The sequence below is a fragment of the Syzygium oleosum genome, unplaced genomic scaffold, assembly GCF_021117445.2.
Source record: "Syzygium oleosum isolate NSW1041296 unplaced genomic scaffold, Sole_v2.1 Sole_v2.07, whole genome shotgun sequence".
Lineage (NCBI taxonomy): Eukaryota > Viridiplantae > Streptophyta > Magnoliopsida > Myrtales > Myrtaceae > Syzygium > Syzygium oleosum.
This window is the reverse complement of record NW_026607491.1, coordinates 8,580,727-8,636,332: the sequence shown is the minus strand read 5'-3', so window position 1 is coordinate 8,636,332 and position 55,606 is coordinate 8,580,727. Positions and strand designations below refer to the sequence as shown.

Sequence of the window (55,606 nt, the reverse complement as noted above, 5' to 3'; positions counted from 1 at the left end):
TGACTGGTTCAGTTTCAAGCCGGTTTGAGGGTTAACCGGGCTGATTCCCAATTTCAAAAACCGCAAAATGACCCTAATGGGGGTACGTTACGGGTTTCAGGTCTGAAGCTTACTCATTCTGAAACCGATCCCATATTTTGGTCTCACACGTGGCCGGTGTTAAACGAATCAAGGGCAAACCCCACCTCAATCTCATTTTCTGATTTTTTCCCTTGGTTACAATAATGTGAAGACATAAAAGGCGGCCTCGGGGGCGTTCGTGCTCGGACATTCTCAAACCAGTTGGGAAGGTCTCAAGGGCCCTTTTGCATATAAGGCAATAAAAGCAGGAACCCTAATTGTAATTGGTGACATTGGAATACATTCCCAGTTATCCAATCATTCTCACAATCAGCACCAATTCTTGGCGTTAGAAATCAGGTCTTCATTTGAAATATACAATTGGGGGGAAAAAGAGAGAGAAAGGTGGGGAGCATAAAGAAGCTCCACCACAAAGGGCTCTCAAAGACTTGCTTAGTCGTCAAGTGTCACTTCAAAGCTGAAAGCCGATGATGCAGCCCCCAAATTGGTAATTGAGAGGGAGTGGGGTTGCCCGGTTTGGATGGAGCCTATAAAGGCCCCCCCTCTTCTTCCATATTCCCCAAGGGATTACTTATGATGGTAGGAGGGAGCCACGGAATTGGACTTCCAACTATCTTCTGTTGGATTTTCGTTATGATTCTCGAGAAACCGATTCGTTGTCGTAGCACGTTGTACCCGAGTCATTTCATCCCTGTTCCTACACAAAATATCAGTGCGCGCGAACACTCCGAATCCTTTCGATGAACGTCCGAAATCTATTTGTGTGTGTGATCGGTGGTTATAGATCTCGCGAGGAATGTGTCTCTGAGGAGTGTAGACGCCCTCTTTCTTTCTTACCAACTAGGGCTTATTTGTTTAAAATTCGGCAATAGTAAAAAAAAAGTACTTTTTTGTTTTCTTGCCAAAATTTAAAATACTATTTAAATTTAAAATTTCGAAAAAAAATTTACGCGTGAGTTTACGTCTCAATATTTATATATTGAACGGGTTTCAAGTGTTTCATATTTAAAGAAAAAAGTCAAAATACGGGAGCCAAAAAAATTTATATTAAGCAATATGTAAAAATTATGAATGTTTAAGTCTAGATAGGCTCAGAGCCATCAGTTTCTTTTCCTAATTTTGCCATGAGATTTTACACAGTTTAAAAAAGCCTGCGGCAAGGGATTTCAAGTAGTTTGATTAACAACTTCAGTGACAAATCAAAAGTATTATGTATTGTAATTATATCACGCGACGGCGATATTTGCAGAAACCAAACAATCAAGGATGAGATTTTTCGAAATTCAAAAGAAAAGTTGATCGAGATGCGTATCGTGAAACCGTTGTGATTGAGCAGTCGTGCTGCATCGACTATGCAACATGGTGTGCAAGATAATTTATTTTTTTTCATTCACTTGGTTTATAGATTCGTCGAGCAAAAAAGTGAATTCATAAAAAAAAAAAGAAAAAAAAAATACGGAGCGAAAGCCCAGGACTTTGCGGCCCGAGAATATAGGATATGTGGGCCCGCCGGAGAGCCTGGTCAGCATGCCAGCTGGGCCCAAGAACCATTCGGGACAGAGTCTGGGTTCGTACGTTAGCACTGAGCCTGGATCCAATGGAACCGGGCCGTGTCGATGGTACGTGCACCCACTGCCACGTCACTGCTGACCGACCGAATCACCCCAAGGCGAGAACCAAACGTGCTCGAGATACATGGGGTCACACTCTTATACGAAATTACCATGTTTTATTTGACCGATTCATCCGTTTTGCTTCGATTGAGTTACTAACTAGTTTCACGTTATCAATTATTATTCGGGTCACTTATCGATGCCTATGGCCTCGTTTGGAAATTACAAACCTTTTTTGATATCGACCTTTAATTTCGAGTAAGAGTTGATAAATTCAAAAGGGACAAATTCGCTGAAAATCTCAAAACTTGTCATAAAAATATAATTGAGTCCTAAAACTTACAAAAGAAAAGTACAATTAAATTTTAAAACTTGTCAAATTGGTGCAATTAAGTTCTTTCATTAATTCCGTCTAATTGAGCTAACGAAAAATGTTGACGTGGCTTTTTTTTTTAGTATTTTCTTTCTCCTACGTGGCGATGACGTGGCTAAATCATGAAACGAGGATATGAACACATAGGATTTATTAACCACTGCATTCAATTTACCACGTAGGATTTACAATAATCCATACAGTAATCGACACGTGTTCGTATCGGGTCCACCTGTCAGAAAATTGTCTCTCTCTCCCCTCTCTCTCACGCGCTCCACTCTCCATCTCCTCTGCAACCCCACGCCCAACCCCCCCTCTCTCCCCCCTCTCTATCTAACTTTCTTCGCTCGACACAGTTCTTCAAGCTCAAGTCCTTCAAGCTCGACTCTGCCATCTCCGCCCGCACCCTATCCATGCTCACTACCCTGAATTCGAGCTCAAGTCCTTCGAGCTCGACTTTGCAACCGCAGCCGCAACCGGCGACCTCGACGACGACAAAGAAGCACTCCCGAATCTCACGATCAATCCAGAAACTGCGAGCGCGTGAGGGAGAGGAGAGAGAGACGATTGTCTGACAAGTGGGCCCGCTATGGACACGTGTCAATCACTGTATGAATTATTATAAATCCTACGTGGTATATTCAATGCACCTAATATTTTTGGCGAGGTTCTCCCGTTGACTTCTTCAGAAATTTACAAACAACTACTTCATCCTGAGCAAATATTTAGCTGCACCAGGTTCATGTGAGTCTGGTTCACATCCACCGTCAGATCAGGTCGATCTACGTGGATCTCATCTCATCTAACGAGGCATGCAAGTTTGACCCGCATGAACCGGAACGCAAGTGACATTCTTCTCCCGCACCCTCCTCCCGCTGCTGTTAAGTGTCAACTGGTTCGCGTCGATGCACGTTGAAGAAGGGAAGGTCGACACCGACCGGTACAACCGAGAGTCAAAATCGTGCGGAGCTAATTCCCTTCTTCCAAGAACCCTTCGAAAGATTCTTCATCAGCATCCCGTACCCATGATTCCGAACCTCGTAGCACTACCAGGGACAGCACCGGTCGTGTCCGGGTCAGTTCTGCTTCACCATACGTTCAATATCACACGCTCCATGATCCAATGTGGTTGAGCTCGAGACCGGCAGAAACACACTCCATCTTCTTCCGCAATACCCGCATCTTGCTATAAAGGGTCCTTGGTGCTGTCGTCTCACGTGTCTATTTCCTCTCTCTGTTTCGTTTCTTGGGTGAACGGGAAAGTGGTTCAAGGGCTCTGCTCGTGTGCTTGCTTGCTTCTGTCTCTCTCTAGTGCGAGAAGATGCTCGCCGCAGTGGCGGCCATTGTGGCTGTGGGTGTGCTCGCTTATGGGTACAAGAGCGTGAAGCCTCCTCCTCCTAAAATCTGCGGGTCTCCGGGTGGCCCCCCGGTGACGTCGCCCAGGATCAAGCTCCACGACGGGAGGCACTTGGCGTACAGAGAGAGGGGCGTGGCTAAGGAGAGGGCCAAGTACAAGGTGATCCTGGTTCATGGGTTCAACAGCTGCAAGGACTTTTACGTGCCATTGTCTCAAGTAAGATTCTCTCTGCTTCTGACAAATACTAGTTCGTACGCGAGTTTGTTTGTCCGAAGTTGCTAGCCTGTAGCACGCGGAATGTGAAGCTGAGCCTAGAGTGAAATGGCCGAGACATGTTGATGTAGTCTCTGAGACAGTAAAAGGTTGGAGCTTGGGACTAATTAGTTGGTTGGTACCTGAATTGTTTAGAAGATAGTCTGAAAACTGATGAATCCTTTCGAGATTGGGGATTTTGAGCGAGAAATGGTTTTTTTTATAGTCGCGAGGATAATGGCATAATCTACTTTGGGGCAATGTCTTGGTGTTTCGTAGCGTAGATCAAGCGTAGGCGATGCTTGCCATAATTATTCATTCATGGCACTCTTGTGACATCATTAGTTCATACGCCATTAAAGGCGCCACCATATGCTACAATACGCTCTATTCTGCTGGTATTTGGCTTTCAATTGTAATTGACAAGAGGACTGATGAGAAGATTGGGTACAATGTAAAACAATTCTCAGGAGAATCATTTATTTTGTTCCAGTAATCTGGCTCGGTACCGTCTTGTTGGTTCAACTGTTGTTACAGATCTTGGATCTGTGGTGTCTGTATTTCTTAAATGATGGTTACGTGCACTATCTTCCAAGTCATTAGTCTAAAGCTACTGATTGGTCTTAAAGATGTACTTCGTGTCATTAGTTCTGTATCTAAAGCTGAAGCACCATAGGAAGAATTGGGACTTTTTTAATGGGAGCTCAGAGCGATGGAATCAGGCTCAATTACGTCTCATGTTGAGTCTTTTTTGCCATGTAAGTGATGAAAAAATTTGGTCTGACCATGCAGAAAGTGATGGAGGAGCTGGATGTATATATCCTGGCATTTGATCGACCTGGTTATGGAGATAGTGATCCAAATCCTAAACGCTCCGTGAAGAGTGAAGCATTCGATGTCCAAGAATTGGCTGACAAATTGGGTCTTGGAGCCAAGTTCTACCTGATGGGTGTATCCCTCGGTACACATGTCGTTTGGTCTTGCATGAAGTACATACCACACAGGCATGTTGTTCTTTTCTGTCCTACGTTCGCGGTGTATTGATTGCATGTTCGCGTCAGCCATAATTTAGCTTGGAGGGGGCACTAAACATGCCATGGAGTTGGTTCGTTGTGGATTATCTTTTTTGTTATCTGCAAACAAGTACGAACTTCCCCGACACACCAAATTGTCCTCGATAGCTGATTGATGTCTTGACTTTCATTGACTCCTGGTTGTATGATGTCTTTGCCGGGAAGTGTTAGTTCAATAGGCTATGCAGGTATCAAAATGCTCTTGCTGATCATCTTGCGAATTAACATTGCTCAAGAGAACGTGCTTTTTTCGAATTGTGCGCGACAAGTTCCTAGAAATAACTTCACAAAGAACACTTAGGAAATCCTTAGATAGGCTTGTTTTCAAGAATATTTCACAAAAGAAGTATACGAAGAAAATTAATGAGCAGGAATTTGCTGAATTGCTATTTCTGAGATATGTTTTGCTTGAATTTGGTGTGAAGCTTGGGTCGCATTTCTTGTTGATGTGGCCTTCTCTAGAACTTGCCCATTGAAAAAGAAAAGTTCCTTTAATTGCGGCTCCCTGGATTAGCATGATGCTTAAACTGTCAAAATAACGTCTTCCTGTCACTCACTATATCGAACTGTAAACACAGGCTTTCCGGTGTAAGTCTTAATGTTCCGGTGATCAATTTCTGGTGGCCTTCTTTCCCTCCAGAGTTGGCCCACGAGGTGTACAAGAAACAGCTCAAGAGGGACCAGTGGAAACTCTGGATCGCGCACCACACCCCGGGACTAACGTACTGGTGGATGACCCAGAAATTGTTCCCTTATTCCTCTATCATGCAGGGACATCCGATTCTGTCTAACGAGCGAGATGTCGCAACAGCACAGGCCATGTCGAAAGTACCGAATCCACATGAGGTTGGGTTCTTTCCTTTGATTGCACTAGCATGCCATTTTGATGTTTTAAGGCCATGTCAAAAGTACAAAAAATTTGACGGTTATTAAGAATATTTGTCTATAAACTCTCTGGACAATTTGAAAACGGTCTTGTTTGTGTTGCAGCACAAGATTCGACACCAAGGCGACTACGAATCCCTCCACCGAGACCTTAAAGTGCAATTTGGCAACTGGGAGTTCGACCCGATGGAGCTGAACAATCCGTTCCCTAATAACGAGGGCTCTGTTTCCCTGTGGCAAGGCCACAACGATAAGCTTGTCCCGTTCGAGCTGCAGAGGTATGTTGCGAAGAAGCTGCCCTGGATCAAGTACCACGAAGTTGCCGATGGGGGCCATCTGTTGTTTCACGAACCCGGCTTATGTGAAGCCGCGTTTAGGGAGCTTTTGCTTGGAGAAGAACCATCCTTTTGAGCATTGACGGACTGCAAACTCATTCGCATTGCTGCAATGTCTGCCTTTTTTTTTTTTCTTGTTTCATGTTCGACAAGACTCGATGGCTCAAATTCGTGCACGGGAACACAGCGAACCGCCAAAGCTGCGGCTCGACTCTGAGAACCTGCTCGATGTGAAAGCTTTCTCATGCTTGACCCGTGTCGTTTTGTTCTGAGAATGCCCCATCTCCTCTGTCACCTTACTGAGTGTTATGTTCTGCTGCAAGTTATAAACGATAAATCACCAGCTATGAGACTTACTTAGTTTCCAATCTTTCCTATATACCGTAGGAGCTTTCCTCAGAGCTCGATTTGAAAAAGTCAGTGGCCCATCATCTGCCATTGGCTTATTGACTTGCTTTCGATGTCTGGCGTGCTGAATGACATCTCTCTCATTTATAAGTCAAGGAACTCATTCTTATCCCCTTCCTCCGTCCCCTTTTATAATGCAAAGGGATAACGGCATGAACAGTTTCTAAACTTTGACCCAATATATAATTTGGTCCTTGAATTTTTAATTTATTCACTATAATCCATAAACTTTAACCTAATATTCAATGTGGTCCTTAAACCTGAACTATATGAAAATGTTCAATGTAATCCTTAGCCTTGAATTAATGGAAGGACTACATTGCATATTTTCATATAGTTCAGAGACTAAATTGAACATGTACCAAAAGTTTGGGAATGACATTAAACAAACTAAAAGTTTAATTAGGAACCACTTTGTACATTGAGTTAAAGTTCAGGAAATACGCTGAACAAACTAAAAGGTCAGGGACCGCATTGCACATCGGGCCAATGTTAAGTGATTGTTCGCGTCACTTTCTCTAATGCAAACTTCTCCTTTTCGGAAGCCATCGAAGTGAAACACCTCAGCATGCCATTTCTTAGACTATCCAAGTTTCAGACACACAGGCATGGCTGATAGCTACTTAGATTACACTTTGTACTGCAATACTTTTCCTTATTATCGTGCGAACTTCTCGTTCCTTGTCACTTGGTAGCCTCAAATTTGCCAATAAACAATCAAACCCGCCTCATTTCCCGCTGCTTTTCCTTTTTATATCTAATTATAGTTTCCCTTTTGCCAATGTGATATAATGGGAAATGGAAGGATGGTCTTGTACGAAATACAGCCACAGGAAGGCACAGGAGGAGCTGCAAATGCACGTTGCCATCACAAGTACATAAGCCAGCGCTGTCCAGCAAGAAACTACAAAGAATATTCCCCCCCTTCCCTTCCCCTCCCCCAGGTCTTTCACGGCATAATAAGCCCAGTAGAAACACCAGATGGGGTCATGTGGTGGGGACAAACCCAACTTAGAATTGAACTTTAGATTATATTTTTTTAATCTTATTTTATTTTATTGCTAATCCAATTATTACCTCCACGAAAAAAATTTAATTACTTGTCGTGTTGAGGTTAGCAAGCAGGAAGAAATTTTGTTTGTGTTGTTATTTACAAGGGAAAAGGATTTTGTTCTTTTAATCCTCACTCCTCCCATTCAGCAGCACTTCCAGCAACTAGTTTTCCTTCCTTTTAGGTTAGAAGCTTTGCTAGGCAACTGAAATTGGTGTCTTTGATCAAGGATGATTGGCGTTTCTAGAACAAAGTTCCGAGTCAAATACGGGATGGTATGTCGCGCGACATTTGTAGTACCGTGCGACATGTGCCGATGTGATGTTGCCGAATTTATAATCGCGGTCCCCTGTTTATTTGCAATCGGTACTTAGAAGTTAAGAATAGTTAGAAACGAGGGGCAAATGTCAACCGATTGTTTTCTGGTTAGGGGGGCCACTTACATTTTGTTATGTGCCCACTACCCTTGTTTTTGTAGTTGATATGATGTCTGATGTATGATCATGGCATTAACACAAGCGAAAGGACACCGCGAGTGTCATGACTTTCGTGCATCACTCACATTTACTTTCGTTCCATGACTTTTCAATCAATTACTTGAGTACCCTAACTTTTCAACAGATTACTCGAGCGTCGTAATTCTTGAAAAGTGCATTCAATGCAAGTGCCGTATATTATGATACCACGTCATATTTCCCGACAGTCCGGCATTCAATTGACCGGTCGAAAAATCACGGCACCAAAATGAACGTATTTTTGAAAGTCAAGGCTATTCGAGTGATCGATAAAAAAGCTATAGCACTAAAGAGAGGTCGCTCGAGAGTAACGACGCTCACAACATGCATTTCCCACATTAATGATTTAATATGTATCTAGAGGTGTTGTTAATGTGTCTTTTCTTCAGGTTGGACGGTCTGAACAATGCTGTTCACATAAAGTAGGTTGTTCTTTTTGACCAAAACCTTAAGAAAATCAGTAAAGAAACACAAACGGATAAAAGGAAATCTTGGGTGGGGTAAAACCTGAAAGCAGGCACAAATTGTAGGCCGCGGATCATTTTTCTGCCAAAACATTGGCTACGAATTTGTTACCTTTTCGACCAAAATATAAAGGGTTAATATAACAAAAAAATCTTCAATTAGTATATTTATGATAAATTTATCCCGGATTAAGTTTTTGATCACCAAAAATCCTAAATTGATACACCCATGATAATTTTACCCCAAATTAATTTTTTGATCATAAAAAACCTCAAACTGGTACATTTGTGATAAATTTACCATTTATTAAATTGGATTAATATCACGGAAAATCACGAATTGGTAAACATGTGATAAACATAGGGGCAAAACCCAAGACTGGTACATCTATCAACTGCCACGTGTCATCCAACTCGACAATTTGACGGTAAAATTTAACGGAAACTATGCGAAGGGTAAATTTGTCACAGGTGTACCGGTCTGGGGTTTTTGGTGGTAAAAAAATTAGTTTCGGTTAAAATTGTCACAGTTGTACCAGTTTCGATTTTTTTGTGATATTAACCCAAAAATTAAATAAAATTTGTTACCTTAAAAAAAATAAAAAATAAAGAGGCAGATGCCTTAAAGCCTAAGTAATAGGGAGAAAAAAGTATTATTTTGTCCAGTTGCTAAATTAGAGTCCGAGGCGGTCTCAATTATTATATTCGCGAAAAAGATATATTTCAATCGTGATTTTTCTATACCAAATTCACAGGATTTTAGGGTGCCAATTGAGAAGATCCAGCGTCCTTCAATTTCAACGAGATTGAAAATAAACCTAACACGTTTGACCAAAAAAGAAAAGCCCGACATGATTTTCTGGTATCATGGCAACTCAGCTGGGTTTGCTATTTTGAAAATTAGTGGTGCTTCCTGAAAAGTGACGCACGTTTTCGGCGAAAAGAGAAAGAGAAAGAGAAAGAAAAAGAAAAAGAAAAAAAACAATAAAAAAGCAAAAATATACCCTCGAACGAAAATGGCCCCGACCTCGGGCCATTATTTAAGACTAAGTTGGCAACTCTCGCTTCAGATCCTTATTCAAGACAATGTTCGTTTTAGACCTTTTTTCGAGAAAAAAGAAACGTTTGAAATCGTTATTTGAAATTTTCTCGAGATATTATAAAAAGATATGCGTAGTTTTATCAATTTATTTGAACTTGTCTAGTTTGAGACATGGGCAGTTTTCTTTTTGGGTTACTATCACGAAAAAATTCAAAATTATACGCATGTGACAAATTAACAAAAACTAATTTTTTGTTCACTAAAACCCCCCAGTTGATACATCTGCGATAAATTTACCTCAAACTAATTTTTTGACCACAAAAAATAAAAAAACTAGTACACTTGTGATGAATTTACCTCAATTAGTTCCCGCTAAATTTGATTAATACAACGTAAATCAGAAACCGGTAACAAACGGAGGGTAAAATCCTAAATTTGTACCATCCAACTCAATAATTTGATCATACAATTTAATAGAAATTAACAGAAAATAAAGTCATCATAGTGCATCGGTTAAGAGTTTTGGTTATAGATGCATCACACATTTGTTTTTTGGTCAAGAGAATTTTCCGAGGTTAAAGCGTCGTGAGATCACACAGGGTAACGGTCAGAAAGAGAGGACACGACAGGCAGCCGCATCAGAGGTCGCTCCTTTAATGGTTTGTTTTTTTTTCCCTGAAGGGACCGCGTGGCGTGGGGGGCGAGAACAGGGATCGGGACGAACCTTCATAAAGAATATCCCACACCACCGCAGGAGCTCCAGGCGGAGCGCGACACCCTTTTCCTCCACTCGTCTTCTCCGCGCATCATGGGCTCGCCGCGAAATCCCTCCTCCTCCTCCTCCTCCTCCTCCTCCTCCTCCCCTCCGCCTCCTCCGCCGCCGCACACATGTACCTGAGGAGGAAGCTCTCCCAACTCGTGCAGAGAAGATCCAAGATTCACCCGCCAGAAGAAGGCCCTCTTCCACCACCACCACCAACCCCATCGAACAAGAACAAGAACAAGAACAAGAATAAGAACACCCACCAGATCGTACCCTTTTCTTCTCCTCCTCCTTCGAGGATCCGGACAGAGCCCCAGATCCCCCACGGCGACGGATTCGAGAACCCACGAAGGTTTGACCGGGAATCGTCAGGTGAGCCCCCCTCCCGCAGCTCGATTCTCGGATCACGCCCCCTTTTCTTGATTTTTCTTTCTGGGGGATATCCATTTTGTGTAAAGGCAAGAAAAGGGTTGAAAAAGGAAGGGGCGGGGTGGTGGGTTGACCGGGCTTTTGATTCTCTTTCTTTGCTCTCTCTCTCTTTCTTGTTGGTTCTGTTTCTCGTGCTCTTCTTGTTCCGGGGACAGCGGGCGTGCTTGGCTTGTTGCTCGGGATCTTTCTTGTGCGTATGGGGATGGAATCAAGCACCGTGCAAGCCCCGCCCACGGAGACGATGGAGGAGAGCACCGAATTGGAGGAGTACCCGCCCGTGACCTCTTCCAGGATCAAGCTGAGGGATGGGAGGTTCCTGGCCTACACCGAGAGGGGTGTCCCCAAGAGCAGATCCAATTACAAGGTCGTCATCGTCCACGGATTCGGCAGCTCCAAGGAGATGAATTTCCCCGTGTCCCGAGTACGCGCCTATTCCAATCCGTTTCTGATTGATCCTTTTTTTTAAGTTAGTTTGGAATGATCTTGAATGTTGAAACTGTTGGTCGGGGGTGAGCAAGGAGTTAGCGCGATCGTGAATATTTTGGGTGGAAAAAAGTTTGAAACTTTGTGTTCAGGGGCCGCTCGTTCGCACTTCGAATTGCACGTAGCAGATCGTAGCGAAAAAGGGTATTCCGTGGGTAATGGGATTTATGTAGATCCTCATCGTTAAGAATGGGGGCGGTGTTGAGATCTGCGCATATGAGGCTGTTATGGTTGATAGAGATTGCGAATGAAGGGCACGGTATGGATGATCCAATAGCGATTGGACTTCATCCAGCTTTTCCCTTTCTGCTGCTAATACTATTTTTGCTAAAGAAGTAGGAAATTATATCTCTTTTGATTTCTGTAGCAAGAGGAATGAGCTGTTAAGAATGGTTGTTCAAAATGGTGAACCATGTATTAAAGGTTTGATGACCAAGGCAATGACTTAACTGAGGCTGGAGTAATCATTAGTCTTGTAATTGGCAGTCACCGGTAGAAAATACTCAAGAGACTGTTAAGAAGAGAATAGTCCATTCACATGTTTATTACGCCCAAATTCCTAATCTTCAGTCCTGGTTTTGCAGGAACTCATAGAAAAGTTGGGCATATATATAGTTCTTTACGATCGAGCTGGTTATGGCGACAGCGACATGAACTCCAAGCGTACGGTAAAGAGTGAAGCCCTTGATATCCAAGAACTTGCTGAGCGGTTGCAATTGGGGTCCAAATTTTATGTGATTGGTGTCTCAATGGGATCATATCCCACATGGAGTTGCCTCAAGTACATACCGGACAGGTATCGCCATTCTTGCTGATACTCAAAATTCGCATACCTTGGTTGCACACTTTTTATTCTCGGATGAATCATGCTTTGTGTCACTTAACCCCATGAAATTTTTTTAGGATATTGTCTGTTCTTACCGAAAGGTTTTTCCTGCAGGTTAGCTGGTGTGGCCTTAGTGGTCCCAACAGTCAACTATCGTTGGCCTTCTCTTCCTGAGAGTCTGACGAAGCCAGACTACAGAAAGAAGCTTATCCGGTGGTCACTCCGGATCGCAAGCCATGCCCCTGGATTGCTTCAGTGGTGGGTGACTCAAAAATGGCATCCTTCAGAAGGAGACCCAACCCTTTTCAACCAAAGAGACATCGAAGTCCTGAAGACGACGCCAGGCTTCCCCATGTTCACCCCGGTAACTATCAACTTACCTGCACATGATGTGATACAAAAGCTTACGTTGTCAATCATAGGAATTTTCCTAGGTTACTAACATACTTGGAGATGACCTTTTTGCAAGTTTTTGACAATGTCAATGTATTTTCTTGCTGACAGGAAAATTTACGGCGACGAAGAGTATTTGAAACTCTCAGAAGTGACTTTAAAGTGGGTTTTGGCAAATGGGAATTTGACCCGATGGATCTGAGCGATCCATTTCCCAAAGGCGCAAGCTCTGTACATATTTGGCAAGGGCATGAAGATAAGGTTGTACCTTTTCAGCTTCAAAGATTTGTTTCGGGTAAGCTGCCCTGGATAAAGTATCACGAAATTCCTGATGGAGGGCATTTGCTTGTGCATTACAATGGCGTATGTGATGCCATTGTAAAGGCTCTTTTGATTGGAGAGGAACCGGTTTCATGACAAGGTGGTCATGTTTGTACATTATTCATGACACCAACAAACCTCTGTGATTCAAATTGTTCATTTGGTAAAGTAAATTAATTGCAGAATGTCTTGCCAGTCATTGTTTACTAGATATAGTTTGTGATTAACGGGGTTCTGACCTGCATGGGGCTAATTTACAGTTTCTCTCCCTGTTATCTTTCCGTCGTTAGACAGCAGACTCGCCCCTTCTTGTAAGTACTGGCTGGACACACTTAACTATGGTCGTTCCATATTCTGAAGTTTGAACGCGTTTTGCTCTGATACGTATCCATAAACACATAGGAAATGCTATGGTACTGTACATGTTATCGTTTACTATTGGTCAAGTGATCAGTAAGAGAAGATGACTCTGCACTGAGTGATTTAGGTAGAGACTTAGTTTGAAAGTACAAGCAAAGGCAGAGTGATAACAGAAAATGCACGAGTCATGCCACCTCTGCACAACTAGAAAAGTTATGCCGATGAAAATCGTTTGACCACCCAAAATTTCCTACTGCAGCAGAAGCTGCTTCAACTGGAGGACATTTCCTCTCTATTACTGTTGTAAGTACTAAAATGAGGCGACAGAATGAACTAAAGCATTGTAACGCAACTACTGAGTCAAATCACATCAGCTTCCACCAGAAAAACCGACCGAAAAGATCAAAATAGGGAAAAGAAAACTGCCCAGTAGTCCTACTGAACGAGCCTTAGCAGAGAGCAAGTCAACAGAATCCTCATATCTAATCTGACCTATGAGATCAAAATTCCTGAGTTATCATCTAGATCTAACGGAGATGCTTGATAAGCCACCCAGATTTCAACCAAATTACCAATGTCAGTACACATTTTGTAAGGGAAAATTACCAAAAAATTTATAAACCTATTGCAATTGTTTCAATTCAGTTCTAAACTTTTTTTTTGTCAATTCAGTCCTAAACCTTTTGCAATTTTGCCAATTCAGTCCATCCGGTCACTTTTGGCCGGCAGACGCTGACATGGACGCCGGCCGGCTGACGTGTCATTATTTTAATATTTTATTTTTAATTTTTTTCGATTTTTTTTCCTTTCTCTTTTTTTTTCCTCTCCTTCTTCCCCTTGGCCGGCCAGGGGGTGGCTTGCTAGCGAGGTGACCTCGCCGGCCACTGAGGAGGCTCGCCTAGCTCCAGCGAGGGCCAGCGAGGGCGGAGGTCGGCAAGGCTGGGTGAGCTCTGCCCTCGCCGCTGCTGGGCAAGCTCGACCTCGCCCAGATCTGGCGAGGTCGAGCTTCGCCATGGCTGTGGGCAACGTCGAGCTCGCCCAGCCATGACGAGCTCCGCCCTCGCCTTGCCCAGCGACGGCAAGGCTCGCCCTCGCTAGTATTGGCGAGGGCGAGCCTCCCCAGTGGCCGGCGAGCTAGCCCTAGCGCTTGGCTCGTCCGGCCACCGGGGGAAGAAGGAAAGGCAAAAAAAAAAATAAAGAAACGAAAAAAATAAAAAAAATTTCGAGCTCCGCCATCGCCGGCCCTCGCCGTCGCACAGTCATGGCGAGACTTGACTTCGCCAAATCTGGGCGAGGTCGAGCTCGCTCAGCGGCGGCAAGGGTGAGCCTCGATGTCGCACAGCCATGACGGGGCTCGACTTTGCCAGATCTGGGCGAGCTCGAGCTCGCCCAGTGGCGGCAAGGGCGAGCCTCGCCGTTGCACAACCATGGCGAGGCTCGACTTCGCCAGATCTAGGCAAGGTCAAGCTCGCCCAGCGGCGGCGAGGGCAGCTCACCTAGCCATGGTGAGCTTCGCCCTCGCCAGAGCTGGGTGAGGCTCGCCCTCGCCGGCGAGCCTCTCCCTGGTCGGAAAGAAAAAAATAAAAAAAAGGAAGGAAAAAAAATTCAAAAAAATTTAAAAATAATATTAAAATAATACCACATCAGGATGCCGGGGCCGGCCAACGTCCACGTCAGCGACGGTCAGTCAAAAGTAGCCGGATGTACTAAATTGGCAAAAAAATATATTTAGGATTGAATTGACACAATTGCAATAGATTTATGATTTTTTTGGTAATTTTTCCCATTTTATAATAGCAGAAACAGCAAACCCAGCTAAGGCGTTCAGACCATCGAGTGGCATCATGTATTCAAATAACTTAAAAGGCAGTTTCTCCATAAAAAACTCAAACGATGCGAAAGCATCTTCCCAGTACATTGGCCTCGCTGCAGGTGTCATTCATCTTTGCACAATGTGCGCTCGTTAAAGGTGGTCGGTCATTTTCAATCATGTTCTCGAAGGCAAATGCGGATGAAAGCATAGTCCGCGGACTACAGGACGGATGCAAAGCATCGATTATCACGGGGTGACCAGTATGGATATATCTGGACTAAGGGTGTCAATGGTTCGGTTCGGTTTGGGTGTCTAGGAAAATCGAACCGAACCGAACCGTTTAGACGTGTGCTTGATCCGAATCGAAACACCACACGAACCGAATATGATCCGAACCGAAAACGCGGTTCGGTTCGGATCAGTTCGGTTCGGTTTTCGGTTTTTCTTTTTTATCTTTTTTTGCACTTCTTCCCTTACTCCTCCTCGTCTTCTTCTTCCGCTCTCTCTCTTCCCTTCTCTGTGAGACTGCTTCTTCTCTCTTCTTCCCGTCAAGAAGCAGGTCAATTGATGACCCACCACCGAAAGGCCCCACCAGATCACCGGAGTCGGCCATGGACACTCGCCGGAGACCGAACTTCCGGCGACTGAACCCGCTCTAACAACAAAAAATCGAGGACCGGGACTCGGACGATCGACCCGTTTGGTTAATGGCGGCCATTACAAACACCTCGGAGCCGCCGTCGCCGGCCCAGGTGGACTCGGTCTCGATGTCGGCATCGGCCGACGAGCTGACGGTCGAGGCCGTGAACAAGTGCTACGAGGGGCTTGTCATGCTACGGCCAAAGGCCGTCAAGGGGAAGGGCGCGTGGTATTGGGCGCACCTCGAGCCCATGCTCGTCCACAACGCCGACACCGGCCTCGCCAAGGCCGTGAAGCTCCGGCACTCCCTCTACGAGGCCGTCTTCTCCGTCTCCAACCCGTCGCGGACCGCCTCCGAGCACCTCAAGCGCGGCACCTGGCCCAACTTCAAGAAGCCAGAGAGAAAAATGTGTTTCGTCACTTTTTGGAAGATGATAATGATGTGAGGGAAGAGGAAGAGAGAGAATAAAGCAGGAAAGAGAGAGAGAGAGAGAGAGAGAGGAGAGCAGTGAGAGTGCGAAGACAGAGGAAGAGAGAGAATAAAGTAAAAAAGTGAAAGAGAGAGAGAGAGAAAAGTGAGTGAGAGGTGAGCAGTGGTAAACAGTGAGATTGAGGAGAGAGAGAGAGAGTGCGAAGGGAAGAAAAACACGCTAAAAAATCGAAATTCGAACCAATTTGAACCGAACCGAACCGTTATGTTAACCAAATTCATTTATTTATTATCCGAACCGAAACCGAACTGAATCGAAAATGCATGAATTTTCAATTCGATTTGATTTGGTTTGTGTCTCGATTCGATTTTTCGGTTCGGTTCCGATACTCCCTAATCTGGACCATACTGATCCGTCTGTGGAAGCACAAAAAGGAATGTGATCATGTGAGGTCTCTTCTTCACAAAAATGAGCACAAGAATGCTACAAGGAAGCTTTCATTCCTTTGGACGTAACTTTCGATTGATCAGATAGTGAGGGTCCCTCTTTTCCAGTCTGGGTTTATTTTTCTCTTGCTTTTAGGTAAGTTTTGTACCTTTTCTCTGGAAGAGGGTTGTTCCTCAACAAAGTACACTGTCGAGGGGATCATTCATTTCGGTGAGGATCCCATCCGAGTTTCTTTGATAAGAGAGGGTGAAGCTCTTTGGGATTGACCAATGCGATGGACTCCTGACGTCTTGCATATTGAAGAACGCACGCCTTATCCACCGGATCATAGGATCGAGTCTTATGATCCACAAGATAAAGATTTGCCCTTTTCTTTCCTCCACAAGATATTACTAAGAAGTTAGAAATTAACCCTGCCTAGTTGGTTGGGTCGTCGGAGCTCGGTTCCGTGCAAAAAAGATATAACTAGATGGAAATTCGCTGAAGTTAAATCCTTGTTAGATCGAGAATATTGTACTAAGGGTGTTTTTTGAACAATAACGAAAACAAAAAAACTATGCGGATCGAGTTGAATGGAAAAATGATATAACTAGATGGAAATTCAGTGAAATTCAATCGTAGTTAGATCTTGAATATTGTACCAATGGTGTTTTTTTGAACAAGAACAAAATAAAATAAAAGTAATGCGGTTAGAATCGAACGAAAAATGCAGGTTCGATTCTCGCTATCCGTCCATGTTATAGTAACGTAGTTAATGCTAAAGGATTGATATAATTAACAGTGATAATATAGCGAATGGTTTTGTCCCAAAAGAAAAAAAATGGTGAAAATTAATTACTTGTTGATAGTTACCAAAGTCAAACTCATGTGCGTTTGGTTTGGCTTTGGAGAAATTTTTTTGAGAAAATGCAAAGGTACGGGATCTTTCAAAATACAAGTAGTGTTTGGTAAAGTAAAATTTAAAAATACTTGGGAAGTAATTTTGACTTAAATGCTTTTTGAAAAAAACCATATTTTGTAAAGGATTTTTATTAATATTTTTTTTTTAAAAATCTTAAACTATTTGCCGGCGAAGCTCAGCCGTTGACGAGCCAAATTGACCACCGCCCAACCTGAGGTGGCGCGACCCCAGGCAACCTTAGGTGAGCTGTTTGTTGGTGGCTAAGGCTTTCATCGGTAACGTTAGGGTTTTCGAAGATATTTCCGTAATTATGAAAGTATATCAAGGTTAAATTTGAAAAAAAAAAGTCTATCTACATTTCGGAAAATGCAACATTCCAAAACACTTCCGGACTTGCCTCGGACTAAAAGTCTTTAGAGATCTTTGAAAACGAATTGCATTTCCCAAGAACTCTCCAAAATTTTTTTTTTCTCAAACACCATTTGCATTTGTTCAATGGATTTTGAGGCCCTAATGCACCCATAGAAATGTGGTGACAAGGCGATTTGAACCCATGAACTCAAGGCTACGAGTATCGCGGGCTACCAACCAAGGACACGAACTCAATCGATCCTTGGCGTTTGAAGGGTGTGTCCCACGTGCCTTCCGGCAGCCCGAGCCGTGCCCGCCGTGGCTCTTGGATTACAAAAACAAGTCAAGCAATGCAAACAAAAAAAAATGGAAATGATTTGAGGAGCGGCGAAATCCTAGACTTTCGTTAGGAGGTTTAGCGCAATCGAAGAGGGGAGGGGGAGGAAAATTCTATTTTAAACACGAGATTTTCTTTGCTCGTTTTTTAATTTACGCAAACATTTCGAGACCCTTGCGAAATAAATCATAATAAAAAGAATTTATTTTTGGGAAAAGTCAAATTCTCAAAAAAGGGTTCAAAGTGAACATAGTGTCAAATAAAGGCCTAAAGTGCCCAATTAGTCTTAAGGATCCGAAGTGCCTAAAAAGTCTCAAATAAGGACCTGGGTCGCCGGCCGGCAAAAATTTTATTGTTCTGGCACCGGAACAGTAACTTTTTAATTTTTTTAAAATTTTCTTTCTGTTTTTTTTCTTTTCCTTTTCTTTTTTTTTCTTTTCTTCCTCCGCCGGCCATAGCCGGGGCTGGCTGAGGTCGCCGGCATCAGGCGAGGCCGCCCTCGCCTAGGCTGGGCGCCGGCCGCTGGCGAGGCTTGACCTTGGCCGACGCCGGCGAGGTCGAGCCCTCGCTAGAATTGGCCAGGCTCGACCTCGCCGTTGCTGGGCGAGGTTGAGCCTCGCCAGTTGCCGGCGAGGTCGAGCCCTCGCCGGGCAATTGGCGAGGCCGACCTCGCCCGGCCCGGGCGAGGCCGCCCTCGCCGGCGTCGGGTGAGGCCGCCCTCGCACAGGGGCGGACGAGGTCGGCCTCGCCCGGTTGCGGCGAGGCCGGCCTCGCCCTGCAAGGCCCGGCCTCGCCGAGATCGAGGCGAGGCTCGACCTCGCACTCGCACGGCAAGGCCGGCCTCGCCGGATTAGGCGAGGCTCGATAACGCCGGTGTCGGGCGAGGCCGGCCTTGCCGTTGCGGGCGAGGTCGAGCCTCGCCTGATCTGCGAGGCCGGCCTTCTGCGTGCGAGCGAGTCGGCCTCGCCGGTTGCCGGCGAGGCTCGACCTCGGCGGCCTCGCCGGCGCCGGCGAGGTCGAGCCCTCGCCGGGCGGCCGGGCTCAACCTCGCCCGGCAACGGCGAGGTCGAGCCTCGCCGGTTCCCGAGCGGGCTCGACCTCGCGGCGTCGGCGAGGCCGGCGAGGTCGAGCCCTCGCCGGCAACCGCGAGGCCAACCTCGCCCGGCCCGGCGAGGCCGCCCTCGCTCGGCCTCGCCGGTTGCCCGCGAGGCCGGCCTCGCCTGCAACGGCAAGGCCGGCCTCGCCAGATCAGGCGAGGCTCGACCTCGCCTGCAACGGCAAGGCCGGCCTCGCCCGACACCGGCGTTATCGAGCCTCGCCAGCGGCCGGCATGGCCGACCTCGCCCGGCCCAGGCGAGGGCAACCCTCGCCCGACACCGGCGAGGGCGGCCTCGCCTAAGGCCGGCGACCTCCGCCGACCCTCGGCTATGGCCGGCGGAGGAAGAAAAGAAAAAAAAAAAGAAAAGGAAAAGGAAAAGAAAAAAACAGAAAGAAAATAATAAAAAAAATTAAAAAGTAACTGTTCCGGTACCGGAACAGTAACATTTTGTCGGCCGGCAGGTATTTTGGCCGGCCGGCGACCCAGGTCCTTATTTGAGACTTTTTGGGCACTTCAGATCCTTATTTGAGATTGATTGGGCACTTCAGGCTCTTATTTGACACAATGTTCACTTTGGATCCTTTTTTGAGAATTTGACTCTACTTGGGTTTCTTAATTGAAATTTTCCCCTTATTTTTTGGGTCAAATATACTAAAAAAGAAGGTTTTTTTTTTATTATCATGTTAACTTCTTTTTATAATAAAAAAAGAAGCTGACCGGTCTTCAATGCACAACAATATTTCCATCGTGGCGGATTTATTAAAATATAATATTCCTTTGACTGCTATTCTCTCTCTCCTTTATTTTATTTACCCGGAGAAAATGTACAGCGACGGCTTCCGGATTCGTGTCAACGCGCAGCATTCCCCGCGAGAGAAAGAGAAAAGCCGCCAGCAGCAGCAGCGGCAGCCCGGAAGCTCGATCGGCGAGGCGGCGGATTCACCTACCCGCGAACCCGGAGTCCGATTCGGCGGCCCCCCCGCCCCCGGCGACGGCCTCCGATCGCCGCCGCCTCCTCCTCCTCGACCTCGGCCCTCCTCCGCCGCCGCCGGGGTTCCTCCGTTTCTCCCCGCAGGTATTTCCCGCCATTCTGGTCCGCGAAACCTAAAAGCGTTTCTCTCTCTGTCTCTGTCTTCTTGTTCCCTCCACCGAGGGTTTGAGCGCATTTCGGGCGTCCGATTCTTCTCGTTCGGGGAAAGAGCTTCGCTTATTCTTTTGTCGCTTAATTTGTTCGGCGGCTGAGCAGAGTTCGGGTGATTGGGATGAAGTTCGGATAAATTTAGGAATTTTTTGGGTTCGATTTGATTTTTTTTGGTGGAGGCATTGTGAATGTAGCGAGTTCGTTCCTGCGATTGATCGAACAGGGCTTGTTGTTGGAGTGGCGGCGGCTGGGTGAGATCGCCTGCGGACGAACCGTCGTCGCTCATTCGCGGCTTCTTGTTGCGTTGTGCTGCGATTGCGTGTTGGTAGAGTCCCCGTAAGCAGTATCTGCTTACCTCGCTCCGATGAGAACTTGTGGGTAGTTCTGGGCACTGCGATTTTTTCTTTTTTAAGAATGAACGACCTCTTATGACCTTGAAAAGATTATAAATTTGCTGGGGGTTTTTATAAATTCGAAAAATTTTGGGGGTTGGTAACCCAAGATGGTGACTAAACTGAGAAGTGATGCCCAGAACCTCCTTGTTACAAAAAAAAGAAAGTGCCTCTCCTCGTTGCTTAAAGAGGGAAATTGTTCATGGACTAGGCAAAGCTAATTGTTCTCTGTCCAAAATTGAAAAAACTAAGCTAATTGTTCTGAGGAGCATCGGTAGAGTCTACCTTCCTATTCTTTGCCCTGTCCTCCTGAAGGCATTTTATAGCCTTATCCTAGCTTTCTCGTCTAAAATTGGGGCAATGCTGATAATTTTGGTCATTTTTCTTGTACAAGTGGTTTTTTATTTTTCTGATGTACGAGTGGCATATGATTATCTTAACAGCTTTTTGGGGATCTGGAAATGCCAGGGAATTAAGAGACTCAAGTAGAATCTGAATTCGGCAAGGATATGTATAATGATGTGACGAGTTAAGCAGCTGTTTGACAGGCAGTAAGTGCACTATGTTAGGTCCTGGCAATAATTCTGGCAAGGGCAGTAATACATCTCCATTGGAAGTGCCTCCCTTGCCCCAATGTTTGTCACTGGAGCCAATTACGTTAGGCAATCAGAAACATGTGCGATCGGGAGAGCTCAGGAGGGTCCTTGCTTTACCTCTTGGCAGTACATCAGAGGGGCATTCATTCGGAGTGAACCAGCCTAAGCCTTCTGCTGTCATGGCAAATAAGGAGCTAAAGCATATCAAAGAAAGTGTTAAAGATGCCTCGAGAAAAGCAGAGTAATGGTTCTTTCACGTCCTGCAGAGATCTTGTTTATTGCCCTATTTCTCATTCAGGTTATTCTGTGTAGTGGGAACTCTATTTAAATGACTGGCTTGCACTGTTTCGAGAAAGGGGCAATTTGGAAATTGGTGGGCAAATGGGTCTTAATTTACTTCAGTGCATACTATGGCGGTTAGGGAATGTGGTGTAGCCATCCATGAGTCCTAGCAATTCTTGCAAATAGCCCATGAATTTGAGCCAAAGACATGTTGTAGAGGTGCTCGGCTTGGTTTCGTGGCAGTTATGGGTTGAACCACTCTGAAGATGTTTGTGACATTAACTGAATATTTGTGAGGATGTCTGTTTATTACCCTATGATGGTTGGATAAAGCCTTTTGAAATCTGTTTCTTTTAATGCTTTACTCCAAGTTTCTAGAGTGTTTTATCTATTTATATTAAAAATCAAATCTAGGTTCACTGGTTGTCATCGTCCAAATCACTACGTGTACATTGAATATTTGATATCTCTTTATCAGGGACAGAGCAAAGATGTTCCAGGAGTCCATCTCTAAGCTGGACAAGTACATGGAAAACCTGAGCTCAAAGAAGCGACAAAGGACTGATATCTTATCCGTGGAGAGGTCTGGGGTTGACCTGGAAAAGGTGAAAAGTCAATTTCGTGGAAGCCCTCGTGACATGGTCAATGCAAGGCTGGAGCAGAGGTCTAAAAATGTTGGATTGGTTAAGCGTGTCCGTACTTCAGTGGCAGATATGCGGGTTTGTATCTGAGGCTTGTTTCCATTTCTGGTCCATAAAGAGTCAGTTCTTTTGGAAATTTTTATCCCCTACTTTTGTTTTATGTTTTCTAAGATATTGCTTGGTTTTAGATTCCCTCATAAGGAGATTGTCAGTCATGCTTTCATCTTCTGCTCAATTTTATTTGGTTTTCCTTGGATGTATTTCTGTGTGAGGTATATTTTCTAGTTTTTTTCCTTTGAAGGGACAACCTGTAAGATCTCCTGCTTAGAATCTGTATCCCTCAGATACTTATGCACTGCTTAGGTGTAGATAAATTGAGAGTTTTTGCATCCGTTGGTTCAAATGTTGTTATTGTAGAGATTTCAGTTCACTAAATTGTTGGAAAACCTGAAGATTGCATATAATTGCTGAAGCGATTTGACCTATGAATTCATGAAAAAGGGTCCAAAGAAAGGCATGAACTAAATGACAGCCTGTTGTTGATGCTAAATAAAATTGCTCAACTCAAGCTTGATACAAAGTGTGTTATATAATGTGTAAAACTTGCAATGCTGTCGTGTAGTGACGTGCATATTAACACACTCTAGTCCTTAAACATGAATTGCCCCCACCGATGAAATATTTATATGCCAACTTGCACTGTTTTTGATAGATTTCTGTGATGAGTCCTCATCATAATTGCCTTGTCTCGTGAACTGCTCGTGTATTTTTTTGGCACTGCTCATGATAGTTGTTATTTAAAGATCTGTTTATGATGCAGTACCTACTTCTGAGAGATCAACTCAATATTTTCCATTGCATACTAATTTTGTTCCGCTCTTCATGTTATTAGGCTGATACCAAGTCCATTTCTGCCTCAAGGCAGCCGGCACTGGTGGAAAGAAATGAAGAAAAGGTCCAGGTTGGTAATGGTCTTTTAGTTCGAAGTGAAGAAAAGATCCGCCGGGTGGCTGCTGCAGGTGAGAGTTGGGAAAGGAAAATTAAGAGGAAGCGATCTGTAAGTGCTGTAGGCAACAGAACTCTACATGGTGATGGAGATCCAAAGCAAGTTATGCAGTCTAAACTGCCTGCTGATTCCAAGTTGCGACCTGGTGATGGTCCCCCTTTCAGGTAATTTTACATGTCTATCATGTTGATGTGAATATCTGCATTATTAGAAGACTGTCGTGTAATTTATGTCTGATTGAGCTTTAGAGTCAGCTCTTTTTTCTAGTTGATTGTGGACATTTTGATCTCATTAGGGATCAGATATTCTTTCATTTTTTCTTGTTTCCCTCCTTCGACTCAACTGTTTTATGCACTCTAAAATTCTCTTGTATTTGCATGTCCCATATGCAGAATTTCTCTATTGGTTATTGCGAAAGTAATTGAATGAGCTGCTGGGATGGGTAATAAATGATATGGTTGATTTGTTTCTTTGTTGGAAAAATATCTTTGTTTTGCGGGTCACAATTGGTTCTCTCTTTTTCCAATATGGCTGACGAATCTTACCGTGTACAACGTTGGTGTCTCTAACCATTATTAGAGTCTGGTTCCCAGGCACCATTCAATTAACTGCCGCTAAGGAACCATCAATTTAGAAGGCAAGGTATCAAGATTTTGAGATACCTTCCTTATTGAAGTTTTCCGTGATTGATAGCTGCCCTTTAACCAACGTTATTGATAGCTGTCGTATACACGTGGCTTGTGATATTCACCCAAATGACATTTGAATGGTAATAAAATGAATTAGTTGCTCACTGTTCTGACTCTAATATTGAAAATGGTTCATGAGGCTAGGGCAAATCGAACACGAGTGCATAAGAAAGGTGGTTGCACAAGAAAAGGAGCGTCAAGGAAGCCATTACAGCCTTTTCAGATTGCATTATTTGCCATTCAGCATAACAACTGTAAAATGTTAAAGAAAAAATCGTGTGTTAGATGATTAATAGCTGAGAAAAATCTCCTGTACCTGAGTCACTTCATTTGTTCTTTTCTACTCAAAATCTCTCAAAATCTCTCTCTCTCTCTCTCTCTCTCTCTCTCTCTCTCTCTCTCTCTCTCTCTCTCAATTTTCTTGTTACTACAGGTCAAAAACTTCTAATGGTGCGGGCGGAACAAACAAGTTGATCAGCCGGGTTGAGTCTCCTGGTTCAAATGCCTGCGCAGTTCTCAAGAATGAGCTGGAGATAGCCCCTTCACCAAGGGATGGTACTGATTTGTTTGAGCAGAGGGTTTTACTGAAGGGAAACAAGTATGTCCTTATCTATTCTCAAAATATCTTGTTCCTTGTATATAGATGCCATACATGTTCATATCTAACATGACTTAAGACTGTGCTTTATACCTTTACTTCATAACAAGGTGTCCATTTCTTCCATCCTCTATATACTTAGTCAGGTTGACGAGGCTCTTAATTGCCACTAACCGGAGGGCCTCTTTCAGGTCAAAGTTTGAGGAGTGTGATCTGGCTAGCGGTTCTAGTTCATTGATTAAAGGAAAGGCCTCCCGAGCACAACGAACGGGTTCACTTATGGTGCTTGATTCATCTCCTAGCATTCATCCTTCACCTGGAGCTCCTGAAGATTGGGAACCACCTCCAAAGCCAAATAAAATTATGGCAGCTGGCATCACAAATGATAAAAAGCATACTGTGTCTCCCGGTGCAACTTCACAACCAATGGCACAGTGGGTCGGGCAGAGACCCCATAAAAAATCACGCCTTCGAAGGGCAAACCTAGTCTCTCCTGTTGTGAATCCTGCTGACAAGACGCAGAACCTAGTTCAAGGCTTTGTGACACCAGAGCCCAATCGTAGAATTACTGCAACTGGAAACAGTGGATCTTTGATTGGGCGCATATCAGTTAATGGCAACATAAAGATCAAGAAGGAACCTGACATTTCATCGCCATTTGGTGTGCCTGACAGTGAAGAATCAGAAGCTTGGGAAAACGGACTGAAAGAAAAAGGAATGGATGGTGGTGAAGTTTCTGCATCTCATAGTGCTGGGGCTAATGTTTTGCCTGTGAAGAAGGGTAAAGTCCTTTATGATGGAGGATTGAGAAAACAAGGGAGGAGTGGAAGAGGTTTATCTTTGACAAAGTCAAGCGTTCCAACACGGGAGAGGATGGAGGACTTAATAGCAACGAAACCACCTCAAAGTGTGAGGCTCAGTTCAGATAGAAACAAAAGGTCTTTGAATTTTTCGTTCAAAAAATTGGGCGTATTGCACTTGCATCATTTAGATTATATTCTCTGTTGAACGATTTTTGCTCTCTATTGTTGATCCAGTAAGTCAGGCCGACCTTCTTCGAAGAAATTGAAAGATAAGAAGGCTGTGGCTCGGGTTGGGTTGGTGCTAAATGCCGGCTCTTCCGATATTTCCGGTACAGTAGAAGCCCAAACCTTTTGTTTAGTATTCTTACATTTCAGCTTCTCTCACTGGGGTATTATTGGCTAGAATAGCTCTATGTTCTCTGACATTTGAGAATATTGATGATGATATGATGCGACAGAGTAGACATAATGGGGCACATGGGCCTAATGTTTGTGATCCCATATTTTCCTGTTGGCACATATATTGTAGTACTTTTACTTGGTTCTCTGTGGATGGGAGAAGCTTATTTGTATAAAAATATGGCGTATTTCCAAGAGTTTGATTTCTTGGGTAAATAATATAAGTAACATCTTCATTCAGTGAATCTGATTTTTTAATGCTGCAGTATCTTGCTATTGATGTAACATCTAACTTTTTCACTCAACGTTTGTCATGCACTTGGTTTCTCTATGATTTAAGCTTCAATAAATTAGATTGTCGAGACCTTTGGAACCTTACCATAAGCAAAGTGAATAAAAGGTTGCCAAACTTATGTTTTGGCCATGAGGAAGTTGCCAAACTTTGATATTCCACTACTTTGATGTCCTTTTGCAGGTGAAATGGATGATGATTTTGAAACTTTACTTGCTGCTGTGAATTCTGCTCGAAATGCTTTCAGTATGCACTTTGACTCAGATCCTCTTGTTAAATTTATTTTTTTCCCCTATGTTGGCTCTCTTTTTGCCCTTGGGAAAACTTGACCATAGAAATCCCTTATTGTTTGTACAGATATCGCATTTGTTAGTGCACTTTGGAAGAAAATGAAACATGTTTTTGCTTTTGTGAGTCCTGAAGACGAGTCCTACTTAAAGCAACAGGTAATAGTTATGATAGAAGATTAGTTTCTCGATATCCTGAACACGGGATACAGACAATTTCATTTTGCTCTTTTTACTTGGATCAGCTCAATCGCACTGAGGAGCTTCATGAGAGTTTGTCGTTCGTTATCAATCATGATGCTTTGGTAAGACAACTTGTTTCTGTGGCCATATTTTCTTTTTTGTATTTCTTTCATTCTATCAGCAACTTATGAAAAATATTGTTGCAAACTTGACGTACTTTTTCTATATAAAAATCTCAGAATAGATATTACATTCTACAAGAATTTATTGGTCCTTTTTTCAGGGCGCAGTCGTTCACAAAGAAGATTCTGATCGTCCTGGTGGACGAGAAGGGAACCATATGGATGAGGAAGCATCTCAGAATGCTATATTATCTGGCAGATTTGACATTGGGAGTTTGGACAAGGTTACTCCGTTGTATCAGAGAATACTTTCTGCTCTAATTGAGGATGAAAGCGAAGAACTCTACCATCACAACGAAGGCAAAAATTTGTCTCTACAGAGCGTGAGCGATGATTCTCATTGTGGTTCATGTAACCAGATAGACATAGAGTCCAGAGAAAAGGATAGGATGGAATCTGAAGTCGAGTCAGCTATGGATTTATGGAATCAGAAAGTTAACGTTTTGGACAGATTTTCTGCTGATAAAAGTGCTGCCTCTAGCACAGTTAGGAATTCAAGCATGTCGACTTCTGTTTACAGCAACGAGCATTCGTTTGGAGATGATGAATACTCCCATTCAGATGCAGCCATTGTCAGTGAAATTTGTTCAGATGATATGGGACAGCTGCCAAAGAAGGAATTTAATATCTCTGCCTTTCCTTACCATGATGGTCCATATCAATTGATGTCTCTCGATGACAGGCTTCTGCTTGAGCTAAGGAGTATTGACATACATCCAGAAATATTGGTAGGTTCCTTATTTAACAGAGAGGATCCACTGGACTCTTCCCCCATGTTATCCATACTCTGGAAATCCTCTTCTTACCCCTTATATGTGAACACTTCTCTTCTTGTCGTTTCAAACTTGGTTTACTTGATGCAGCCTGATCTAGCAGATGACGTGGAGGTGATTAATCAAGATATTGCAGAACTGAGGGAAGGGCTATACCAGCAGGTTGATATCTCCCTAGTCTTCTTGAATTTGTTGGACTGTAAAGTCAGGAATTGAAAGGAAGGTTTCTCTTTCTTGGGTGAAAATAATGAAGTCTGATTGATTAATGTTCAATCCTTTTCTTGCAAAATCCTGCCCCCATTGATCTTTGATTTTTGACTGAATCTTAGATTGTGAGAAAAAGGGCGAACTTGGAGAAAGTGGATAAAGCTATAATGTGTGGAGAAGATGTGGAAAGACGGTAATATTAATGCCTTTTTGGGTAATTGTCTGATATTTTTCTCTTGCTTCTTGTTTTGCTTAAATAGTTGGACTAAAAATGCAGGAAAGTTGAACTAGAAGAGATTGCTATGCAACGACTTGTTGAGATGGCCTACAGGAAAAGAATGGTAATTGTTTATATATTCGAAATTCATTATTTAGAATTGATGGATTATTCGTTTTTGAATTTTTTTGCCCACAAAATTCATATGTATTTTCCATCTGTAATAAAAAGGAACTCTGCTATACCTTCAAGTACCCACAGAAATGCATTATTGATTTTTTAAGCTGAAATAGCGGATCGGATAGATTAGACAGATATAGACTTATGTTTTCAATGCAGATCACTGTACTTTTTCATGCTGTTTTCTCATTATGGATTTTGGTACACCAGTATATGACGTCGAAACGCTGGTAGTTCCTATTACAATTATATTCTGGTTATCTAAGAAATAGCCCAAATGGTCTTGAAAAGAATCATTTTTCCTCCTACCCCCAGGAGGATGGGGTTCAACCCCTGAACCCCTTCCTCCATGGTTCTCCTCTTTATATGCTGGCCATTAAGCCAGCAGAGGTGATCCAGTTCATATCAAGTGATGAAGTCAGAGGGATGCGACTCCTAGACCTTACCTCATATTGGTACATTCTGGATATTTGACTTTGCATCTGACGTCGCCAATCTGTCCTTTAAGAATGAGCATTATTTTGTGCTGAATGCTTAAGCGACCAACCGAAGGATTAGGCTTCCTTATTCTTCATCTCATATCTTTCTTTTTTTTTGTTTAGTTCTAGTATCTGGGGTTGTGGGTTGGCTATCTGCTGTGAAGCTCTTATGTTTACTTTTGACGAGTTCTTCTCAAGTTTTTTATCATATCAGTTGTTCTACAAAGTAATAACAGAATTATTTGTTTGTGATTTATGGGGCTGTCATAGGTCAGTGTAAATTTTGGAACTTAGTGTTTATACTGGTTACCATATTGCAAAAAGTTTCAGTGTGATTTTTTTCTAAGTATTTAATGCTAATGCTGTATGTCCTAAAATTCAGTATATTTTGCACATGATTGAACATAAACACTGAATATCCAGTTTATGCATCTGTTTTTTCTGAGATTGTGCTTTGTTTAGTTCCCACAAATCTAATTTCTCTGTCATTTTTCTCATTCAATGAGCGAAAGGCAGAAGTAGGAAAGTTTGTCAATTTAGATGACAACAGTAGGCTAATGTTTTGAAATTGGGCATTCTCGTCAATGTGGTTTTAATGATCCAGAAGCCACCCTATGCTTTGTAGTACTAGAACGTGTCCCATACTTGCCATGACAGAACTTTATCTAGGTTCTAGCAGGAAGTTCAAAGATGTATGCCTTTCTCCACCCACTACCAGAGTTGGACAATTGTGGTGATAATTGATTTCCTACATGATGTTGCGAATTCCAAGCTTACTCCAGTGTGGCAAATGCCTTTTACTTAGGCTTGTTGATTGCATGGTGCTTTCCCTCAGTAGTCTTTACTGGCCGGATGGTTCGTCTTCTAAAACTGCGTAGGGGTACCCATGGTATTTGGCAATTTTTCCAGAATATACTCATCCAGTATCAGTACTATTTTGTACTTATTGATGGTAACTGGTTCTATATGAGATAAATAACTTATTGAGTCTTATGGTGGTCCTACCATATCGTCAAATACATGATATCTTGATAAATCAAATTGAAGACTAGTTTTTTGTATGTTACTTCGATGCAAAAGTAGCTGCAAATGTTATGTTGATGTGGATGAACTAGAGACAATTTAAGCACTTCGCTGGTTGGTAAAGAGTTCTTGTCATGTCAATTTCCTTTACAGGCTTGTCGGGGCACCAGTGCTTCAAAAGCTTCAGTCCGCAAGGTTTCAAAGCAGGTTGCATTGGCTTTTATCAAGCGCACACTTGCAAGATATCAAAAGTACGAAGATACGGGAATTAGTTGCTTTTGCGAGCCTGGACTGCAGGAAATCCTTTTCGCACCGCTGTCTAGCAGTAATGATGCAAAATCTGTTGAATGTGTCGGCTCAGGAACGGCAAGCAATACGTGCATCGATGTTCCGAATCCTCAAGCAGAAGCTAGGGGATCAGGTAAATTTTGATCATGGTAGCCTGTCATTACATGATTGACTTGGAATCAGTTATTAGTCTTGCCTTTTTCAGGTTTGATGCTTCTATTTGACTGTCACCTGATAAAACTCCCATCAGGATGAAAGTTCACGTGAACGAATTGGGGTAAACCAGTAATGAAATCTTTTAACCTTCTATATTTCCTGCCACAGGTGCCGTCTCCAGTACTTTTGAAAGGTATGATTCTCATGGGAAGAAGAAGGAAATGCTAATTGATGATGTCATGGGGTGTGCTTCCTCAAAAGTAACATCGATCAACAGCTCCATGCTTGGCGAAACAAGGGGTATGAGAGGTGAGAGGCAGAGGAATACGAATGTTTCTACTCTATCTGCAGGGGCTGGTGAACAATCACTCCAAAGCCCCAGGGTTGAATGCAAATCCAAAGCGAAACCGAAGCAGAAGGCCAGTGATCATCCGACTTCAAGAGTAAGGCCTGGGAACGGATTTCCAGCATCGGCAAATGCCTCTAGTCACGCGATTAACGGATCACTTGGTCAATCGAAGGCGGGTAATAATGCACGAGCAGGCTCGACTAATGACGTGGATGAGCCCATCGATTTGGCGAATCTCGGGCTCGGTGGGAATCAAGATCTCAGTTCGTTTTTGGACTTCGACATGGATGGGATGCAAGATCATGATTCTGTTGGTGTTGGTCTCGAAGTACCACCATGGGACGAGTTCGCATTCGATTTCTAAACCGGGATGCCGTGCAAGATTTTGACTTCATTATTCTGCAAATGCTAGTAGAGCTGGGGGTGTGACCTATACAGTGTTGTGTTCTTTCCATGATTGATTAAGGGTGCAGTCTGTAGAGTTAGGCCAAGAAATTTGAAAAGATCCTACATTTACCAGACTGTTGGGAAGCAAGCAGAGTCAGAATTGTCATTGTAATTCTTTGTTGTACACTAAATTCCCAGTAGCAAAGAATTTTGCCTATCCAAAGTTACAATCTCTCAAGGGGCAGCTCCTTTCAACCAGCATTGAAATGGTGGTGCTTATCAGAATATACATGAAATGTTGTCTTGGTCTCTTGGTCTCTCATACCTTCCTTGCTTATAAAGTAGTGACGGAAGCAGCATTAGCCTTTTGATAAAAGATTAAGAATTAGAATTGAGACCTAATCTAAAAGGACGTGTCCCATTAGTCTAAGAGAAAAAGTCGCCTTTGCTTCCTAATTCTCTCTTCTTGGTGTGGGGCGAGCGAAGGCACGCTGACAGTGATGGACAGTGCCAAATTAAATCAATTTTTTAATTAATTAATTTGATTTCAATTGTGATGATAAAACATTATTGAAATGCCAAAAAATTCTCAGTGAAACAAAATAAAGATAAAATAGGGCACCGTTTAATCTAAAGGAAGAAACCAGCAATTAGAACAAACGTAAGTACTCCAAAAACCTTGCGATTTTGTCATTTTCCCTACTAATGGTCACCACTAAATGATGCCATGTAAGAGCAATCTGCCGTCCATGATCGTCTTACGACTTAAACCGGCATTTGATTGAATTATTTCATGTCGCGTCTAAATCTTGAATCAACCACTTTGTCTTCGAGTCCGAGCATCGAGGAATGTTGATGCCTTTACTCAAATGATCTATGTTATATGATGCTCACGGATGGAAAATCCCTGCAAAAGATTGTTGTTCACATCACTCTCAATCTATGGAAACTGTTGATCGAATAAATAATTTCATATCAATCTGGAGACACATACTATTAAAATTGAGGGTCTCCAACTTTTTAATGCATGTCGGTAGAAGATCGTCGGTATATACATATATTATATGAATTAATCACGGAAAGAAACAGAAACTCTCGATCTGCCCCACCTCAATATCAAGAAATGTATAATTTCACAACCACTTCATTAATGAAAAGGATCAGAGAGAGGCAGGCAGCAAGCACTCGCACCCACCACCCAGATTTTCTCTCTGTCATCACCAAAAATCGTATGTGTTTTTTTCTGGTTCACGACGAAGGAAACCATATAATATTTGCATAAAGAGGACAGTGCTTGTCATTAGTTATTGGGATTTTGCTTCCTGCTCAGCTCGTCCTTTCTGCATATTCTAATGTCAAAATGAACGTCTTCCTTTTGCAGCCACTTCATACAAATGCAAGAAAGCCACATCTCTCCACTTCCCAAACCTCCATCTTCTCTCTCTCTCTCTCTCTCTCTCTCTCTCTCTCTCTCTCTCTCTCTCTCTCTCTCTCTCTCTCTAAATAGTGCAGTTGTATGTATGAAGTATGCAGTGTTCGCAGATGGGTATGAATGACATTGCTTATGTGGTGAGTTCGTGATATATCTATCCAAAGCTTGCCCCAGCTTTGGAGCCAAGTCAATGCTTACTCAATAGATAACTTCTTATTTTAAATGAAGATAAAGTTAAGCGAGAATATAACTATGCATACGTATATATACGTATATACATGTACTTGTTAAATAGACCAAGGTTTTGAAATTATTCATGAAATTGCATGGTTTCTCCTCGCATATTATTACTGTATAGCTTGTGCTGAGGGTAAAGAAGGATCACGTAAGAACATCATATACAATAAAGATACTCCGGTGACGATGATTTCGCAATTTCATATTGTTTCCTTTTTCTCTTTCTTTACAACCCAATTCACTAGAAGCTTCCCCCATGCACATACATTTGATTACATTCATTTACATGACAAGAACAGAGAAGACAGTGGACATATAAACACTAAAATTTCCTATCCTCCTAAAAGAGAAGCTCCAAGTAAGTTTGGTAGAACCGTCTTTGGGGGGGAGCGAGATCATCGTTCTCGATCTGAACGATCGGGTTCCTCTCTCTCTCTCGCTCACATCAAAAGTTGGAGAAGTGATTTTGTGTAGCCTGAACGATATGCAGATCTGATGTTGTTTGGTGTGAATTATCATAATTCATCATGCTCCTGATCAAACCCAAGTTGATTATGATAGTCAGATGCAAGAACAACTTAAGAGGACTAGATTAGTTTGCACAATTCATTTATCTTAATGGAAACAATCGGAATCTAATGTACTGATAATCTCACTCTCGAGGACGAGACGCCCATAGAGAACTCAACGCTCGAAGCCGTCCATAATATTCTCCGATCACCAAAAAACAGCGCGCGGCTTGTCGAACGGTCAGTATCCGGCGCAAGTGATGAAGGGTGTGTTGCCTCAAGTTATCAGCCTGCAATTCTTAGCTACACATAGTAAGAACACCTCCTCCACGGAATATAACAATGAGGTAACATAGATGATTAGTATCCGATAATATATATAATTCACCAAGAGCAAGTTGAAATAAAAAAATGAAATCTTAATTATGGTGCAATGGCACATGGGTTGTAAAGGCCAACAACAATTCAAGAGGGCTAGAAAAAGCTCATGAAATTGTCATTTTCTTCAAATTTTGGACCATTTTGCAATCATAGAGACATATAATCCTTTAAAATCTTGAATCCAATTTTAAGTGGATGGCTTATCATTTTCCTCCTTATTATTTTAACTTTGGCTTGATAGCTCTAGCTAGGGTTTTCCATTTAAACCGGCATCACTTTCAAGCAACCTTCTAGATGGCGACATACAGAGAGAGAGATATGGTAAAAGAATCAACACCAAACCCTAGTTATTCAACAAGCTAATGGACTTCTTTACACCACCAAGAAGATATTTCTTTTACCACACAAAAATCACGGGTAAAAAAGAAAAATCATGGTATAAATATTTCTGAAGATTAAAGTATAAAGAACTGAAAATTGTTTCAGCTTTGGCATGTACTCAGTGGGCATCACCAAAGCGCAACTCTCAGACGTTGACCAGATCTGATGGAGACCGCCAAGAAGATTTATATCTAATGAAAGTATTAATATGATAATCAAAGTTAGATCTTCATCTAACGACGAATCAGCACCAAAGATGATGGAGGGGTATGCACCACCCGATAGAATAAGCTTTTGTTTTTACACTGGGATTCTTGTATTTCATCTCAGAAAGTCAAACAAGAGGTTGAAATCAAGGTGACGTAAATCCAGCTTTAGATGCACGTTAAAATATTGCGGCGCTTGGCCTACTACTACTCTAAAAGTCCGACCATTTGTGCACCCAAAAATCAATCTACAAGTATTCTTGATCTTAAGCAGCCTTCACATAAGGAAGTTCTATTTTTATTTTCATTTATTTTTATTTTTTTTTGGTAATTTTGAGTTTAATCATGTTTTCCATGTGTTTCCAAACTCCTGTTTATGTTGTGAAAAAAAATATACAGTAGTTGTACCTTAGCTTATCCTAATTACTGCTCTACAACCTTCATAAAGTTTGCAAGGGAGAATAAATTTGCCCCGAGTTCTAAGAGAATTTTATCTTTTTTTGTGCAATTGACTATTTTACCTGTCGAACAAAGCCTTCGAGATTGGTTAACTTGCCCAAGGCGACCGCCATCTGTTGCATTCCATCGATGCTGGGCCCGCCAGCGATGGTGTCGACGAGTGACTGTTGGAGCTGCTCTAGCCCCTGGGACAGCGCCTCCTCCGCCTGCTGAGACGAATGTTGGAGGCTGCATATCCCCATGAATTGTTGTTCCGTCAACGGATCTAATTGTGTTATTAATATCTGAGAACACAGACCACACATAAAACATATAAACATCCGGAACCTCCTGTTATTAAGTAAAAGCAAGGAATTTATGTCTTGTTTTTCTTTTGTTTTGGAAGTGTCAATTTAACGTGGAGGACAAAAATCTGCGCAGATGATCATCTGATGCACCCTCTTAAGGCAAAAAGAGCCCGCTTGAGAACTGAGAAGTGGTTCAGGCTTTAGAATTTGGTGAGAGGATATTTTGGTCAATTAACTACTCTGGCTCAGATAAATGTCACTTCTTCTTTGCAGGAAAGAAAAAGAAGTGTCCTAGAATCTAGGTTTAGCAAGTCAAAGCTTTCATTATTCCTATGATTAAAGAAGATGCCTTGCCAAGAACTTTAAAGCTTGTTTAGAACCCAAGAAAAGGATCCTTTTCTGATCCTTTTCTTGGGGAACATTATTATCCTTTGAAAGTCATTAGTGTAAGGACAATGTGTCCTTTGGAGTGAGAATATACCGGAGGCGAAAGTCCCTGCCAACATCATTCTATGATACTACTATTCAGATAAGATTATTCACTGTCGGGGCATTTGCCGAAAGATGATTATGAATCAATTATTACTACGAACCTTGATTAGTTCTGATGGTCGGAAACCGCCCATCCAAAGGAAGCAGCGCTCGGCCGGGGTGGCCCACACCCCAGTTATAAGGTGGAAGACATCAGATTTAGCAGCCACTCCCCTGAGCCTGAAAATCTCGTCGTAATGTGAAATGTAGCCATCTACTATCACCCTGAGATCGCCGTCGGGTAAATGCGCTTGGAGGCCGGTTCTGAGCTCCAACATATGCCGGTGGTCATCCTCCAACCATCTTGCATATTCCATATCAAATATTGCGGCTCCTAGATTGCGTTGTATTCTTTCAATTATTGCGGTGATAAAACATAAAAAACTTATAAAGCTGAAGCAAGTAAACTGTGCAACATCATAGATTAATCAGTCACTGTGGCCAATTGTCATGCTTTTGCACTAGACTTTTCTAGGAGCACAGTTTCTACTTTTATAAAGCATTAAAAACTCATTACTTTTGGTGCAGAGAAAATCAATTTGCCAAATGGGGAAAAGTTGGTGGCAAATAGTCTATGTTATCATAGCATATATGAATTCTGATTTCTTTAATCAAAAAAAAAAATCGAAGAGATTCAGCAGTCCAACTAAATCTTGCAAGAGATGAATAAGCACAAAACCATTTTCTTTGCAGTCAAATGAAGAATAGTCAGAAAGGGAGTTTGGAAATCTTTTCAGGTGGTGTGTTAGACCAGGAAGCTCAATTGTTCGGAAAAATTGACATTCTTGATCAGTTCATAGAAGTCCAGGAGTTTGAAGTTTAGTTCGACAAAATCATCGCACGACTGCTTTCAAAATTCTAAGAGAGACTTTCAGACAACAAAACAGTCATGCCTAATACCGGTTGACCACTGACAGGATATTTTGACCAATCGCAAGTAAATACGAAGCCCCTTTTGATAGATGCTTGTTCTTTCTAGGGTAAAATCTTGCTTTTAACACTTCCAATGAGAGTATTAACTTGTGCACGATGAAGCCACCAAAGACTCACCAGAGCTTATATTAGCGCCGCCGCATGCACCCAAGAAAAACCCCTACAGAAGAGCCACAGAAATTTGCTTACACTCCTTAATGTCAAGAAAATAGTAATGGCCACGAATCTTGGTCAAATAATATGTTCAGACTTGAACACCTGAGAGCGTGCCCGTTGAAAGTCTTGTTCTAACTGAGTGAGCTTTATTCTACTTGATTCTAGTTGCTGCACGTAAGCCTGTTGAAAGAAAATTAGAAAGTAAAAATTAGCGGGCTCTTAAAGTTCACGTTTTTCTACTTAATGGAACAGAGATTTTATCCTGTCATTAAGATTTCAAAGCTGTAGAAAATGGCAGACCTTTTTCCTGAGACGGCTCTTTCTTGCAGCTTCCCTGTTTTGGGCCAAACGTCTCAATGTCTGAAATCAAATGAATATGATTCATCGAAACAGTTAACATTAAAGTGAAGAAGAATTTAAATGAGAACATGGAAATGATCTCGTGTAGCCAAAAATAATATATAAATAAGGAACAAGTGCTAATGAACTTGGAACCTTAGCATCAAGTTGCTTCTCTGAGGTGGAGCCTCCTTTTCTCTGAAAGATTTTTTAAAGCAGAGAAATCAATTCTTGGGATGATAAGAGGAATTGTTAAATGCAACGCAAGATCAGTGACAGTGACCCTAGTATTTGATAAAAACAAAATCTCAAGAATAAAGAAGAGGTGGGTTGGAAAGCATACTAGTTCCAATCCCGGTTTTCAAAGGGGAATAAATTAGTTGATAGTGCTGTTTAATTTATCAAGATGACACGGATCTAATTTAGCATTCTTTCAATGTTTCATGAACCCTTTCAAAATAAACATCAAGTCTAACACCCCAATAGTTAGAAAAGCTTCTTTTTTTTTTAATTTCTCCCAAACTCTTTTTTCATCAATCAGGATATGACAGAGTGGTAACTACTCTAAAGAAGATCCTTCCCAACATTATTTTTGTGTATTACTACTATTTGTACCTTTTCCTGAGCACTTTGGGATCTGTTCTATTCTATCTGTAGAGAGAGAGAGAGAGAGAGAGAGAGAGAGAGAGAAGCTACAGAAAGACGATCTTTATCCACAGTTCTAGGGATGTGGTAAAGCAGAGAGAAGGTGTGGGAGATTAATGACTTTGAACTGAAGTATAAAACAAAAACCTTGTCGTGGGCTGCTTTGGAGGCTGATTGACTCGGAGAAGGTAGAGTAGATGTATCACTTGCCGCCATCTCCATTGGCGTTTGAAGCTTTTGATGATCCAATGAAGATGATACCTTTGCACTGACTGGAGACTCTGCTTCTCTCTGAGCCTCAGCTACGCTCGAAGAAAGGGTGTTAGTGTTTACTCCTGACCCTGAGTCAGTGCTCTCTCCTCCTGACTTCGAACTTCCCTGGGATTAACAAGAACAAACACGTTCATCAGTACAAAAAGACATCGAGTCCCAACCTTTTCATCAAATCATGTCCCGACATCATCAAATCCACTGAACCCAATATCTCCATCAGAAAAATCAGAAGTCGTTCAAAGTAGCACAGACAAATTTACTCTGGGACTGAAAAGAGTTGAGAACTTGAGAGGGTGATTGATCAGTACACATCAAAGGGTGTCTGGAATGCATAATATAGCAAGAAGCCTTGAACCATTCGAGTTAAGAAACATGGTCAAAGTAGGAGAAAGAAAGGAAAGAAGGTACTAACTATTGGGGTGTGCTGGAATCTTATTGGCCATGAAGGGAACATGTCCAGAGTGGCCGCAGGCCTGCCTGTATATAAAGCTGCAAGAGAATCACCCCATAACAGCAAAAATCTCAGAGGATCACAGTAAGTAGAGAAAATATAAAGACAACCAAAAGATTTTTTTTTTCTTTCAGAACATGAAGAAAAAGAAAAAGCAGAGACTGAAACCTAATCCCTCTTCTCTCTCTGCTTCCTTTTTCTTGCAGTTACGGATTCAGTAAGAAAATCGTGGCTTGGCTAAGGTCAGGTTTCCAAGTTTGTGTACTCATGCCATTCCACTCTCAGCCCCAGAAATGATTACACTATCAGAAATGGAAAATTCGCCAAACCCCACACTGCAAACATTTTCGAACTCCTCTCTATCTCTTCCTCTCACACATATAAAGGATACAACTGGTTGTTTTTAATGAGATGTCACTGGAGAGGAAAAAAATGTGACATAGAGAGTTTCATGTTCATACCTGCTTTTGCTTCATCATTTCTGATGTTAACTCCTTGCAGCACAATTGCCTCTTCTAGCTCTCCAAAATCAAAAGCAGATCCTTCTTGATTACTGAAACAGAGAGAACTAATGATCAATGCCCATATAAAGAAACCAGTCTTTTTCCTTTATTTTAAAGAAAGAACTCAGTTCTATTTTGAGGAGAAGAACTTCTGAGTTGGATGAGGTGGGTGAAGAGAAGAGAGCGTTGGGTTAATACATGAAAGTGGTGGGATTGTTGATTCCATGATAGACTGAATAAGGGACGTGGTGAGTTGATGGCCCTGTTTCTGATAAACCAATCTCGCCAATTCTGTGGCTCGCCATGCAAGACTTGTTCTGAACTCAGAGCCGGACTATTTTCATCTCTGCAACATCAACAATGAACTACATACAAGAAGTTGAGAAACAAGAAGAATATGTGATGGTTGTAAGAAAACTTATGGCCTCTTTGTGAACAGAGAGAAGACAGAATGAGAGGAAGTGAACAATGACTCTTATCAAGCAACACACGTCTTTACCTCAATTTTCGTGGGAAGGAACTCGTTTGAAGGAATAACCCAGACAGGCAGAGAGAGATGGATGAGAAGAAAGAGAGTTACAAACCAGAAAAAGATCAGAGCTTCATTGTCAAAATATAAATAAGTAGCCACAAGAAAGGTCCAACCTTCAGCCTCATTTATATATATCTCTCTCTATCTATTTCTCTCCTTTTTGTGACTTTTGAAGCTTGATCCTTCATGGACGTCTCTATCTCTCGTCTTTTTTCCCTCCTTCTCTCTGAAGAAACCTGACGGATCTTTAGTCTGCTTAGCTTTGTGTTGCTTGCTTTTTGACCCTCTCATGGTCAGAAAATTTTGTCCTATCAGAGCCTGTACATGCCAACTCTGCTTGTGGGGATTGGAAAAAATTGATATGCCAAAAACAATGAAAGATGAAATATTTTCATATGGATATTATTCTTTAACAAAAAGGAAATTGAGGTGCGGGGTTTTTGGCATGAGCCCACTCGAATCACTGGATCCTACTGCATTTCTCTCTCTTGTAACCGCCTGGGCCTTCTCATTGGCCCTTTTACTGGAATCTTTCAGGGATTGCAAGTACTTGCATGAACAGAAATTGAGTAGATAAAGAAGTGATTTTGTCAGTGAAAAATACAAAGAAGAGATGGAGATGAGACAAGGTGATCTTTCATGAAAGAAGGCAAGAAAAGAGGGATTAATACAAAAGTAGGACATCTAAAGGGTTTTCAATTGTTCTTTTACGTGCCCTTAAGGGCGACTGAGCCCACCGTTGACACCTAAAACCTTTACGAGATTGAGAGAGAGAGAGAGAGAGAGAGAGAGAGAGAGTACTTAAAGTTCTATTCATGCCTGTTCAACTTCCCTATAAAATATTTAACCTGCAGACAATATCCACTTGCCTTATTAATTCTGCTCTTTCAGATGGATTTGTTTGGTGTTATCGCCATGGTTGATATGTCAACATCCATTCCCTGTCATCACCTAAAACCATTGCCACATTGAGATTCTTTTCTATTAATAGAAATTTATAAACCCATTTCTTCTTCTTTTCTTAGAGGCGGGTAGCTTCATTATCTTTCTTATTGTTCCTGGTCTGGGTCCTTACTTTTGCATTGGGTGGTTGTGTTTGTTGGACAAGCCCCATGGACGAAAGTTAAAATCTTGCCCAGGTTGCAGCACAAAAATGCATAAGAAACTGTCACACATATTAAAGAATCTCTAGCTAAAAGACTTGTATAAGTGATTGAGCAAGCATTATTGAGGATACACAAACAGGTGTTTTCTTGTCTCTATCTTTCTATGTATAAATATGTTCATGTCTGGTGTGTGGGGGCTGGATTCGACCCATGAATTTCTTCCATAAAGAGGTGGAAGCAAATATTCTAATTCAATGTTCATCTGCCATTTTTGTAAGTAATGCGGATTTTTTTTCTGAACCAATGATTGGATGCGAGAAAAAGGGGTCGGATTCAATTGGGCAAGTAATGTATGGATTAGGTAATCCATACCTGAGAGCAGTTTGCTCAAAAAGCACCTCACTTTCTGGGTTTAGAGATTCCAAAAACCTAGTATTCAGTATTTTAGGTCACTAATTGCCGCTTGGAGTTGCTTTAGCAATTCTCTCTCTACCCCCAAAAAAAAATCCCATATGTAAAATCACAAAGCAATAATTAATTAAGTTCTATTTATTATCTTTATAAAAAAAAGAACTTCTATTCAATATTTTTTTGATGCAGGGCAAGTATAACGGTACTGTACTACCTCTCTGTAGTTTCATTTAGATCCTGGAGTTTAGCAATTGAGGAAGCCGGAGGTCGCCAGTTTCGTTCGCGAATCGAATTGACGATGAACTTTGTCGAACGAGCCAAGGCGGCCCACGTTTTGAGAGCATCATTCTTCTCTTTAGTCATCATGATATCCCGATTGTGTGGTGTTTAATCAGCAAAGACCACAGGTCACAACATTGGCCTAGATCTGAACCAGTTTTCATTCTCACGGATTGCGGTGATGATGATTCTGATTTGAACTACTATGGACTCCTTGCAATATTAATTCCTGAATCATTTTCATACATTACACGCTAAGAGGCTCCTTCATTTTAGCAACCTGCGGATATCAATGCAAATCAATTCATCGCCACTCAAATTGAGTCCACAACATATTGTATAAAACACCATTTAGTCTTTTTCTTCTTGTTTCTTTTGGGGGCCACAACACACAATTTGCAGTCTTCAAGTAGATGCACTGTCTCACCTAACAGATCACCATCATTATGATAATCATCTACTCTTTCTTATTCTACTTTCATTCGATTCTCATAATCCCATCTTCAAGTTCATCAGTTGCTCCTTATGAGGAATTAATTGAATCGAACCAGACCAAAAATTTCAATGGGTTTCGAATCGAAGCATTCTTTTGCAGAACTACAGACTATGTTCATCTCTCAGTTTAAAAGACATGACCCACTATACATTAGTGCCCAATTTCCATTGTTCAGTCCATGTCCAATGAGAATATGCACCTTCCAAGCAACTTAATCAAGATGTCACAATGGATTTTCCATCAAAGCGTTCGTTCTTTTTGTAATTGCTGTAATTAATATGATTGTCTCTTAATTGTCTCTGTCTGGTATGATGGAGATATACATTCTCAGTCCCAAGTTAATGTTTGGCCCCCAAAATAAGTTTGCCAGTTATCTTTCACTTTCTCATATGATTGCAGCCACACTGTTAACGGTTTAAAACCAAACCCCAATTGAAATTTAAAGATATGGTCATTGGTTTGATTTTTACCCAACTCTCCTAATCAAATTACAGACACATAAAAGCAAAAATCGTTGATTTGAACTGAAAATAAATCTCCAATCTAACTCATAACATCCTAACAGGCACTGATCTGAATTACAACGTTATTATGTGCCATATTTTCCTCAAAACCTTTGGTCGGTGGATTACAAGTTACTGATATAACATGCGCACGAACTTAACTAAACATATCACACGAGCGATATCCATATTTGAAAATCCACCGATCAGAACAACGGACGAAAAGCACGACCCTTTTCGAATATCATTTTCAGGTCGCTGCTCTTTATTTTCTTCTCGAGTTCACATTTTTCCCTCTTTTTTTTTCGTTTCGATAACTTTGGAAAAAACAGGAGGACCCCTTTGGAAATTCTCATAGTCATATGCTCAACATATAGCATGAGAGTTTACCTATGAATCTTTTAGCTCAAGAAGAAGACGATGATGCCAACTCCTTCATGCGTTCTTGATTCCACGAAGCCCATGGGCCTATGAACCTGAAGGCCCACGAAGGAATCGAGCTTGGAAACAAAGGCCCAAGCCCAACAGAGCAAGGCCCAAATTCTTTCTAGGGTTTTTGGTCCCCCTCAACCTCTGCTTCCGCACCATATATATTCGAAGCCGAGCTCTGCAAGAAACCCTAGCTGCGGATTTCGCTCTCCTCGAATCTCCGGTGAGCTCTCTACCACTTTCCTCCTTTGCATCAGATTTCGGTGTCGACGTGCTGTGTTGTTCTCTCTCTGTAGCTGAATCATTCGCCTTCAATTCGAAGCCTCTTTGATGTAGAATAGGCTTAAAGTTAGGGTTTTTCACTTTGAAAAAGCTAATGGAGTAAAGGGTTTTTTTTTTTTTTCTCTCTTAGTTGTTATTTGATCAGATGGGTATTCATATTCAGCTGATCTAATAGTTCCGCAAGTGTTTTTGACGGTCTCGAGACTGTTCTTGAAACTGTTCTGTTCTTGTTCGGTTTTTGGTCGCAGGAGGCAAATCTTTGGGACGGTCTCTAGAGAGGACGAAAAATGAGGTATGCCACAGCTCAGCTTGCTTTGTGATGGAAACTGGGGTTTTCTTGGTTTTGCTTCTCTTGCTGTGTTGGGTTAAGTCTTGAATTATAGCTAGGTAGTTGCGGTGGTGGATCGAGATTAATTAGCCAAAGGGTGCTTGGTTCTGCTCTTCGTAGTTAATGTTGAAATGGTTTGCGAATAGATTTGAGCCGTTGTGGTGATCGATCGAGGTTGATTAGCCAAGCCATCCTAGGAACACACCTCAGTCCATTTGAATGTGGAGGATCTCACGCTAGGCTCAATTCTTGTAATTACGTTTCGTCGAATCTCTTCTCTCTTAGACATGTAAACTTTTCCCTTTATAACTTTTGTTTTGGTTGAGATAATATCTGCACTGTAGTTGTCAGTCGCTCATCATTGGAATCGTTGTAATCAGTGGTTAAATCATCTAGTAGCATCTTGCCGGTGTGGCTATACTGCTTGTAGAATGCAGCTGGTATGAGGAATGTTCAAATTGCTGTGAAATGTCACTGTAGGTTGTAGCTTGCATTTTTTCTGTATTGCATTTTCACAGATCACATATTGGGGCTGTACTGAACCTGAAAGATAGCTGGTGTGTACTTGTAGATGTCGTGTTTGAACATCCTTGCAGAGTATCTGCACGATATGGTGTAGTTGCAATGACCATGGTAGAAATTTAGAGTTGGAACTTGTGCATTTTGGGAACCTCTCCTGAATATTGCCATTCATGCATGTTTAGTTCAGGCCTTTATATTGCTCTGACCTTTGATTTTTCCCTCTCACTTCCAGTAAGCTTCAAAGTGAGGCATTAAGAGAAGCTATCTCAGGGATAAAAAATGATTGCAATGAAAAGAAACGTAATTTTACCGAGACAATCGAGCTTCAGATTGGATTGAAGAACTATGATCCCCAGAAAGATAAGCGTTTCAGTGGTTCTGTGAAGTTACCGCACATTCCTCGCCCAAAGATGAAAGTCTGCATGCTTGGTGATGCTCAACACGTGGAAGAAGTAAGTTCCTTGCAATTGCAATTCACCTCTAATTTCTGATTCTCTGGCAACGCTAAACTATTCATGAAGAAATGCCACTCATGCCTTTTGTCTTGCTGCAGGCAGAGAAGATTGGCCTGGATTATATGGATGTCGAAGGGTTGAAGAAGTTGAACAAGAACAAAAAGTTGGTTAAGAAACTAGCAAAGAAGTACCATGCTTTTCTTGCGTCTGAAGCTGTGATCAAGCAGATTCCTCGTCTTCTGGGCCCTGGTTTGAACAAGGCAGGCAAGTTTTTTCCTTCATATGTGGCGGTAGTGATACTCCCACTTAAGAGGAATCCAATTTATCCATTAGTAATTCTTTTATCTCTGAATGGATCGTCAGAAGATGCTTATAATTTTTAAAATTAATGCAGGAAAGTTTCCCACCCTTGTCACCCATCAGGAGTCCCTTGATTCCAAAGTTAACGAGACTAAGGCAATGGTGAAGTTCCAACTCAAGAAGGTGCTCTGCATGGGTGTTGCTGTCGGTAACCTCTCTATGGAGGACAAGCAGATCTTCCAGAACGTTCAACTCAGTGTGAACTTCCTGGTTTCGTTGTTGAAGAAGAATTGGCAAAATGTGAGTGAATTCGACTCTTATGCATTCAAAGATGCCTCCACAATTTGTCTAAGCCATTTTCTCTTCCTGTGGATTCAATCTATATTTCTTTTGTTCAAGCTGATGGGATTTCCCCTTTTGTTATCAGGTCAAGTGCCTCTACTTGAAAAGCACCATGGGGAAGCCGTACCGAGTCTTCTGAGGTGTGCAATGTATTTTGATAGGGAGTTACTAGAAAAGAGAACTCGTGTGGCCCCAACCATTGAGAAGTTACCTTGGTGTTCTTTCTTGTCAGCTGTTTTTGCCAAAAGTTTTGGAATTCAATGACAATCTTTAGTCGGAACGTTTCCATTTTGTTATGTAGTTTTCTGTCACAATGGTTTAATGATGCTGGTTGGACTCGTGATACATGTGAAATCAGAATCCTATAACACCTCGTCTCACTTCAAGTTTTTTCTTGGTAGAAGAGGTCTTTTTGCAATTGGTCCATCCATAGCTAGTCATGGAATCTATTTAGAGTGATTTGACCTTTTTAACTTCCTTCTTTCTTCAGCATTCGAAATTTAAATCTTGCATTATAACGAATCCTCACATCCTAAGAAAGAAAACATGTAAAATCGTTTATGAGTGTCGCATATTTTTAATGTTGTATATATATTCTTTAACATTTTGGGAAGATAGTAAAATGTGATTAATACAGCTAGGACTAGCATACTCTAAATCTCGATATCTGTAAGTGAAGTCGTCATTGTTTATGTATGTCACCAAAAGGTGTTGTGATTTTACAAAATCTAGGGTGTTTTTTTTTTGTGGAAAATAAAAAATAATCGTTGTATTGCTTACAAATGAACATTATTGTTGGTAATGAAAAAATAATTTTACATACTAATTATTTCAAGCGATATAAACAATCATTTTTAACAAAATATTTTTCAAATAATTCATTATCTATACTTTCTCGACTAAAGTTAGATGAACATTTGGTATTTGGGGTATTTGGGGCCAGAGTAGATGTGCAGCACAGGTCTAACGCCCATCTCTTTGATGGGTCTCAAGGCATCTTCTTTACAGAGCCCTCCAAGTAAAAGAAGATTCTCGAAACTACCAGGAGCCGACCCCTGGCTTTTCTCTCCATAGGATTGGCACTCTCGGGTTGGCTTAGTAAGCACAGCAAATGCTGCAGCTGCAGATCTCAATCCGCTGCAAGTAATATATACCTAAATCAATTCTCCAGTATTAATAATGGGATGGGGGTCAGGGTTGTGTGTCGCTCGGCCATTTCATGGCTCTAAAGAACTGCCAAAAGCCATCTCTCTCTCTCTCTCTCTCAAACTCTCAAGAACTCTTCAGGTTTCTAGAGAGCTCTCTCCTTCTGCTTCTAAACACAAGGTCACTTTCAAGATCCAACCTAAATGCTTTCTCCAAGTGCCAGAGTCATTCACTCTCTCTCCAAACTTTGCTGAGGAAAAAGCCTCCACAAATCTCTCTCTCTCTCTCTCTCTCTCTCTCTCTCTCTCTCTCTCTCTCTCTCTCTCTCTCTCTCGTCTTTCTGGGTCCTTTGTTCACTGTGTTGCATTGGTACTTCTCTCATTGCTCGTGCTGCGTTCTTCTTCCGACCCCCTGCTTCTTTTTCTTCGTTATGCATAGTTTCATGTCTCGACTTCACGATAAAGTGTTTCTAGGAAGGCTCGACTTTTGCTAGATCCAGGAAAGATATTTTGCAAGAAAACTAAGAAGAGAACTGGTTTGCTTCTTCTCATGTTGCTCCTGACAGTGATTGCCTTGTTCTTTACAGATTTAACAAAAAAAAATAGGATTAAATTGCTTGCTTCCTAATCCCTTTCTTTTGCAAGGCATACAAACACACTTTAATCTAGGATGATCCGCCCTGTTTTCATGTGATTTTGTCTTGATCTTTGAGAAAATCTCGGAAACATCTCACAGAGCCCCTCTCTCCCTCTCTCTCTCTCTCTCTCCAATCTAACATGTTTTTAGATTGATGTATGCATGCATGGTTCATAAAATTATTATGAACTGGTCATTCGTCTCTCTGCATCATCAATCTTTCCAGTGATATTGATTCTTGCCACTTTGTTTTCATTTTATTCAATATTGGATCCACAACCCTCGAAAGAGATAGTTACACAAATGAAAATTGTGCATACAAATTATGAAGTTAACACGCGGTATATGTAAATGATATTCGGGCTATGGCGGATGGAAAAACTTAGATCAGGAGATTGAGATTAGAAAAAATAATCCCCACCTGGGACTCAAAAGCTTCACATTTCAGGAAAAGAAATCGTAAGTTGTAACATATATTTACGAAAATGGCGTGTATAAGATGAAACTTTTATAAATTTTTCACCTTGTTTTAGATATATTAACAACTAATAATTTGACATCCAGGGACAAACATGTCAGCCATTGGAGGACTACCCGCCACTTGCGCTTTCATGAGCCAACCCAAGAGGCAATTCCAATCCACCACCACTTCCCTCGTCAAGGCCCCATCATCTTCTCTTGGGTCAGTGAAGCCCATCTCCAGGTCCTTCGGCCTGAGATCTCCCTGCAGCTTCAGGGCGTCCATGGCGGTGGTGTACAAGGTGAAGCTGATCGGCCCCGACGGCGACGAGCACGAGATTGAGGCCCCTGACGACTCCTACATCCTGGACTCGGCCGAGAACGCGGGGCTCGAGCTGCCGTACTCGTGCAGGGCGGGCTCTTGCTCGACCTGTGCGGGGAAACTGGAGTCGGGCGCGGTGGACCAGTCCGACGGCTCGTTCCTCGACGAGAACCAAATGGAGCAAGGCTACGTGCTCACTTGCATTTCCTATCCAAAGTCCGATTGTGTGATTTACACACACAAAGAGGAAGAGCTTCACTAGACTATTGAGTGCATTACCTATTTGGACTATTTGTTTTTCATGGCTCGTTCTTGATTTAGTTTAGTATATCACGTGATCAATTCACATAACAAAGTATCACTTGATCATTGTAGTCTCACTATAGTGATGATAGTTGAACAGAAAGCACTCTTTGTACGTTCTTGAAATGCTTCCGAATACGGAGTATATTCATATTTCCCTATACAATATTTTGTTTTCCACAATGCTTTGGGGCCTTGTACGCAGTATCATAACGAGAACCGGATCATTGCTAGTTCAACTATCAGAGGGTTGTATTTTCCTCTGATCACTCTGATTGATGGGTTATAAATAACGGGGCCTCATCTAAGCAAACTTAATTAAAATTAAAAGTGTATGATGTTCATATTTGAGACACATGTGGCCCGAAATAAAAATGGCCAGGAACTGTGGTTCGATAGCAAGATATACTAGACTCAGAGCTTTCTGTTAATTCTGTCTCAAAATCATCAATGATGCTTTCCTTGCATGATGAGATGTGTGGCCCAAAGGAATTTTGGATCATGGTGGATTAGACTCCAGAAAGCCCGAAACCTTTTGGGGCCTCGTGCAATTAGAAATAGTTCTTCTTAGAGAAAATAACACAAATGATCTCCTAATTTTAAACCAATTTGCAATGTGGTATCTGAACTTCTAATTTGTTCAATATGATTCATGAACTTTAGCCTAATATGCAATGTCGTCCCTCAGCTTTTAATTTGTTCAATGTGATTCATGAACTTCTGGTACATGTTCAAATTAGTCCCTAGACTATATGAAAATATTCAATGTTGTCTCTGAACTTAAAAAATAGAAGGATAACATTGAATGCTTTCATATAGTTTATGGACTAGATTGAACATTTACCAAAAGTTTTGAGATCATACTCAATAAATTAAAAGTACATGGACGACATTGTATATATGGCTATAATTTAAGAATTCCATTAAATAAATTAAAAATTCATGAATCACATTATATATTATGTCAAAATGTAAGGATCATTTATGTCATTATCCTTTATTGTTATTTACATATCGATGGAGCCCGGTTTCGTTCTCAATCTGAACTTGACAATCCATAGATTGAGGGGCCAAACTTTGCTTTTGCTAAGACCTTCGCAAACTGGCACAATCAAGAACCATCGTACGAGGCTCCAATTTTCACATGTTTCACAAGTTTACGCACCTTTTCCTCCACATGCTTGACCAAACCAGCATGAGTTGCATGTGTTTTCCGACAGCGAGATTTGTCAGGTGCAGTGGAAGGAGTTCATCTTTGGTGCAATTGCAATTACCCCCTTTTTTTTTGTCCCTTTTGTAATGTTTTTTTTTTTTTTTTTGCGTTGGGTCCTTGAGATTCTGGAGTTTTTAAAATTTGTTCCGGCCACAATCCTTTCTTAACGTGAATGTCCATGAGAGTTAGTGGGGAAAAGTTTTAGAAAAATCCTAAACTTATTGCATTTGTGTTAATTTAGTCTTAAGCCTTTTGACCTAGTACCAATTCGGTTTTTTCTACTAATTTTGGCCGGAAATTATTTATGTGGACGCCGACCTGCTGACGTGGCATGGCCGACTAACTTGAACAACTTTTAATATTTTTCGAATTTATTTATTTATTCTTTTTCCTTTTTTTCTTTTCTTTCTTTTTTTTTTCTCATCCCCTCCCTCCTTCCTCCAACCGGTTTTCGGACCTCGGAGATTGGCCAGAAGACAAGGTCGGCAAGGTCTGGCGAGCCTCGCCATGGCTGGGCGAGGATGAGCCTTACCCGTGGCCGGTGAGGTGAGGTTCTCGCTGGCCTTGTCGTCTGGCCAGTTCTTGAGGTCCGGCGATTGGTTGGAGGAAGGCAATGGAAAAAAAAAAGAAAAAAAAAGGAAAAAGAAAAAAATAAATTTGAAAAAAAATATTAAAATATTATCAAAAGTTATCCATGTCAGCCGCCCGTGCCACATCAGCCGGTCGATGTCCATATCAGTAATATCTGGCCAAAATTAGTCAGAAGAACTGAATTGGCATTGGGTCAAATGGCTTAGGATCGATCAAATTGGTACCATTAAAATATTTAAGACTTTCGATCCAAAAAAAATATTTATAACTAACTTGGCAACTTTTCTGACACTTTTCCCAGTGTTAGTGGGTTCAATGTTTATGGGCAAAATTTCAATTAAGGACCCCTAAGTGGGGTCAAATTCTCAAAAGAGGGCCCAAAGTGAACATAGTATCAAATAAGGGCCTGAAGTACCCAATCAGTCTCAAATAAGAACCCGAAGTGCTCAAAAAGTCTCAAATAAGGGCTTGGGTCACCGGCCGGCCAAAATACCCGCCGGCCGGCGAGAATGTTACTATTCCGGCACCGGAATAGTAATTTTTTATTTTTTTTATTATTTTTTCCTTTTCTGTTTTTTTTCTTTTCCTTTTCTTTTTTTTTTCTTCTCTTCCTCCGCCGGCCATAGCCGGGGCCGGCGGAGGTCGCCGGCCTCAGGCGAGGCCACCCTCGCCGGCGTCAGGCGAGGGCTGCCCGCACCTGTGCTGGGCGAGGTCGGCCTTGCCAGATCTGGCGAGGACTCGGCCCTGCCGGCTGCTGGCGAGGCTCGACCTCGCCAGCGTCAGGCGAGGCCGGTCTCGCCCGCAACGGCAAGGCCGGCCTCGCCCGACGCAAGCGAGGCCGGCCTCGCCCGCAACGGCAAGCAGCCGGGCCTCGACCTCGCCGGCGTCGGGCGAGCTCTGGCCTCGCCCGCAACAGCAAGGCCGACCTCGCCCGACGCCGGCGAGGTCGAGCTCGCCACGGCCGGCCGGCAGGCCGAGCCCTCGCCGGCGCCGGCGAGGGCCGCCTCGCCCGGGCCGGGCGAGGTCAACCCGCCGGCGGCCGACGGGGCCGAGCCCTCGCCAGATCTGGCGAAGCTCGACCTCGCTGCAACTGGCGAGGCCGACCTCGCCCAGCCCAGGCGAGGGCGGCCTCGCCCGACACCGGCGACCTCCGCCGGCCCCAGCTATGGCCGGCGGAGGAAGAGAAGAAAAAAAAAAGAGGAGGAAAAGGAAAAGAAAAAAAACAGAAAACGAAAAAATAATAAAAAAATAAAAATTTTACTGTTTCGGTGCCGGAATAGTAACATTCTCGCCGGCCGACGGGTATTTTGGCCTGCCGGCGACCCAGGCCCTTATTTGAGACTTTTTGAACACTTCAGGTCCTTATTTGAGACTGATTGGGCACTTCATGCCCTTATTTGATACTATGTTCACTTTAGGCCCTCTTTTGAGAATTTGACCCCACTCGGGGTCCTTAATTGAAATTTTCCCATGTTTATGTTGAGGCAGATACGTGGTTTTCACAAACGGTACATGCATTTTTTCTTTTTCCAATTGATTATGTGAAATCCATTACTGGGTCAAGAGAAACAAATGCGAAGGTGGACAACTTTCAAATGCCGTGTGTCCCTCAGTTCATCATGAGACCCTAGCTAGCTCATTGATGAATATACAGAAAATTGCACTGGAGGGACCAAATTAAAAAACTAAAAAAAAAGAAGTTGAGGTGCCCAATTGAAGAACAATTCAGCTCTAGGTTAAAGTTGGGTAAAGGTAAACATGTTAAGGAGAGCCAATGTGGAAGTTAACCCAACAACTTCTTGAAAGAGGTAGTAGGACCAGGAACTCATTGGCAAAGCAAAAAAGGCCTTCTCTAATCCTTTCAGGCCCTCATGCGGGACAAGAATCGTCATTTCTCTTACCATCTTTAGTTAAAATAACAATACATGTCGACAGAACATCATCAAAACCGATCGAGCGCTCTCATTCTCAAGATAGACGTATCGTTACGGTTGAATATAAAACAAAAGCTTAACATTCAGCTGTTAGAAATTTCACAGCAGCATGTCCCCGTTTTACATGGTGGAGACGTAATTGAGAAACTTTGCCTACTGGATGCAAAAGTTCGCAGGAAAAGAACCACTCATTTTCTTCCTGGGCCTACCAAAAGGAGTGGGGAAAAGGTCGATATGGAACCAAAGGAAAGGGCGCCATTTCCAAAGATGATCCGTGGCAGAGAAAGAGAGAGAGACAGTGCTTGCAAGGGTCGTAGATTCTTAAAGTTTTAGAAGCCTGTCGAGGAGAGAGAGGGTGCTTTGAAATAGAATGCAAAGTGTGCGTCGACGTAGCTTTCACACTTCCAACGCCAGCCCCACCTAAGCTAGGGTTTTGGTCCACCCCGGGAGCAAAATCAAGTGATCTCCCTTTTCAGATTATTCCCCCCATAAACGTGACTTTCGTCAATGATCCGGCGCTCTACGTTACTATAACCCCGTTCCCATGCTGTAGCTCGAGCTTTCGAACGGATTGAAACTAGCACCCGAAAGTCAAATCAATCTTCACGCGTCCCTTCCATGTTCTGAATGCTAACCAGCGCACGGGCATGTATAACTTTTTCGAAACCTCCGAGGGCCTGCTTGAGAAAGCAACATCAGGTCGACGGGTTGTCGTCGTCAGTGATCATCTAGCAAATGCAACAATGCAAGCTTATCCAACTCTCTAACTTGGAGCATCAAAACACATATCGACCAAACTCGCTTTGGTCGGTATGGTGTGTACACGATATTGATTAAAACTTCAATGAGAGGCCAAGTCTGTTTTTTGTTCTTTTCTTTTGGCCCAAATGAGAAAAGAATATGAACCAATCATCATCGTTTCGGTCGACCCCCATGATGCAATTGATGCGTTTAGAGCCTCTGCGAAGCTCCCAAGAGGTATTGAATGGTGATGATCACGAAGAGAAAGTGATGGAGGAAGATAATGAAAAGATTTGTCATTTTGCTTTGCTTCTTCTTTTTGCAATTATTGTATTTGATGCTTCTCCCTTCAGCCACTCAAGCTCTTATTAGTGGGCAAAAACGATGATGGCTTAGAATAAACAATTGTCTACATCTTGCGGGGATTTTATTAATTGTTGCAAAGGGAGAATCCTAGGCAGGAGTAGGACCAACTCTATTTGGAAAAGCGCATGGATATTTTTATTCAGGTCATCTGTAAAAATGCTTAATTTATCTTGATGACGTCATTATTTTTTAGCGCTCTTTCTCTCTCTTTTCGTGCTTCTACTCGGACACTTGCATCGAAACTCGATGGAAGAAGAGACTTACTCTAACCTGTTAATCATGTGGGTCCAACATAGGGGCTCGTATGATTGGTGATGGGGGCGATGGATCCGAATCCATATACAAGTAATTTTCTAGTATTGCATTTCTTACCGACCAGGAGGCAACATTTTCGTGTTTATTATGTGGCAAGTTCTTGCAAGTTCACTCAAGTATCACTTACGAAATAGCTTATTGATCTTTATTTAAATGTGTGGTGCTCCCTTTGAAATTATAATTATAGTGCACGTAAGTCAATCTAGAATCAATTCCCAAAAGTTAGCGGAATGGAATATGGACTTTTGGATGGAAATAGGTGCTTAGTTAGAAGTATCTACAGTGCCTATTCAAGAAATTTCACGGCACACAAATAACAATGATAGAAGACTCATATTTTTTAGGACGTTGTCACGGAAAAATTCTCCGACTAAACATGCAATTACAGAAGCATAGGTTGAACAGAAGCATTAAGTGGGTACTGCAGGGCCCCTGTTAATTTATTCTTATTTCTATCAATGTCATTGGAACAATTTTGACTCTCTTAAAAGGTGCATCTCATACAAAAATGTTACCACCGGACCAATTCTTGTCTACCCATTAGATGAACGCTAACCACAGACTAAATTCAGCAGAGGTTAACTTGATTGGAATCTTGTGGGGATGAGGCACGAGCACTTGAAACAGTAAGGATTGAGGCAGCTGCCTGAAAAATCCATGTCAAGCCTTGAAATCGTTTATTTCACAGCAGATAAAACTCCAAGCCCAGTTCTACAGCAACACTAACAACAGAGAAACAAACTTTTCAGTAGCAGCCGTCCATAGTCATCCCTGCCAAGAAAAGAAGAACTATCAAGTTCCATTTAAGCTGCAATCCCATCTCACTTATGCCTTGAAAAATCATGGAAAAACAAAAATGGGCAGTAATAAAAGGCCAACTTAAAAGCACAAAGCGCCAGCATTTTGGCATTTGGAAAGCAAAAAATTGTAGAAATCCTTATCCCATCATTTAAAGAAGCTGTTCTTTCTGCGACATGCTACAATTAAGATGACAGATATCGGAAATTCAATGATACCAAACAGCAAAAAAGAAGGATCACGTTGACTTTCAATCCGATTATCGAAAGAAGATAAGCATCTTCTATAAAGGTGATTGAGATTCAGGTCTTAGCTCATATGAAGGCATTAGAACTTTTACAAGGCAGAAAAGCAAACTCTAAAGAAACCATCTGTAGAAATCACAAACTTGGCAAGGGAGGTGTAGAACAGCCTTGTAACCATAAGGAAAGGGCACACCACAACCTATGTTTCCTCAAACAGCTACAAGAAAAAGCATTGCTATAAGGGGGCCAGTAGCCTTTGTTTTTGGGTGAACTGATAGCAATTTTCACCCTCCCAATTGTGAGACGCACGTTGCTGTACCAGGCATTTTGCGGATGAAAGTCCAATGAGAAGCGTCAAAACAACTCAATGACCTTGTGGACCAAGTAAGTCACCATACCAGGCGCTTACAATATTGCTTGCACTCAAAGATACAGAAAATCGAACACATCCACTTAAACACTTACAAAAAAAAAAAGTCGAATTCGTGTCATGTGGCGACATTATATTGGATTAAGAGAACGCTCGTCTCTATTCGTCCCCTCAATCACCCCTCTCTCTCTCTCTCTCTCTCTCTCTCTCTCTGCACGCACGCAGGCTCTAAGGTGGTGGTCGGGGCCGGTGACGGCAAGAGTGGTGGATGACACCGATGGCGTGCACTGGCGTGTTAGGTTGACGATGGCGGCAGCGTGCGATGACGTGCGCGGGGTGGATGATGATGGAGGGGAAAGGGGGCGAAAATTCTATGGAGGCTCCGAGAGAGATGGTTAAACAGATCAAGACAATAGATGGATCGAACGCGTGGGATGATAGCCTGAACTTAGTTAAGGTGTTTCCGTATACCGATTTCATTCATTAATTTATACCGAGGTAATGTAACATTTAAATCTCTGATTCTATGATTATGGTCATTCACGGGCTTAGCTTCATTGACTCACTAGCTGCCTAAGAATTAGGGGTGATCGGTTTCCGGCCCGGTCCTGGAGAACGGTTCTCAAAATTGGGAACCGGGGGTTCCGGTCCGGTCCAATAGAACCGGTTATTTTTTTTCCACTACTTGATACCATATATTTTCAAACTAGAATTATGTTTCCCATGCTGACTATATATATACTCTAAAATTGGATTTGTATTCCCACTACTCGTATGAAAAGTCAAATGAAACAAGACGAAGAGGGTTTATTAATAGTCGCAAGTGTTTAACCAAATTTTATGTTTTTGTGAGTTAGGTCTCATTTGTGCGGCTAGTAGAGTTTGATAGCACCAAATGTCAACAATCCACGTTGACCGCCTAACTTCTAAAATCATTTTACTATTTTCGTGGTCAAATCAGTGGAATAACCTTAAATAATTGAACATGCATGTCAAGTTTGGCAAGTTTTTGACTTATAGGCCTTAAGATGGCGGCCACAAAATTGTCTTTTGTTCTCTAAAATTCTCGTTTTTGTTTTTTTTTCTCCCCAAATTTCAATTAGATTTTAGATTAGCTCCGGTGATGAGAGGGAGACACTAAGGGTACGCATTTTCTCCCCAAATTTCTATCTCCTTGGACGAGTTTCTGAATAGAGATATGCATTTGATAACGACACAAAATTTCTTTTCCCGAAACAAAAATTTGTTTGATAACAAAAATTTGTATCCCTCTTACGCTCTCTTTCATTCATCGGTAGGCCGCAGGTGGCGTGCAGCCTGCGAGGGACGATGGCAGCCGACTGGCGAAAGGCGAGGGCGACTGAAAAGAAGAGTTTTTATTTCCCTTTTTGTTCCAGAAACAGAGAAAGTTAGAAAATTTACACTTCTCATTTCTATTCCAAACCTTTTTTCTGGACTAAAAATGTGTTCTGAAAATGTAAAAGTTAAAATCGCATTACCAAACGGATTTCTATTCCAAATCTTTTCTCGGAAATAGAAAAATAAAAAAAATAAAAAAAATATATAATAGTTATCATGCGCATTTCAAATTTAAAGTTCCAAAAAAGAAAATGCATTTTGTCCCAAATTAGAAATGAAAAGTGTAGCGGCGTAAGCCGGAGAAAGCGTCCTTTTTTATTTATATTTTTTTCTACTAAAAAAGATAATTTTAAAAAAAATCAAGATGATAGTGTACGACTTTTTTTAATGGGGCGGGACCATGGCGCGTGCGGCTGCTGAGGTGTCTCCGCCGACCTCCTCAGATGCGAACGGAAGAAGCCGCCGCCCCTCCCCCCCCACCCCGCGACGGTCGGTCGCCAACACGTGT

General features: G+C 42.2%; 6 protein-coding genes across 11 annotated transcripts; 5 read left to right on the top strand and 1 right to left on the bottom strand.

Moving 5' to 3' along the window:
- Positions 1 to 2,970: 2,970 nt before the first annotated feature.
- On the top strand, positions 2,971 to 6,337 carry LOC115678031 (uncharacterized). The gene is made up of 4 exons (XM_030601316.2): positions 2,971 to 3,640; positions 4,469 to 4,680; positions 5,328 to 5,595; positions 5,740 to 6,337. The coding sequence occupies exons 1-4, from the start codon at positions 3,389 to 3,391 to the stop codon at positions 6,043 to 6,045; spliced, it is 1,038 nt and encodes a 345-aa protein (XP_030457176.1). The 5' UTR covers positions 2,971 to 3,388; the 3' UTR covers positions 6,046 to 6,337.
- A 3,800-nt stretch (positions 6,338 to 10,137) lies between these two features.
- LOC115677644 (uncharacterized) lies at positions 10,138 to 12,849 on the top strand. The gene is made up of 5 exons (XM_030600835.2): positions 10,138 to 10,584; positions 10,797 to 11,062; positions 11,709 to 11,920; positions 12,065 to 12,314; positions 12,455 to 12,849. Exons 1-5 carry the CDS (start codon positions 10,338 to 10,340, stop codon positions 12,758 to 12,760), a joined length of 1,281 nt encoding a protein of 426 aa, XP_030456695.1. The 5' UTR covers positions 10,138 to 10,337; the 3' UTR covers positions 12,761 to 12,849.
- A 7,107-nt stretch (positions 12,850 to 19,956) lies between these two features.
- On the top strand, positions 19,957 to 30,815 carry LOC115677633 (uncharacterized). 3 transcript variants are annotated; one of them, XM_030600827.2, is made up of 16 exons: positions 19,957 to 20,117; positions 21,044 to 21,412; positions 21,932 to 22,172; positions 22,987 to 23,264; positions 24,223 to 24,387; positions 24,579 to 25,325; positions 25,425 to 25,519; positions 26,065 to 26,127; positions 26,239 to 26,327; positions 26,414 to 26,473; positions 26,635 to 27,261; positions 27,397 to 27,468; positions 27,636 to 27,706; positions 27,791 to 27,854; positions 29,566 to 29,833; positions 30,025 to 30,815. In XM_030600827.2, the coding sequence occupies exons 2-16, from the start codon at positions 21,138 to 21,140 to the stop codon at positions 30,567 to 30,569; spliced, it is 3,660 nt and encodes a 1,219-aa protein (XP_030456687.1). In that variant the 5' UTR covers positions 19,957 to 20,117; positions 21,044 to 21,137; the 3' UTR covers positions 30,570 to 30,815. The 3 variants fall into 3 exon arrangements, with proteins under 3 accessions (XP_030456687.1, XP_056169219.1, XP_056169220.1); XM_056313244.1 differs by having other exon boundaries at positions 24,534 to 25,325; XM_056313245.1 differs by having other exon boundaries at positions 19,988 to 20,117; positions 21,019 to 21,412; positions 24,534 to 25,325.
- A 1,608-nt stretch (positions 30,816 to 32,423) lies between these two features.
- Positions 32,424 to 39,434, bottom strand: LOC115664244 (transcription factor TGA9). Of its 3 annotated transcripts, none has more exons than XM_056312847.1 (13): positions 38,900 to 39,434; positions 38,514 to 38,680; positions 38,274 to 38,365; positions 37,774 to 37,850; positions 37,236 to 37,466; positions 36,600 to 36,641; positions 36,405 to 36,464; positions 36,207 to 36,284; positions 36,066 to 36,108; positions 35,078 to 35,349; positions 34,260 to 34,481; positions 32,918 to 33,060; positions 32,424 to 32,794 (listed from the first exon to the last, which is right to left on the bottom strand). In XM_056312847.1, exons 2-13 carry the CDS (start codon positions 38,618 to 38,620, stop codon positions 32,707 to 32,709), a joined length of 1,455 nt encoding a protein of 484 aa, XP_056168822.1. In that variant the 5' UTR covers positions 38,621 to 38,680; positions 38,900 to 39,434; the 3' UTR covers positions 32,424 to 32,706. The 3 variants fall into 3 exon arrangements, with proteins under 3 accessions (XP_056168822.1, XP_030442053.1, XP_056168824.1); XM_030586193.2 differs by having other exon boundaries at positions 38,815 to 39,430; XM_056312849.1 differs by lacking the exons at positions 37,774 to 37,850; positions 38,274 to 38,365; positions 38,514 to 38,680; positions 38,900 to 39,434 and adding an exon at positions 37,614 to 37,737.
- A 2,758-nt stretch (positions 39,435 to 42,192) lies between these two features.
- LOC115664243 (60S ribosomal protein L10a-like) lies at positions 42,193 to 44,596 on the top strand. Its single transcript, XM_030586192.2, has 6 exons — positions 42,193 to 42,294; positions 42,602 to 42,645; positions 43,436 to 43,655; positions 43,757 to 43,922; positions 44,053 to 44,258; positions 44,386 to 44,596. The coding sequence occupies exons 2-6, from the start codon at positions 42,641 to 42,643 to the stop codon at positions 44,437 to 44,439; spliced, it is 651 nt and encodes a 216-aa protein (XP_030442052.1). The 5' UTR covers positions 42,193 to 42,294; positions 42,602 to 42,640; the 3' UTR covers positions 44,440 to 44,596.
- A 530-nt stretch (positions 44,597 to 45,126) lies between these two features.
- Positions 45,127 to 47,332, top strand: LOC115673975 (ferredoxin, root R-B1-like). 2 transcript variants are annotated; one of them, XM_056313442.1, is made up of 2 exons: positions 45,127 to 45,626; positions 46,647 to 47,332. In XM_056313442.1, exon 2 carries the CDS (start codon positions 46,655 to 46,657, stop codon positions 47,123 to 47,125), a length of 471 nt encoding a protein of 156 aa, XP_056169417.1. In that variant the 5' UTR covers positions 45,127 to 45,626; positions 46,647 to 46,654; the 3' UTR covers positions 47,126 to 47,332. The 2 variants fall into 2 exon arrangements, with proteins under 2 accessions (XP_056169417.1, XP_030452097.1); XM_030596237.2 differs by having other exon boundaries at positions 45,129 to 45,815.
- The last annotated feature ends 8,274 nt before the right edge of the window (positions 47,333 to 55,606 follow it).

Excerpts from the sequence above, each read along its gene's own strand:
- LOC115677633 (XM_056313244.1), top strand. The coding sequence starts at position 21,138 with ATGTTAGGTCCTGGCAATAATTCTGGCAAGGGCAGTAATACATCTCCA. Across the intron at positions 23,265-24,222 it reads GGTGATGGTCCCCCTTTCAG|GTCAAAAACTTCTAATGGTG; the intron begins GTAATTTTACAT and ends TTGTTACTACAG. Across the intron at positions 27,707-27,790 it reads GGAGAAGATGTGGAAAGACG|GAAAGTTGAACTAGAAGAGA; the intron begins GTAATATTAATG and ends CTAAAAATGCAG.
- LOC115677644 (XM_030600835.2), top strand. The coding sequence starts at position 10,338 with ATGTACCTGAGGAGGAAGCTCTCCCAACTCGTGCAGAGAAGATCCAAG. Across the intron at positions 11,063-11,708 it reads TGAATTTCCCCGTGTCCCGA|GAACTCATAGAAAAGTTGGG; the intron begins GTACGCGCCTAT and ends CTGGTTTTGCAG. Across the intron at positions 12,315-12,454 it reads GCTTCCCCATGTTCACCCCG|GAAAATTTACGGCGACGAAG; the intron begins GTAACTATCAAC and ends TCTTGCTGACAG.
- LOC115673975 (XM_056313442.1), top strand. The coding sequence starts at position 46,655 with ATGTCAGCCATTGGAGGACTACCCGCCACTTGCGCTTTCATGAGCCAA.
- LOC115664244 (XM_056312847.1), bottom strand. The coding sequence starts at position 38,620 with ATGGCGAGCCACAGAATTGGCGAGATTGGTTTATCAGAAACAGGGCCA. Across the intron at positions 38,366-38,513 it reads AACAATCCCACCACTTTCAT|TAATCAAGAAGGATCTGCTT; the intron begins GTATTAACCCAA and ends TCTCTGTTTCAG. Across the intron at positions 37,467-37,773 it reads GATTCCAGCACACCCCAATA|GGAAGTTCGAAGTCAGGAGG; the intron begins GTTAGTACCTTC and ends TGTTAATCCCAG.
- LOC115678031 (XM_030601316.2), top strand. The coding sequence starts at position 3,389 with ATGCTCGCCGCAGTGGCGGCCATTGTGGCTGTGGGTGTGCTCGCTTAT. Across the intron at positions 3,641-4,468 it reads TTTACGTGCCATTGTCTCAA|AAAGTGATGGAGGAGCTGGA; the intron begins GTAAGATTCTCT and ends CTGACCATGCAG. Across the intron at positions 5,596-5,739 it reads AAGTACCGAATCCACATGAG|CACAAGATTCGACACCAAGG; the intron begins GTTGGGTTCTTT and ends TTTGTGTTGCAG.
- LOC115664243 (XM_030586192.2), top strand. Across the intron at positions 43,656-43,756 it reads ATGCTCAACACGTGGAAGAA|GCAGAGAAGATTGGCCTGGA; the intron begins GTAAGTTCCTTG and ends GTCTTGCTGCAG. Across the intron at positions 43,923-44,052 it reads CCCTGGTTTGAACAAGGCAG|GAAAGTTTCCCACCCTTGTC; the intron begins GCAAGTTTTTTC and ends AAATTAATGCAG.